This window comes from Megalobrama amblycephala, linkage group LG18 (assembly GCF_018812025.1).
Source record: "Megalobrama amblycephala isolate DHTTF-2021 linkage group LG18, ASM1881202v1, whole genome shotgun sequence".
Classification (NCBI taxonomy): Eukaryota; Metazoa; Chordata; class Actinopteri; order Cypriniformes; family Xenocyprididae; genus Megalobrama; species Megalobrama amblycephala.
In genome coordinates, this window is record NC_063061.1 from 31,646,986 (window position 1) to 31,719,074 (window position 72,089).

Below are 72,089 nucleotides of genomic sequence, written 5' to 3' on the forward strand. Positions count from 1 at the left end.
AGTTTTTCCAGTGCGATGCAGAAAAAGAACAGGCATGACTAAATCAGCCAGCATAAAACAAATATAACTAATTGACCACAAGATCTGAATATTTATCTCTTTCATAAAAAAAAAAAAAAAAAAAAAAAGAAAGAAATATAGTGACAGTAAATGGAACATATGTGATGATAATGCTCACAGTAGTTATTAGAATGAGATAAAATGCTCTTCTCTTCATGTGGTTTTCTTCCTCCCTCTCTCCCTCTCTCTCCTGGTCCTGACTGCTTCAGAGCTCTGAGAACAGCCACTAGACAAAACAACTGAATGGAGAGGAAGAGGATGAGCTGTGCCAGTACGAAATCAAACAACAACTTAAAGAAGAGAATGAAAGCAAGCAAAGTAACGACAACGCAGTAAGCAAAAATTGCAGTCCAAGCAATAACAGAGCAGATCACTCTATATCTGAGAGGTTTGTACTTCAGAAAGGTTACAGGATGAACCACTGCCAGGTAAAGCTCAACACACATCAGACACTGAAACAGAGGATGACAAGTGATAGTAAATCCAAATAAAAAATATGCTACCGCTCTGAGACTTATAAACGGGAATCATTTTATACATAGAGTGAGCAAAGAGTTCACAGAAAACAAGATTCCACAAACAGAGAGACTGAGGTTGAGGAACTCTGATGCAACTCCACTTATTCCTGTGATGATGATCCATATGATATAGGAGTGTGTAGGAAGACCAGATATGACACTGAAGGTATACATACAAAATTCTAGTATGCTTAGTTCCCAAATTGGATATATTGTGAGGTTGGTAGATAAATGAGGTGTGGTGAAGTTCTTCATTTCTCGAACCAGAAGAACAAAGGAAAAATGTTGTAAATAATTAACTATGAATTGAGCAAGGCATTTTTATTTAATAATAATTTTATTAAATACCATATGCAAACCCTATATTTGAATTATTAAATACATAGTTTTTCAATTTCTGACTGTGTAAAATTGATTTTGTATAAAAACTAATAATAATATATGATCATGTATACAATATGATACTGTCAATAAGTGAGCTGTTATTATATAATATTTTAACGAAAATTAAATACAATAAGCATGAAGTAAATAACAAAGCACACCTTTATACTGTATAAATCTAAACCCTACATAGCACACATTTACACTAAACAACAGAACATTCGGTTCATAACGCCACCATAAATGTGTTCTAGAATCTTTCAGCTGAACAGATGTTGCAATATACCTGCATTTTTCCTGCATAAATATTCATGTATTTGTTAAGTAGCAATGTAGTAGTCAGCGGATCATTACAACAAAATAAGACACAGTTGCAGATCAGATGATATAAGTATTAGTAACTCAACAAAATGTCACAGATGAAGTTCTTTTCTCACAAAGCAGGAGAGTTTTCCATTCCGGTGCAGATAATGAAAAGGCTGAACTAAATCAGCCAGCATAAAACAAAAATAACAAACTGACCAGATGACTGAAGAACTCATATCTATCAAAATACTGACTAATCCAGTCATAGTAAAAGGGACATATGTGATAACCAAGCTAACAGTTGTTACTACAATTAGATTAAACGCTCTTCTCTTCATGTGGTTTTCCTCCCCTCTCCCTCTCCCTCTTTCTCCTGGTCCTGACTGCTTCAGAGCTCTGAGAACAGCCACAAGACAAAACAACTGGATGGAGAGGAAGAATAGGAACTGTGTGGAGAAGAGCAATGTATAAATATAAGAGAGAGACGAGACAAAAACAGTCATGGAGAAAAAACAGAAGCCGATGGTGATTATCCAGGCCGCAGTGCAGCAGATCACTCTATATCTGAGAGGTTTGTACTTCAGAAAGGTTACAGGATGAACCACTGCCAGGTAACGCTCAACACACATCAGACACTGAAACAGAGGATGACCAGTGATGCCTAGTCCAACTAAAAACTGTGTTAATGATAGGAGAACTGGAAACAGAAACCAATTTGTGATAAGAATGAGCAAAGAATTCAGAGAGAAAATGATCCCACAAAGAGAGAGACTGATGTTGAGGAACTCTGCTAAAACTCCACTTCCTGTTCCTGTGATGATGAGCCAGATCACATAGGAGTGTATAGAAACACCAGAGATGAAGCTGCATGTAAGCATACAAATTTCAAACATTCCTATCTCCCAAAATGGAAAAAATGTGTGGTTGGCAAATGAATGAGGTGTGGTGAAGTTCTTTATTAGTTCTATGTTTATCTTCTCCAACCAGAAGCACAAAAGGAACAATTGTGATCTATGGAAAGAAAGAAGTGTAAATGCAGGAAAAAATAAAAATTAAAAAAATTAAAAAAGTCAATAAAATCACTAGCAGCCAACATGAAGCAGAAGATCTGAAGGTAAAATTACGCATTAACTCGGAGTCGGGTAACGCGCCGGCGCATTTTGCAGGATTTTTTTCACATTGCAGCAAAACAGACTTAAAATACTCCATCATTTTTTATCATAGAGACATAAGTAATATATCAATTGAAACCATCTTCTTTTATTTGTGTACACTCAGAGTAAAAACAAAATGTTGTGCTTTTTGCAAAATAAAGAAAACTAACATGATGTGGTGAGGCAGGTAATACAACCCAGTGTGTAATTCAACACAATACCCAAATTATACCCAGAAAATATATTGCATGCTAATTTTAAGTATTATACCATAGAATAATATTAATTTAAATGTGTTGCTTTCATATATATAGGGTTTCAAGTAGCATTCACCTGAAGAGTGAAGGTTCAGTCTCTCTGGCTTGACATGAAGCTCACTGCTGTTTTATAGTCACTTCACAGCTGTCACGACTTCAATTGATTTCATTTTCATCACATAGGACACTGGCTATGCAAAATGAAAATCATGAGGTTACAAAAAACAGACTGTCTTGAGTAAACAACTGGACAGAAACAATTTTGCACTTCTCTGTGGAAAATGAATTTCAGAACTCAGGGTTTTTAATGTACATGAATGCAAAAAAAAAAGAAAAGAAGATCAATTCATTTGTTGGTGTAGTTGTCACCCACAAATTATGATTCTTTTGTTTCTTACAAAAAGTTGTTTTTTTTTTTTTGTTTTTTTTTTACAGGCTTTTTGATGTCAGATCCAAACTGGAGTAACATTAAAAATACTATATCATAGATTTTTTTTTTTTTGTTGTTGTTGTTGTTTGTTTGGGTTTTTTTTTAAATGTCAATGGCATAACAATGTACCCTGCAGAGAAGGGTCAGTGAATGAATCTTTTTAGTGAATGCATTTAAAACATTTGACTCACTGGGATGAAACATACATTAGCCTTATTTTACAAAAAGGTTGTAATGAAAAAGAATACACAATTTTATGAATTATACAAGGCATATTTGTTATTTTGAAACTATAAATGGGATAGAGTTACATCTAAAATTGGGCTTTTGATTTAGTTTTGAGACACATCTGATTTACTGCAACAAATAGGGTGAATTCAAGTAAATTGCATGGGCCGACTGATTGATTGACTGATGATCAATCAATCAATCAATCAATCAATCAATCAATCAATCAATCGGCCCATGCAATTTACTTGAATTCAGCCTATGTGTAACTTTATGGTTTTCACACCTGTGATGGAAATATTTTATGTCAACATGAAATGTACATAAAATGCAGACTAAGGATGCTTAGGTCAAAGACCAGTCATATGATTAGCTTAGATCATTACAAACCAATCACCAGAACAAATCAGTGAAGAAGACATTGATTTTTACTCAACTGTAAGACTTAAATGTGCATGTATCTTTCTATTCATTGAGACTCACTCTGTTGTTGTGACGAGTGACCTCCCGGCCGTAAATAAAACTTCATTTCTGCAAAGAACAACTTGGAAGTCGATCGTGTCAGGTATATGCTGCGCAGCTAAGGAATAGAAGTACTAAAGATTCTACGCTTAAAAGACCACAGTAGAGACAGTGATAGTGTTGGAAGACTATAGAGTCGCCCTCGGGTGAGGCTGTAATACTCGGAGTTAGTATTAATGATCCTGTGTCAGACCAGCGTACACCTGAGAAGGACGGTGAGAGTGTATAGATGCTAAAGACCTGATTGAGGTAGTGATAGTAGCGTCTTGACGGGACGCCGTCACCTTACTTTGGGAAGGGAATTACCTCGAAGTATTGGAAATGTATTAGAAGTATTCGAGAAGGGAATTACCTCGAGATACTGTAGTATTATGTTGTATTGTATTCGAGATGGGAATTACCTCGAAGGTACTGTAGTACTGTAGTATTGTATTGTATTATATTCGGGATGGGAATTACCTCGAAGGTACTGTAGTACTGTATTGGTACTGAGTATTATATATTTTTTATTGACAACTGGAGGTTGTTTGAATTGTCAGTGGTGAAGTCAGATTTGTATTGAGAATTTCCACAACACACCAGAGTCTGAATTTTTTCTTGCATGACAGTATGCTTATTCACAGTTAATGTCCAAACCCTGACAGTCACCAGTCCACAATACAATACAGTACAGCCAATATAGAAACAAAATGACCAAGAGACACAACATTTCTATAAGTGTATTTAAGCGTGTATCTGTGCACAGCTATGCACTGTCAGACCATACAAATGGTCTTGATTTTTTTTTTTTTTTTTTTTTTACTCAAATACATGAAAAATTGACATTCACTGATTATTTTATCATTGGCATGACTGTGATAGACTGTTTGTTTTAATAAAACCAATCCAGCTAAGTGAGAACGTATCCAAAGTCACATTTTTATCTTCACTTTTATCAGATCCTGATGTGGAGTGACACTAATTAACTCTACTTGTTCCAGAAGCTGAGGAAGGACAGTTTTCCAGTTCGGTGCAGGTAAAGTACTGGTGGTACTAAACCAGCCAGCATAAAACAAATATAACTAAGTGACCAGAGAATATGAAAAAGCTGCGCTGTCAGAGCAGATACCAATCCAGTTATGGTAAATGGAACATATGTGATAACTGTGTTCACAACAGTTACTTGAATGAGATAAAACGCTCTTCTCTTCATGTGGTTTTCCTCCTCTCTCTCTCTCCCTCTCTCTCCTGGTCCTGACTGCTTCAGAGCTCTGAGAACAGCCACATAGCAGAACAACTTAACAGAGAGGAAGAGTATGAATTGCATTGAGAGGAACCACACATACGTATAAAAATTTAACACAAATAGATAACTAAGAATGCAGAACAAACAACTGCCAAGAGTGATTATCCAGGCCACAGTGCAGCAGATCACTCTATATCTGAGAGATTTGAACTTCAGAAAGGTTACAGGATGAACCACTGCCAGGTAACGCTCTAAACAGATCAGACACTGAAACAGAGGAGAACCAGAGATGGCAAGTCCTAACAAAAACTGGGATAATGCTAGTAGACCTGTGAACGGAAACCATTTTGTGAACAAAATGAGCAAAGAGTTCACAGAGAAAACGATTCCACTAACAGAGAGATTGAGGATGAAGAAGTCTGATGCAACTCCACTTCTTGTTCCTGTGATGATGAGCCATATAACATAGATGTTTGTAGGAACACCAAACAGGAAACTGAAGCCAAAAGCACAACATTCAAGGAAGCCAATTTCATAAAATACAGATTTTGTGAGGTTGGTGGATGCCTCATGTATGGTGAAGTTCACTGCAGAGCTACTCATGTCTTCCTCTTCTGTCTTCTCACTCCAAAAACAAATAACTAAATAAAAATTGCAATTGTGATCTAAAGAGAGAAGTGCAAAAACCAAGATCAACATTAGTGGTTAGACTGCATGTACATTAATTAAATCACAACCAGTTGTGAATGAGGGTAAAATTAATGTACACTGAAACAGAATTAGAATTGTATTTCAATGTAAAATCCCTCCATATTATGATATAATTCTGGTAATCAAACAATATATTGGGTTTCAAGTAAATTACTTCACCTTCGATAACAAAAACAGAGTTCCGAAACAAATTCATCTATCCTCCCCATAACCCCTATAATATGATTGATAACAGCATTAGTATATTACATTGTGCTCAACACAATAGAATAAATAGTTTGTCACCTGAAGAGTGAATGCTCAGTCTCGATGCTCAGACATCACAGTTGTCATTGCAGTTGTACACAAATACTTGTGCATCGTTTTATATTCTAACCATCACCCAGTACATCAGCTATGCAAACAATTAGTGGAAATAATGCATGTTAAAGTCATGGTACTCAACTTCTGAAGCCAAAAGGAACGTATTCACGCCACATTTCCTTCTGTCACTCATACACACACACACACACACGTTGGATTTCCATGTTTTGGGTATATTAATGATTTTTATACTGTACAAACTGTATATTCTTTCCCCTAAACTAGCCTCCCTGTAATTCTAAACATCATAGAAGACACATTTAAATGAAACACATGTAACATGCACAAAAAGTTTAGCAAAACACAAACGGGACAGTTCAGTAAGTCACTTTACACGGATAATCACAATGGCTTGGGGCTCCCTTTTTGAAATTTCTAGGTAAATATAATGACATGATATGATGATATAACAATAATTAATTTTAACTTGCTTTTAAAATGGATAGAAACCTACAGCCTTGATCTGTGACACATCAATTGATTATTCAAACTGTCATAAGTTCTGGTCAATCTTCAAAATGTCTTTTTCAGTTTTCATTATGTAGTCAGTGTCAGTTGAAGCACATGAATTGATTAACAGTTTGTTTAGCCAACATTAACCAGCTAGAAATCAAAAGAACTAGCTTGCTTTTTGTTTACAGCATTAAACTACAAGTTGTGGTAAACAACATACTTGCATTTTCGTACATTTATTCTGTTGTTTACAGGTAGTCATACTTGAGGTTTGGGGTAGGATTAATATTTATATTATTATAGCTATTACGTTCAACATTTGCATGATTCCATGATCGTTGCCCTGAATCAAGTCATTTGACTGAAGAAGCCCATTAGTTTCAGCTGCTGCGACTCTAGTGTTTGTGTTATTTTTTCAGTATTTTATTATTGTAAACACTTTACTAAGTCTCATAGCATTAATGAACTACATGAGTTAAAATGAACTAACAATGAACAATACTTTTGATTAACGTTAATGTTAATGTTAATTTCATCAGAACATTTTTAAAAGCAAATGTTGTATGTGAACAAAACACTTTTATGAACACACATGAACAAAAATAAATAAATGCTGTAAAAATCTACCGTATTGCTTTTTGTATGGAAGTAAATTAATGCAAAATATTTTTGAAATAAAAAGCTTGTTGAATTGCATTAATTGGAAAAAAAAAAAAAAAAAAAAAAAAAAAAAATATATATATATATATATATATATATATATATATATATATATATATATGCATTACATTAGCTGTGCTTGCATTTAGATGCATTGTATTTTTAAGGCTTGCATTTTTATGGGCTGAAATTTAACATGGTTGTATATTTAACCCTTAAATGCATGACTGTTTCGCCAATCATTCTTACATATTCGGGTCTTTATCGACCCGGATCTATATCTAATACGGAAGGATCTCTACCTGTCGCGATAATATAAAACTCCTCTGATATTAGAGTAACAATTACAAAAGAATAAAATAAATCATATTTTGTTACCTTTTGGAGCTTGAAAGGGCTCAGTTTGAGCAGATGTTTTATGCCATCATCACTGTCCTCGTCAGAGCTCATTTCCCAGCAAATTCAGCAAATAATAGGCTAGTTTTATGTTTGAGGTCACAAATATGAGCCCATTCGCGATCTCAAACATATTCTCAAAACTATATAATTTTCAGCATCTTCAAAATCAATATTTCGATCGCTAACAGCTTCACCAGATCCATCCAGTGACAGTTACAGTCATATTTGTTTGCTTTCAGTACTTGCTCTGGAGTAAATCGTTGAGCCATTTCATGTTTTGCTTATTCTTTCGTTTTTTGTCTGACTGAATCGTCACTTCATCATTGTGTATCAGACATTGCCACCTTGTGGAATAAAGGTGAATTACATTTACATTTACATTTACATTTATTCATTTGGCAGACGCTTTTATCCAAAGCGACTTACAAGTGAGGAATACAACAAGCGAGTCGTCATGACGAGGCAAATAGACAAGAAGTGCTCATAATACAAGTTATAGGCAGTGCTCAGATTATCCTAAACTACAATAGAGAGGGATTAGAGGAAGTGAAAGGAAAGGAATAAGAAGTTTTTTTTTTTTTTTTTTTTTAAGATGAGGTTAAGTGCTCACGAAAGAGATGGGTTTTCAGCTGTCTTTTGAATATTGCCAGGGATTCCGCATTCCGGATGAAGGCGGGAAGATCATTCCATCAGCAAGGGACAGTGAATGAGAATGTTCTGGAAAGTGATTTCGTGCCTCTCTGTGATGGTACCACAAGCCTTCGCTCCTTTAATGAGCGCAGGTTTCTGGTAGGAGTGTAGACTCGTAAGAGTGAGTGGAAGTAGGAGGGTGCTGAGCCTGTGGTGGATCTGTAAGCAAGCGTCAACGCCTTGAATTTGATGCGAGCAGCAAGTGGTAGCCAGTGAAGAGAGATGAAGAGAGGCGTGACGTGGGCTCTTTTGGGCTTGTTGAAGACGAGACGTGCTGCTGCGTTCTGAATCATTTGTAGAGGCTTGATTGTGCATGATGGCAGTCCAGCCAGAAGAGCATTGCAGTAATCAAGCTTAGAAATGACCAGAGCCTGGACCAGAAGTTGTGTTGCATGTTCTGTTAGAAAGGGCCTGATTTTCCTGATGTTGTAAAGTGCAAATCTGCATGACCGAGCTGTCTTTGCAATGTGGTCTTTGAAGGTCAGTTGATCATCAAGGATTACTCCAAGATTTCTGGCCGAATTTGATGGGGTAATTGAGGATGTGCCTAGCTGGATGCTGAAATCGTGATTTAGAGTCGGATTGGCAGGGAAGACGAGAAGCTCAGTCTTAGCCAGGTTGAGCTGTAGATGATGTTCTTTTATCCATGCCGAGATGTCCGCCAGACAGCTTGAGATTCGTGCAGCTACTGTGGGATCATCTGGTTGGAATGAATGGAAGAGTTGTGTGTCATCAGCATAGCAATGGTAGGAGAAACCATGTGCCTGAATGATGGGACCAAGTGATGTAGTGTAAATGGAGAAGAGGAGGGGTCCAAGAACTGAACCCTGAGGAACACCCGTGGTCAGTTGATGAGCTTTGGATACCTCCCCTCTCCAGGCAACCCTGAAAGACCTTCCTGTGAGATATGATTCAAACCAGAGAAGTGGAGTACCTGTGATGCCCAGTGATGAGAGGGTGGACAGGAGGATCTGATGATTCACCGTGTCAAAGGCAGCAGATAGATCGAGCAAAATGAGAACTGATGATTTGGAATCAGCCTTTGCAATCCGCAGGGATTCAGTGACCGACAGCAGTGCAGTCTCAGTCGAGTGGCCACTCTTGAAACCAGATTGATTGACATCCAGTTGGTTGCTCTGTGAGAGGAAAGATGACACCTGGTTGAAAACAACTTGTTCAACAACTTGTTTTCCTATGAATGGTAGGAGAGAAACAGGTCTGTAGCTGTCTACAAGAGACGTGTTTAATGTGGGTTTCTTAAGCAGTGGGGTTACCCGAGCCTGCTTGAATGTGTTAGGGAAAGTGCCAGTGTGGAGAGATGTGTTGATGATGTGTGTCAGTGCTGGTAAAAGTGTGGGAGCGATGGCTTGTAGAAGGTGTGTGGGGATGGGATCTAGAGGGCAGGTAGTAGGATGATTGGAGAGGAGAAGTTTGGATACTTCTGTCTCAGTGAGGGGGGAGAATGAAGAGAGGAGGTGTGTGGCTGTGTGTGTGGTTGGTCTGTGTTCCTGTGTGTGTGGAGCGGAGAACTGACTGCTGATGGTAGATGTTTTGTCAGTGAAAAATGTAGCAAAATTATCAGCAGTAAGGGATGAGGTGGGTGGTGGTGGAGGGGGACAGAGGAGAGAGTTGAATGTTTTGAAAAGTGTACGTGTGTTTGAAGCGCTATTGATTTTGTTGTGGAAATAGGAGGATTTAGCAGCACGAATTTCAGCAGAAAAGGATGAAAGCAGAGACTGATAGCTACATAGGTCAAATTGGTCTTTTGATTTGTGCCACTTCATCTCTGCAGCCCTGAGTTTGGTCCGATGTTCACGAAGAACATCAGATAACCAGGGATTAGAGGGAGTGGCACGTGCAGACCTGGATGACAGAGGACAGATACTATCTAGAGAAGAAGTTAATGTGGAACATAAAGTGTCTGTTGCTGTATTCACATCCAGAGATGAGAATTGTGAGGGTGAGGGAAGGGAGGATGATACAGTAGAGGACAGATCAGAAGAAGAAAGAGAGTGCAGGTTTCGTCTGAAGGTAACTGGTAGCGGGGTTGGTGGTGAACAAATGGGGAGTTGAAGATTAAAAGTAATGAAAAAATGATCAGAAAAGTGCAGAAGTTTTACCAGAATGTTGTCGGTGATGCAGTTGCATGTGTAAATGAGATCAAGCTGGTTGCCAGATTTGTGTGTACTTGTGGTGATGAGCCGATTAAGATCGAATGAGGCTAGAAGAGAGTGGAAGTCTGAAGCATAAGGCTTCTCTAGATTAATGTTGAAATCGCCAAAAACTACAAGTGGGCTACCATCCTCTGGGAATGAGGACAGCAGCATGTCCAGTTCCTCTACAAAGGTACCCAGTTGGCCTGGGGGGGCGATAAATTACTACGATATGAATTTTGACAGGAATTGAGATTGTAATAGCATGAAACTCAAATGAATTGTAGTTGCACAGAGAGGAATGAGTCGAGTATTTCCAATTGTCAGAAATGAGAAGACCTGTGCCCCCACCCCTCCCAGATTGGCGAGGGGTATGAGAGAAAGTGAAGTTGTTAGAGAGAGCAGCAGGGGTTGCTGAGTCCTCTGGACGAATCCAGGTCTCAGTCAAGCCCAAGATATTAAGAGAAGAATTAGTAGCAAAGGCTGGAATGAAGTCAGCTTTGTTAACTGCTGACTGACAATTCCATAGACCCACAGAGACAGAGAGAGGAGTATTAATGTTAGAAGAGGAGTAAATAGGGCGCAGGTTAGAGGCATTGCGCTGCCTTTTACGTGGGTTAGTGGAGCGTTGCCGAGAGACAACAGGAATGAGTTGAAAGCACATGCTGAGGAAGAAGGAAAAGTGTGAAAGGAGGGAAGAAACTTAAGTGCCTACCGATTTCGTTGCTCGGTGGAATCGCGCAGGTAGAGTCGCAGGTCTTTACCCGAGTCGGTCTTCACACGAGGAGGCTGAACGCTCCCGCTGATGCTTCCGCGACAGCGCGCACACACAATTAATATACTGCTTATTAACACGTGATTGAAACGAGCTAGGCCCGCCTTGCAAATCAGCACTGCAAAAGCCTAAACCCGTGAATGGCTGAAAACCGAAACTAACTAAAGCTTAAGTGCGGGCAATAACACCAATAAAGTCTGCAAACGCGGCGGCTGTTATTCTAAACAAGTACAATTAAAATACAATTATAGTCGAGGTAGGAAATAGGACAAACACAGATACGAATTAAATCCTTCCTAGCAGCAAATAATAAACGAAGCAACTGACCCAGAACAGATATTAAGCAAAACACTTACGCGCTCTTGCGTCCGTCACCACTGCCAGCTCGCTAGTCCTGCTCACTTCTGAATTACACGAGTTTAGGTATGCTTAGCCTCGCCAGGCCCGCCTTGCAAATCAGCACTGCAAAAGCCTAAACCCGTGAATGGCTGAAAACCGAAACTAACTAAAGCTTAAGTGCGGGCAATAACACCAATAAAGTCTGCAAACGTGGCGGCTGTTATTCTAAACAAGTACAATTAAAATACAATTATAGTCGAGGTAGGAAATAGGACAAACACAGATACGAATTAAATCCTTCCTAGCAGCAAATAATAAACGAAGCAACTGACCCAGAACAGATATTAAGCAAAACACTTACGCGCTCTTGCATCCATCACCACTGCCAGCTCGCTAGTCCTGCACTTGCACTTATTCCGTCATCTAAGATTCAATTATTGCTGTGCAGAAAAAATATACGTACACTCATACACACCTATACTATTTTCACAAAAAATGAATACAAAAACAGGAATTCTTTTATAATTTTATGATTTTTTTCTTGTTATATTCTTTAGAATGAATTGATTGAGGAATACCAAGAAGGTTGATTTCTAACTTTAAAAAATGAACGAGGAGGAGGGTAGTGAATGACGTCCCGGGTCACTAAAGACCCGAGGTATGCATTTAAGGGTTAAGCTGTGGACATAAATGCAGCTTTTGTGTCTTTATCAGCTTTTCTGCATTTATACTGCATTTATACTGGCCCTGATAATCAGCACACATTCACTTACCGCTTGTTCCATTTCTGTAAATCCGTTTTTTTTTTTTTTTTTTTTTTTTCAATTAGTGCAATTCAACAAACTTTTTATTTCAAAAACATTTGGCATTAATTTACTTCCATATTTTTGTTAGTTTGTGTTTTTGTTAATGCATTAACTGGAGTTCACACAAACATACACACACAAAAAAATTGAAAATTCTGTCATCATTTACTCACCCTCAAGTTGTTCCAAGCCTGTATGAATTTCACAAAAGAGGATATTTTGAAGAGTATGGTTAACCAAACAGTTGATGGGCCCCACTGACTTCCATAGTATTGGGGGGCATACACTATGGACAACACAGGCTCATTGGAAAAACTTACCTGTGTCAACATTTTTGCAAAAGGCAAAATACGTACCAATGTACATATCACTGCAGTTTCTAGCAGAAACTAGAGGCAGTAAAACAGCAAGCACTTTTAATCGTTTTCACACACAATTATGAATACAGGGCCAGATAGATTAATAAAGACTTGTTTTCACGCGGCTCCTTGCACAATTATGTTATGACCTCAAAACACGTTTTACCATAGTGCATGATTTGTAAACGAATATATTTTGGAGTTTGCATCACTTACCCAGCCCCATGTTCAGTTTTACTGACGTAGTAAGCTTGCTCGGTAGCTCAGTTTAGCGATGCGAAGAGCTCTCTTATGAATCCTGTGAAAGACCAGTCACGGAAAAAGAGCTCAAAGACCAGAATTCAAAAACAAGCTAAAGTGCCATGGTTATGATTGTGTTTTTATGTCACATTTGCTTTTGTTAACACTATCGTGTAGGATTAGATTTTAGTGTAGGTGTACGTTACCCTATTAAACATGATGGACCATTTTAGCGCCACTCACCGCACATTTCAATTCAGAGCTGCTGTGATACGTACAAATTTCAACGTAATAAAACGTTGCCATATTCATGTTCATCTGTTCCGGAAAACACAAAACAATCTTTTAGCGCCACTCACTGGACATTTCACTTTGAAACTGTTGAAACGTGCACGACGCAACTTGTTTTGCATTTTGCAAGAATGTTGTGTGAAGAATTATGCAAGAATGTAAGTTTTTCTAATGAGTCAATGGGGTCCATCAACTGTTTGGTTACAGATATTCTTCAAAATATCTTCTTTTGTGTAGAAATTCATACAGGTTTGGAATGATGACAGAATTTTCAGTTTTGGGTGAACTGCTCCTTTAACTAATGTAAGCAAATGAGAACTTATTGTAAAGTGTTACCAAAATTTGACATTATGACACAAAAAAAAAAATTCTAAATTAATTTGTTACTATTTGTTTATAAAACAGAGAAAATGAAAAGCAATATGCATGAAATATATAACAAATCACACCTTAATGTATAAACTTAAACACCAATAAATAAAGCTAAATTACACTTACACTCATTAACACTAAACAACAGAACATGATTCATAACACCATCAGAAGAAGCACTAAATTAGCCAACATGTTTAAAATCTCAGGTACAATATGCAGTTTTGCATGCTAAAATTATTCACAAAATTCACATTTCATTTCATATAACCTAAAATATCTATTCTAAATGAAAACCAGTGTAATTTTTATAGTATGATACGACTCTCTGGAGAACATGATTCTGATTGGTCAATCACAACATTCAACGATTAAATATTTCCAAATGATGTCTCTCTGCCGTCTCTAAAAGTTATATTCATTCAAATTAATATTTCCTTTTTAAGTAGCCATGAAATATTCAGTTTATCAATAAAACAGAATACAACACAACAGGGTATTAAGGACTCTGGTGCATAGCATTCGATAAAAGGATTAATAATTCAACAAAATGTCAGTTTTTTGGAGAACAGAAGCAGAAGAGGTTTCCAGTCTGGTGCAGATAAAGTCCAAGTTGAACAAAACCAGCCACATAAAACAAATGTAACTTATTGACCAAAGGATCTGAATAATCTGCCGGGTCACAAGATAGTGTAATCCAGTGATATTGAATGAAACATACGTGATAACCAAGCTAGCAGTAGTTACTCGAATGATGTAAAACGCTTTTCTCTTCATGTGGTTTTCCTTCTCTCTCTCTCTTCTTCTCTCTCCTGGTCCTGACTGCTTCAGAGCTCTGAGAACAGCCACAAGACAAAACAACTGGACGGAGAAGAAAAGGAGGAACTGCAGTAAGTAATGCCATATATACATATTTATGGTAAATAAGAGAAAAGTAAACATGCAGAACAAACAAGTGCCAAAAATAATTATCCAGGCCGCAATACAGCAGATCACTCTGTATCTGAGAGGTTTGAACTTCAGAAAGGTTACAGGATGAACCACTGCCAGGTAACGCTCAACACACATCAGACACTGAAACGGGATGAGCAATGACAGTAATTCCATAGTGTTAATGCTGTGAGACTTTGAAATGGAAACCATTTTGTGAATAGGATGAGCAAAGAGTTCACGGACAATAAGATCCCACAAACCTCAAGATATTGAAGTTGAATAACTCTGATGCAACTCCACTTCCTGTTCCAGTGGTGATGATCCATATAACATAAGAGTGTGCAGGAAAACCAGATGTGAAGCTGAAGGTGAGCATACACATTTCTAATATGCCTACTTGCCAAAATGAAGATACTGTGATGTTGGCATATGTATGGGGTGTGGTGAAGTTCTTCATTAGTTCCATGTCTACTTTCTTCAGTCAGAACAAAGGAATAATTCTGCTGCAGTTGTCATCTATGAAAAAAAAAAAGAAGTCCAAATGTTCCAAGGAAAATCAATGAAAAGCAGACAATCTAAAGGCATAATTACACATTATTGTAAGCAATAATTCTACACAATACCTAAATTATATGCAGATGCAATCTAGTTTATTTGCCATATAATAATACTATTTGAAACATGTTGTTAACTTTACTAAATTAACTTATAATACAAAATCTAATTTTGTTACTTTTCCCCCAAAGCTTAAACCTATTTACTCAACTAATTCATCTAGCATGATCATAACCCTTGCCATGTGTGTCACAGTGACTTAGTTATATATTAACAGATATTAAGACATTAAATCAAAGTGAACAGAGTTTGTCACCTGAATGTTCAGAATGAATGTTGAGTCTCTCTGGCTTGACATAAAGCTCGCTGCTGTTTTACATAGTCACTTCACAGCTGTCAAAACCCCATATATATACAATTTCATTTAACAAACATCCCTTAGGACACCAGCTATGCAAATACTTCAAGTGAAAATCATTAGGTTAAAAAAGACAGACAATCTTGAGTAAACATGAATAGAAACACATTCTCTGTGGAAAACTAATTTAAAAAAGACTGAATATATTTACACACGGACACATAATAAACTGTTATTAGTATTCCCTAATGTTCATTAGTTGCATTTGATGAAGGCAAAATGATATAAAATTGTTCATGAAAATGTAATATACTGAGTTCCACAGAGAAATATCATGAAGTATTCAGCTAATGTATTACACACAAATGTCAGGTTTAATGAGAACATTTCTGACAAAAGTCTAATTAACAGGTTTGATCGTTTCAGTAATTAAGTGAAAACAAATCTTAAAGAAATATTGCATGGTCAGATTAAATTCATTTTACTATGTGTGGCATAATATTGATTACCACAAAAATGTTTTCTCTACATACACCTATTTTTTATTTTTATTTTTGCTGTAAAGTAATTTTGCTAATAATTTAGTAATTCAGCTCGAGACGGGCCAGGACCTCCGGGTTGTCTGGGCCCAGGACCGGACCGAAGCAGTATGCATGTTTTAAATGCTGCCGAGCGCGGCCTCGCCTCTCTGAACTTTTCCACCACCGTTTCAGCCGAGGTGCCAAAAAGTTCAGAGGGTGAGACTAGGGCATCAAGGAGAAAACTGTTTTCTTTCTCCCCGATGTCCGCCAGATTTAACAACAGATGCCGCGCCGTGGCCACCATCGCCGCCATCAGTCTCCCAATCGATGACGCCGTCTGTTTGGTGGCCCGTAGAGCGAGATCCGTGGTCCGGCGCAGCTCTTCTACCGCTTCAGGGGACAAACCCTGCCCCTGATCCAGGTCTTTAAGCAGATCAGCCTGATAGGCCTGCAGCACCACCATCATGCGCTCTGCCTCAGCACGACCGTTTGCTGAATAACAGAGGCTACACACGACAGTCCCGAAAGACAAAAAGATACTGGCTGTTTCGCTAGGCGCGCCTTTTATACTTCCGGGTTGTGCCCTATTACGTCATGGGCTGTCACTGGCCAATAGGATTGGAGTTTGATGACATTTGGCTTTCGACACGGAGTCACATGGACGTTCCCCATAGCGTTGAAGCAAACGCAGAGTTGAGTTCCCTTTCGAAAGGGAACCAAATTGTCATTGAATCAAAAAAACAAAACAGGCAGTTACCAATCTCACAAACAGAGAGATTGAGGATGAAGAACTCTGATGCGACTCCACTTCCTGTTCCTGTGATGATGAGCCATATAACATAGGAGTGTGTAGGAAGACCAAACAAAAAATTAAAGCTGCAAACACACAATTCTAGACTTTCCATTAGCCCATTGGAATGAACTGTGGAGTTTGAGGATGCTTTTAGTCTGGTGAAGTTCACTGTAGAGTTATTCATCTCCTCCTTGTCTTGATAGTCTCACTAAATTAATGTAAGGCTTGATTTTCCTGCTAAACGAAAACTGAGATCAAGCATCCTGCAATAAAGCAATAAAACTCGCCTAGAGAAGAAGATCTCAAAGAAATAGCAATGGACAACGCCTTGCCCTAACCCCAAAAGGACAATGCCTCCCCCTCCACACACAAACACAGCTTTCCTTCCCCCGACTCAAGTCACTGAACATTCTTCAAGATATATAATGTAACTTGTGTATCTATTGTTTTTCCCTTTTTATATTTGGTATCATTTTAAATGTCTCAGTGCGATTGGTAAAATGGTCTCAATTTCACAGCAGTCACTTGTATTATGAAGAAGATTGAAAACTAAGGAAAATTCTGTCCTATCTTTGGTGGTGCCTTTTGTGAAAACCCACTCCTCTCCCCCCAAAACAGGTGTTGGTGTAATAAATATTTATAACCCTTTTGTTTGGTCTGTATATAAGGTAAATTGCAAAGCAGTCATGTGGGATCTTCTGTAGTCAGAAACCACCATGCAGAGATGGGTGAATGTCTGAAGACATTCACACATCACTGTGTTTATACTGCATTTCTTCGAGTAATTGATGTTATGCATTTATCATTTCTGAATTGGCTTCTAATTGTCTAACTGTAATGTAATTGGCATGATACATTTTTACTTGACAAATAAAATGGTTTATTCTGTATTATTCTTAATTCATTATTCCTAGTAGATTAAAGCAAAGGTATTACCTCAAATCTGTGTTCAGGATTGTTCATACGAAAGGTTTAATAGATGGAGCATGGGGCACATCGATTAAGTCCATTTCGATTTCTGACTATCACTGCCTTAAATAAGTTGCAGTTTTCGTAAATATATAAAAACTATGCTTTTTGTTACGAGTAAGCAGAGTGTGACCGACTTAAAGGTAGATATTTACCCTGCATCCAATGTTTAAGATCAGAACTGATGAGTTTGTGTCCGGGAAGAGCATTTAATTCGGCCGAAATGACTCTTCTAAAGCGATACCGGGACTGCAGTGAACGAAATAATTGAAGATATAAGGTAATCAGAATAATCAAAAATCTAAATTAATACATAACAAATGATTAATTTCTAATTGGAAACACAACCTAAGAGTAATAATCATTTGAAATTGCAGTCAGATTAAACGAGTGAAATTAAGTGAACATTCAGAGACGCTGAAAAGGCATACATGCATTAACCTTCGCTCAGGCCATTTTTTTCCGTTTTTGGGCCAATGCGGGGTTCCTTACATGAATAATAAGTTATCTATAGGAAGAGAGAATAGTAAGTATACTAGATAAATAAGCCTGCACAGAAAATAATAATAGAAAAAAAACATCATTGTGCATATATGGTTATATTCAAAATTTATATTAAGCAAAACACCTTGCTCTGTGTTAATCAATAGCTAATTCATCTAAATTGTCCATAACTCTTAAACTGCAGGATGTCTGCTAATCATGTTGATATTTTTGCATATCACTGAGTGGAAAAAAACAAATGAAGTCAAAAAGGAGAATTTGTCACCTGAAGGTTGATTGTCCAGTCTCTCTGAGTGTAAATAATATTCTGTCCTGTTTTTGTAGTCTCACTTCAAAGTTGTTGCTATGATATATCAAGGATATGTCACATAAAACAAAACATAAGCAAATGCATGTGGTTGAAAAATGATTGATGTTCATTCAAATGCATTAAAACATTTGAATAGAACTGAGAAATTGTGTGATTTTTTTTTCTGTCTATAATGGGAAATAAATATTAACTCTTAATGCTAATAAATAATAATAAAATAATAAATGAATGCATTTTTATCAATTTTATCAATCATTATGAATAAAAAACATCCAATAAACAGAAGAAAAAAATGCTATTTAAGTCATTTCAAGGTGGTGGACATCTCTAAATAAAAATGTGAATGACCGATAATCTCAAGAGGAGGGAACCCTAATCTTTCAATTACATCCAGAGCATATAAGCAGCTACTCACCTGATCTGGCATCAGTTGTTTCGATATCCCTCCACCTCCCCAACTCCACCACATAAATTAGGCATCTCATCTATCATACTCCTCTTCCAGGCACTAGTAGTCCCTGTGGGGTATATCCAAGCTCGAGTTGAAGCTGCTTCCTCAAGCCCCTCCACAGAGGACAGCAAGCCAAATACGCTTAACCTTATTAGCTCAAACTTGTGAAGGAATATATATATATATATATATATATATATATATATATATATATATATATATATATATATATATACAGTGGATATGGAAAGTATTCAGACCCCTTAAATTTTTCACTCTTTGTTATATTGCAGCCATTTGCTAAAATCATTTAAGTTCATTTTTTTTCATCATTAATGTACACACAGCACCACATATTGACAGAAAAACACAGAATTGTTGACATTTTTGCAGATTTATTAAAAAAGAAAAACTGAAATATCACATGGTCCTAAGTATTCAGACCCTTTGCTCAGTATTTAGTAGAAGTACCCTTTTGATCTAATACAGCCATGAGTGTTTTTGGGAAAGATGCAACAAGTTTTTCATCCTTGGATTTGGGGATCCTCTGCCATTCCTCCTTGCAGATCCTCTCCAGTTCTGTCAGGTTGGATGGTAAACGTTGGTGGACAGCCATTTTTAGGTCTCTCCAGAGATGCTCAATTGGGTTTAAGTCAGGGCTCTGGCTGGGCCATTCAAGAACAGTCACGGAGTTGTTGTGAAGCCACTCCTTCGTTATTTTAGCTGTGTGCTTAGGGTCATTGTCTTGTTGGAAGGTAAACCTTCGGCCCAGTCTGAGGTCCTGAGCACTCTGGAGAAGGTTTTCGTCCAGGATATCCCTGTACTTGGCCGCATTCATCTTTCCCTCGATTGCAACCAGTCGTCCTGTCCCTGCAGCTGAAAAACACCCCCACAGCATGATGCTGCCACCACCATGCTTCACTGTTGGGACTGTATTGGACAGGTGATGAGCAGTGCCTGGTTTTCTCCACATATACCACTTAGTATTAAGGCCAAGAAGTTCTATTTTGGTCTCATTAGACCAGAGAATCTTATTTCTCACCATTTTGGCAAACTCCATGCAGGCTTTCATGTGTCTTGCACTGAGGAGAGGCTTCCGTCGGGCCACTCTGCCATAAAGCCCCGACTGGTGGAGGGCTGCAGTGATGGTTGACTTTCTACAACTTTCTCCCATCTCCCGACTGCATCTCTGGAGTTCAGCCACAGTGATCTTTGGGTTCTTCTTTACCTCTCTCACCAAGGCTCTTCTCCCCCGATAGCTCAGTTTGGCCGGACAGCCAGCTCTAGGAAGGATTCTGGTCGTCCCAAACGTCTTCCATTTAAGGATTATGGAGGCCACTGTGCTCTTAGGAACCTTACGTGCAGCAGAAAGTTTTTTGTAACCTTGGCCAGATCTATGCCTTACCACAATTCTGTCTCTGAGCTCTTCAGGCAGTTCCTTTGACCTCATGATTCTCATTTGCTCTGACATGCACTGTGAGCTGTAAGGTCTTACATGTATATAGACAGGTGTGTGGCTGTCCTAATCAAGTCCAATCAGTATAATCAAACACAGCTGGACTCAAATGAAGGTGTAGAACCATCTCAAGGATGATCAGAAGAAATGGACAGCACCTGAGTTAAATATATGAGTGTCACAGCAAAGGGTCTGAATACTTAGGACCATGTGATATTTCAGTTTTTCTTTTTTAATAAATCTGCAAAAATGTCAACAATTCTGTGTTTTTCTGTCAATATGGGGTGCTGTGTGTACATTAATGAGGGAAAAAAATGAACTTAAATGATTTTAGCAAATGGCTGCAATATAACAAAGAGTAAAAAATTTAAGGGGGTCTGAATACTTTCCGTACCCACTGTATATATATATATATTAGGGGTGGGAATCGGAGGGTACCTCACGATACGATACGATCACGATAAATGGCTCACGATAACGATAATATCGCGAGTCAGCGATTCTGCGATAATCGATATATCGCTAGACAATCCTATAATGATACATCGCGATATTGGTCTTAATATGAAAACAAAATGCACGTGAAAAGGTTAAGTGCAGGTTAACGGATAAATCCGATCTTATATGTACATTTAATAGAATTCACGTCACCGAAAGCAAGAAATATGAGGTGCATTTTATTGACCATCAGTTAATTTCAAAATCAAAGACTGCAATAGGAGAGAGCGGCAACAGCACTGGTATAAGGTCTCATTACTTTTAATGAAGATAATTGTGTGTTATGCGTCTGCGACTTACTTTCACTTTCATATGCGGCAGTTTGCGCGTCAGCTTGCTGAAGAGATCTGCGGCGATGTGTGATGCAGTAGCGTTGTCATATCTGACTCTCACATGTTTCAGTTTTAGTATTTTGGGGAGAAGTAAAATTTATAGTTTCAACAACCAGATGCATTTAGACTGAGCATAGACAGTTTTGACTGGAATGCGTCCCAGACCATCTCCTGAAGTGGTTTGAGCGATCGGATTTAAATCCGTCTCAAATGCGTATTTAGGCATTTAGGCATTTAGACCTGGTCTTTTCACGATCGGATAGCTATCCGATCAGAGAAAATGCATGAAGTCACCAGGTGCAAACAGACCCTTTGACGTTCTTCAAGCGCTTAGATGTACACGGGAGCGTTCGAAAGCAGGCGTCTATCAGAGGATCCCTAATATATGCTTTCAAATGCTCCCGTGTATATCTAAGCGCTCGGTGAAGAACGTCAAAGATGTCTACGACTGTCACATCAATGGTATAAAAGTGCGTCAAGACTTTGAACTTAAACGTGGCTGGGGCATCTATTTTACTCACACTGCTGTCCGCCATCCTGTTAATAACCTCTTTTTCTTAGGCTAGTTAACTTAAGTTCACGTTTCCCTCATTCATGTGTCGAGCACCGCCTTGAAGTAGGACGCTTTGAGCAAAGAAATCTATATATAGCGCTTTATTTTTTTTAATTAAAATATCGATATTTGGCGCAGCGATTCGATTCTCGTATCGCACAGAGAAGGATGACGATATATCGCCATATCGATATTTTGTCCCACCCCTATATATATATATATATATATATATATATATATATATGTGTGTGTGTGTGTGTGTGTGTGTGTGTATTCATGTATGTATGTATGTACAGTCAAACCAAAAATTATTCAGACATTTTTTTATATTTTTCTGACACAGTTTAACTCCGAGATCTTGTCATATATTATTTCCATTTTTTTTTTTACTATAGTGAATAAACTGTACTAAGGACTGCATATATATTCAGCTGGAACAACAATAATTAAAAATGTTATATACCGTTATAAAAGTTTTTGAAAAGTAAAAATAATAAATAAGGATTAGTTACATAGCTTTTGAAGAACAGAGGCAGGATAGTTTTTCAGCATGGTACAGAAAAAGAAGAGGCTGAACAAAACCAAGCAGCAAAAAACAAAGCAAACAAATGCTCCACAGTGCACGAATATTCTGTTTTGTCACAATAGTAAAGAGTCCTGTTACAGTATATGGGGCATATATGATGACCATGTTGACAGTAGTTATCAAAATGAGGTGAAATGCTCTTCTCTTCATGTTGTTTTCCTCCTTTCTCTCTCTCCCTCTCTCTCCTGGTCCTGACTGCTTCAGAGCTCTGAGAACAGCCACAAGACAAAACAACTGGATGGAGATGAAGAGGATAAACTGCACTGAGAAGAACCATGTTTGTTCTATAGTATTCAGTGGGAGAAACATAGAGGAAAAACAGGAGCCAAGAGTGATTATCCAGGCTGTAGCAGAGCAGATCACTCTATATCTGAGAGGTTTGTACTTCAGAAAAGTTACAGGATGAACCACTGCCAGGTAACGCTCAACACACATCAGACACTGAAACAGAGGACGACCGGTGATGGCTAGTCCTATTAAAAAATACACTAATGTTTTGAGACTTGAAAACCAAAAAGCAAATATAAAAAACAAACTATTCACACAGATACCAATCTCACAAACAGACAGATTGAGTTGGAAGAACATTGATGCAACTCCACTTTCTGTTCCTGTGATGATGAGCCATAAAACATAGAAGTTTGTAGGAAGACCAAACAGGAAACTGATGCTGTGAGCATACATTTCCATAATGTCAAATAGCCCAAAGGAATAAGTTGTGGATGATTCGGGTGTGGTGAAGTTCACTGTAGAGTTGTTCATTTCCTCTTGTGTTCTCACAATCTTATTCATAAAATGAATAAATAGTTGCAACAGAGATCTATTGGAAAAGACAAGAGCAAATGTACTAAGCAAAAAAGCCTCAAAATTTAAATCTTCAATATATCCCATTTGACCAGATCTTTCCAATATTAAGTTACACTCTAAAAAATGCAGAGTTGTTTCAACCCTTTTGTGTGTGTGTGTGTGTGTGTGTGTGTGTGTGTGTGTGTGTGTGTGTGTGTGTGTGTGTGTACTTTCATGTCCAGGGCATTTTAAATGACTTAATTATTAAACAAATAAATCACAAGCCGTAATTCTACACAATGCAGTAGTTTAAACTAATTCTTTAAATTACCCCAAATATTACTTCAAAGTGGTATGATTGTATTCATTATTATAATGTAGTGCATTTCTTAGCCTGAAGTCATAAACAAAACATTTTCTATTATATTTATGAAACAATATTCAGCAACATTTTACTTATTCAGCTAATTTATCTAATTCACCCATATCACTTAAACTACATTTGATAGTCACTCTCATGTTTTTGCATACTAAAAATAGAAGCAAACAAATCAATCTAAAAGGAAAGTTTGTCACCTGAAGAGTGAATGTCCAGTCTCTCTGATGTAAATGATACTCTGTGCTGTTTTTCTAGTCTCACTTTACAGCTGTCACAAGAATATATGTGCATAGCTTCATATGTGACATGTCACATAAAACAAAACATATGCAAACAAGATTAAAAATGATGAATGGTCTTCTATTCAAATGGCTTAAAACATTTAAATAGAAGTTGTGCATTTGTTTCTGTGTACAGTTTAATTATAGAAATAGCACTATATATCCCAGCCAACATGTATATGTGGGCCCCACATGGTATATGCTTGGGCTACATGGGTACCAAGTGGGCATGGTCCCATAATGGGCATCTTATCTGGGGCCCACATGGGTCAGCCAAGTAGGTCGCACATGGGCAAAAACAGGTGGGCTCCCTATGTGGGTCCTAGCTGGGTCATTAATGGGAAATGAGTGCATGGGCTCAAAATGGGCAACACAAATGGGACCATCTTGGCCAAACCATATGGGTCAAACATGGGCAAACACAATCAGTCCCATGTAGGATGTCTACATGGGCCCAAGGTAGTACCCACATAGGTAATCTCTATATGGGATCTGAATGGGGAAATGCATATGGGGCCCTCTTAGCCAAACCATATGGGTCAAACATGGGCAAACACAATAAGTCCCATGTAGGATGTCTACATGGGCCCAAGGTAGTACCCACATAGGTAATCTATATATGAGATCTGAATGGGGAAATGCATATTGGGCCCGCATGGCCAAACGATATGGGTCAAACATGGGCAAACACAATAAGTCCCATGTAGGATGTCTACATGGGCCCAAGGTAGTACCCACAAAGGTAATCTATATATGGGATCTGAATGGGGAAATGCATATTGGGCCCGCATGGCCAAACGATATGGGTCAAACATGGGCAAACACAATAAGTCCCATGTAGGATGTCTACATGGGCCCAAGGTAGTACCCACATAGGTAATCTCTATATGGGATCTGAATGGGGAAATGCATATGGGGCCCTCTTAGCCAAACCATATGGGTCAAACATGGGCAAACACAATAAGTCCCATGTAGGATGTCTACATGGGCCCAAGGTAGTACCCACATAGGTAATCTATATATGGGATCTGAATGGGGAAATGCATATTGGGCCCGCATGGCCAAACGATATGGGTCAAACATGGGCAAACACAATAAGTCCCATGTAGGATGTCTACATGGGCCCAAGGTAGTACCCACATAGGTAATCTCTATATGGGATCTGAATGGGGAAATGCATATGGGGCCCTCTTAGCCAAACCATATGGGTCAAACATGGGCAAACACAATAAGTCCCATGTAGGATGTCTACATGGGCCCAAGGTCGTACCCACAAAGGTAATCTATATATGGGATCTGAATGGGGAAATGCATATTGGGCCCGCATGGCCAAACGATATGGGTCAAACACGGGCAAACACAATAAGTCCCATGTAGGATGTCTACATGGGCCCAAGGTAGTACCCACATAGGTAATCTCTATATGGGAACTGAATGGGGAAATGCATATGGGGCCCTCTTGGCCAAACAATATGGGTCAAACATGGGCAAACACAATCAGTCCCATGTAGGATGTCTACATGGGCCCAAGGTAGTACCCACATAGGTAATCTATATATGGGATCTGAATGGGGAAATGCATATTGGGCCCGCATGGCCAAACGATATGGGTCAAACATGGGCAAACACAATAAGTCCCATGTAGGATGTCTACATGGGCCCAAGGTAGTACCCACATAGGTAATCTCTATATGGGATCTGAATGGGGAAATGCATATGGGGCCCTCTTAGCCAAACCATATGGGTCAAACATGGGCAAACACAATAAGTCCCATGTAGGATGTCTACATGGGCCCAAGGTAGTACCCACATAGGTAATCTATATATGGGATCTGAATGGGGAAATGCATATTGGGCCCGCATGGCCAAACGATATGGGTCAAACATGGGCAAACACAATAAGTCCCATGTAGGATGTCTACATGGGCCCAAGGTAGTACCCACATAGGTAATCTCTATATGGGATCTGAATGGGGAAATGCATATGGGGCCCTCTTAGCCAAACCATATGGGTCAAACATGGGCAAACACAATAAGTCCCATGTAGGATGTCTACATGGGCCCAAGGTAGTACCCACAAAGGTAATCTATATATGGGATCTGAATGGGGAAATGCATATTGGGCCCGCATGGCCAAACGATATGGGTCAAACATGGGCAAACACAATAAGTCCCATGTAGGATGTCTACATGGGCCCAAGGTAGTACCCACATAGGTAATCTCTATATGGGAACTGAATGGGGAAATGCATATGGGGCCCTCTTGGCCAAACAATATGGGTCAAACATGGGCAAACACAATCAGTCCCATGTAGGATGTCTACATGGGCCCAAGGTAGTACCCACATAGGTAATCTATATATGGGATCTGAATGGGGAAATGCATATTGGGCCCGCATGGCCAAACGATATGGGTCAAACATGGGCAAACACAATAAGTCCCATGTAGGATGTCTACATGGGCCCAAGGTAGTACCCACATAGGTAATCTATATATGGGAACTGAATGGGGAAATGCATATGGGGCCCTCTTGGCCAAACAATATGGGTCAAACATGGGCAAACACAATAAGTCCCATGTAGGATGTCTACATGGGCCCAAGGTAGTACCCACATAGGTAATCTATATATGGGATCTGAATGGGGAAATGCATATTGGGCCCGCATGGCCAAACGATATGGGTCAAACATGGGCAAACACAATAAGTCCCATGTAGGATGTCTACATGGGCCCAAGGTAGTACCCACATAGGTAATCTCTATATGGGAACTGAATGGGGAAATGCATATGGGGCCCTCTTGGCCAAACCATATGGGTCAAACATGGGCAAACACAATAAGTCCCATGTAGGATGTCTACATGGGCCCAAGGTAGTACCCACATAGTTAATCTCTATATGGGATCTGAATGGGGAAATGCATATGGGGCCCTCTTAGCCAAACCATATGGGTCAAACATGGGCAAACACAATAAGTCCCATGTAGGATGTCTACATGGGCCCAAGGTAGTACCCACATAGGTAATCTCTATATGGGATCTGAATGGGGAAATGCATATGGGGCCCTCTTGGCCAAACAATATGGGTAAAACATGGGCAAACACAATCAGTCCCATGTAGGCTGTCTTAGTGCTGTAGTACTCGAATCCGGTCTCGGACTCGAGTCTGGACTCGAGACGTTTTTCTTTTGTCTTGGACTTGTCTCGGACTCGTTGGTATTTGCACTCTGACTTGTCTCGGACTTGGTCATTGGTCTCGCCGAAAGTTCTAGTTGGTCTCGACCGAGTCCAGCAGGTCAGTCTCACTTCTTTCCAGTTCCGAGCCGATCCGTTGTTAACAGCGGCGCCGCACAGGCAATAACGTCAGCCGTGTGTTCTTGCTCTCTTCTCTCCGGCGGTGAAGTGACACCTGCGCGGGCACCTCCTCTCTCTCACTCGTCTCATTCGCTCCGGTTCCCACAGGTTTCGCGCTCAGACCAAAAGCGCACGCACCACTAATCTATATTAGTGGACCGAACAAGCCACGCTCAGTCTCAAACAGAGACAGAAGTCAAACAGAGTCACAAGTACCAAAATGAGTGACTTACTGTGCTTAAAAGGTCAAAAATGTGCCTGCCTTGGTGATCACAGTCCATTTTGGATCATTAAATAGCTAAGAAAGAGAACGCATGTTGTGTAACGGTATTGGGTCGGTTCATAAACTCTTAAAGGGACAGCAGTCCAATATTCCTGCTGCTCTCTGTCATGTTATTTAAAGGGGCTCTATGTAAGATTTTTACTTTAATAAAGCATAAAAATATCCCAATATGTTTGCAGATATTTAAAAAACATGCTAAGTTCACCTACTTGTTTCTCAGAAAAACAAAGCTACAGCCAGATATTCTACTTTGAAAATGTGCGTTCCGTGTCGGAATGTCTGTTTTTGTTTTGGTCTGTGCGAAACCTTGTGCTGCAGTTTATCCAATAGTATTTCGACATCACAGGTTGCCAGTTGGCGGAAAACACCGCGTATTGCAGCCATGGAAACCAGCAAACAAACTGGGTCAGAGAATCAGGCAATAATGTCAGCTGCACGTTCTCGCTCTCTTCTCTGTCACGGTGAAGTGACACACATCCGCGTGGGTGCCTCCTCTCTCTCTCTCGTCTCATTCGCTCCGGTTAAGTAGTGCTTGTATTGTGCATAATTTCAGTCAATACCCGCAGGTTTCGCGCTCACACCAAAAGCGCGCGCACCACTGATTTATATTAGTGGAGCGAACAAGCCACGCTCAGTCTTCAGAGACAGAAGTCGAACAGAGTCACAAGTACCAAAATAAGCGCCTTCCTGCGCTTAAACTGTCAAATACATACAAAAGTATGTCAAAACCAGCGGCACAGGCAATCTTGGCGAGTACACAGATAAACACAGTCAGTTTTTAATCATTAAATAGCTAAGAAAGTGAACTCATGTCGTGTGTAACAGTATTGGGTCCATTGAACACCGTTCATAAACCCTTAAAGAAACAGCAGTCCAATATTCCTGCTGCTGTCTGTCATGTTAATCAAAGAACAAAAGACAAAGAAAATCACTTTCTGCTCTTGACTGAATACGTTTTATAACTTTAATAGTAAGAATTATTTGCAATAAAGACTACAGAAATTAAGGTAACCAATGCAAAATAACACAATGTGTTATTTTACATTTGATTACTTTAATTTCTGTAGTATTTCTTACCTGAATAAAAACCCAGTTAACCCGAAAAACTTAGTTTCATAGCTCTCTTTATTCTATTGCATTTATTTGAGCTGTTTATATTTTATTACTGACTTTTACTTGTTTTTTTTAATGAAAATAAAACTCTGAATTGAAGAAAAGTAGATTTTTGTTTGTATATGTTGTCATTTATGCAGGGGCGGATCTAGAAAATTATTTATAGGGTGGCAAAGGGGTGGCATGAGGTCTATGAGGGGTGGCAACACCAAAACAAACGCCCATGCATAGTTTTTTGGAGATTTATGGCTTGACATACACAATTGTGTTCACAAACATTGCATTACCAAAATAAATAACAAGATTTCAATATCCATCATGGCACCAAGTAAAGGCACTATATGAAAAACATCAACATATTTAAAATGAGTCTGACCTTGTATCACTAAAGGAGATGAGCAGTTTTATTAATATTACACAGGTTACTTCGATGGCATAAATCACATGTTTTAGTGCAAGTTAAAGAACAACAAAAACTAGTTTTTTGCAAACAATTTTTGAGTTTCTGTTATTAACAGAGGTGGGAATGTCTGTGTGTGTTCACCCAAAACACCCTTTCAACTACATACTCTAGCAACACCCCAGCAATTGCAGCAAGAGCCTAGCAACCACCCAGAATCTCCTAGCAACCACCTAGCAACACTTTAGCAATCACCTAGAACATCTATATTCTGGCCTAACTGACCAAACTATTTATGTTTTTTAAACAAGATTTTAAGTTGGCTTTATGACAAGCCAGCATAAATTTGTCTTTGAAACTTTTAATCTAGTTGAAATGAAACAATTCAACATTTTCTCACAACTATAAACACAATCTCAAAACTATGCACCAACTTGTACAAACCTCAAACTTCCAGGTCAAAATAAAATGTTTTAGTCAAAAACTTATTCTTGTCTAACAAAATCAAACTTTGGCCTCAGATGACACACAAAACTTAACAAATACACAGACTACTGCACTGCCCAGTGAACACTAGTGAGATCAATTCATATAACACTAACAAAAATACTGCTTACTGGGATTCAGGAATTATTTTGCAGCTCACTGTCTACTACACTATACAAAAATAAATTTACAGATACAGTAAAATACAGCAGGGGGGTTGTTCTTACGCACGCGCTCATTTCAAAAACTCACTAACAGTCTTTGGTTTCTCAGTCGACGAAAAGATCCTCTTTAGCACCTTTAACCTGAAAAGCTTTCATAGCTCTCTATTCTATTGCATTTATTTGTGCTGTTGTTTGCAATTTTTTTATTTGTTTTTATTTTATTACTGAGTTTTACTTTTTTTATCAAAATAAAACTTTGCATTGAAGAAAAGTAGATTTTTGTTTGTATATGCTGTCAATTATAGTTCTTAGAAAGAAAATCGGAATCGGTAAAAATAGGTATAGGCAGATCACACTATTAAAAAATCTGAAATCGGAATCGGCCAAGAAAATTCTCTAGTTCCAACTAAAGCCACAGCAGAACTGAGACTCATATCGATGTTTTGTGAACGAATCATGGCTGTGAAAAAACCATGAGAGTCAATGATTCAATTACCCTTTCAAAAATACCGGCACTTGCGTCGTTACTGAATGAATGAATGAATGAATGAATGACTCAATGACCCACTCATTAAGACAATGACTTACTGCCACTGAAAATGTGAAATTGCACTTCAGCTTTATGTGAATTTAGTGAAATTGCTATACATAAAGTAAATAAAATGGCCTTATTTGATCCTACAGTGTTGCTACTCTGCACATGCTTTTTGATCATTAATAATAATGCAAAATGATTATCTTAGAATAGAAGATATGCTGTGTCACGCATCATATAAATTATCAATAGTTATGTACGTGGTCTTGAAGAGGATTCTTTTTTTTCCTGTCTCTGTCTTGACTGTCTCATTTGGACTCGGACTTGACTTGGACTCAAACCTTTTGGACTTGGACTTGACTTGGACTCGACAAAGGTGGACTTGACTACAGCCCTAGGCTGTCTACATGGGCCCAAGGTAGTACCCACATAGGTAATCTCTATATGGGATCTGAATGGGGAAATGCATATTGGGCCCGCATGGCCAAAACATATGGGTCAAACATGGGCAAACACAACAAGTCCCATGTAGGCTGTCTACATGGGCCCAAGGTAGTACCCACATAGGTAATCTCTATATGGGATCTGAATGGGGAAATACATATTGGGCCCACATGGCCAAACGATATGGGTCAAACATGGGCAAACACAATAAGTCCCATGTAGGATGTCTACATGGGCCCAAGGTAGTACCCACATAGGTAATCTCTATATGGGATCTGAATGGGGAAATGCATATTGGGCCCGCATGGCCAAAACATATGAGTCAAACATGGGCAAACACAACAAGTCCCATGTAGGCTGTCTACATGGGCCCAAGGTAGTACCCACATAGGTAATCTCTATATGGGATCTGAATGGGGAAATACATATTGGGCCCGCATGGCCAAACGATATGGGTCAAACATGGGCAAACACAATAAGTCCCATGTAGGATGTCTACATGGGCCCAAGGTAGTACCCACATAGGTAATCTCTATATGGGATCTGAATGGGGAAATGCATATGGGGCCCTCTTGGCCAAACCATATGGGTCAAACATGGGCAAAGGGTTATTTTCACTAGTGACAATGTTAGTTTCTGATATCATGAATGTGATTGTTACTAGTAAGAAAGCCATTTTAGATATCTGAAATTATATTAGAAATACATTTTCAGATATCAAAAATATTTACCAGTAACAATTCAATTGTTGATATCAAGAACTAACATTTCAACTAGTGACAATTGAATTCTTGTTATCAAAAATTTGCATTTTACTAGTAGCAATGTAATTATTGATATCAAAAAATATGATTTTTACTAGTAAGAATTGTATTTCTAATATGTGAAATTGGAATTTCAACTAGTAAGAAATCAATTCTTGATATCAACAATTGAATTTGAATGGCAGCCTATGGTGACATTTCACTTGTGAAAATACAATTACAGATATCAAGAATTCTAGTTTTTACTAGTGGAAATTCAAATGTTGATATCAAGAATTAACATTGTTACTAGTGGAAATGTAATTCTTGATATCAACAACTGAATTGTTGATATCAATAATTGAATTGTTGATATCAAGAAGTAACATTGTTACTAGTGGAAATGTAATTCTTGATATCAAAAATTGAATTGTTGATATCAAGAATTCTCCTGAGAATAAAAGTCAAAACGGCTTGCCATAAAACATCAATGGAACTACATGATATTATGTATTATTTACCTAAGAACATTGGTTAGATATGTTTAATATTAACAGGATGGAGGGGAATTAAGGAAAACAGGAACTGGATTGTTCATAGTGTGAAAACGGGAAAAAACATAGAATTTATTTTATCATTATAGCTCCTTTACTGAACATCATTCTTACATGAGTGAAGACTTTCATTGTTTGATGGATTAAATGAAATCAGCATGCTTTTTAGTGCGTCTGATGGAGCTGACACAAATTAAGTTATGAAGTGAATAAATGTTAATATTTAGAAAAAATATTTTCATGAAAACCTACCACATATGGTTCATTATCTGAGACCAGTGATTGGGAGATCAGTGTTGGCTTGGGGGTAATGCATTAATTTGAGTAACATAATCAGATGACTTTTTTTCAAGCAGCTAACTAGTAAAGCAGCTAACAGCTAACTAGTAAAGTAACACATTACTTTTAAATTTACAACAAAATATATGAGTTACTTTTTCAAATTTATTGACTGAAAGGCAGCTCTCCCAGTGTTGATAGGAATCGGGAGTAGCCTAAGTGGGTGTTGTGTGCTGTGTAATGGTTACTGTAATTTTAAAATAAATTTGAGCAGACATTTACTCATCTCACTTGCAAAAACAACAAAACAAAAGACAGATTCAATATTACTCAAATTTGATGAAGAATCTTCTTTGATGAAGATCACAATTTTATGACAAATTAATGCAGTCTTTTTTCTTTTTTTTTTGCTATTTATGCAAAGGTAATATAAAGTTATATAGTTTTATAAATGTACATCCCTTTAAAAAAAAGAAAAATATAAAAAAACATTGCTGGATTTACATTGCTGATGACGGTTAAAACGCGTCATCACAGTCTGTGAAAAGGTCAATTTATGTGTTCTGTACGTAGCATTCAATAAAAATTAAATAACAACAAAGTATATATTTCTGCTGTTTGCCAAAGGCAGTATATTGTACATTTAGTAAGAAATGTGTTCAGCATTATGCGTCAAAAAAAAAAAAAAAAAAAAAAAAAAAAACATATTGCGCCATTTTGTGATGGCTTAGTTGGCGGTCTTTCTAGGAGTGCTGGAGCGAGCTGCGGTGACAACTGCGGTGAGTACATCTTTAATTATATTATGCGATGATGTAAAAGTGTGTTAAACTATCCAAAACAGAATAGAATACAGGTATTTCATAATACCTTTCTTCAGCTGTAAGGGGGAAGTGGTCAATTAGCTAATTAACTAAGGTTAAATTAATCGATTAGTGAAATGTAAAATACACGTCATTTGAAGCTATCTCATGGCTCGGAGAAACAGTCAGGTCACATAGTTAAAAGTTTAAACACAAAACGTTTGTTTATCAGAAGAATATTACTTTATATCATTCGATCTTCTAAGCCTTTTAGGATTTAATTCTATGCCCTTTTGTCTTTTTTGGCGCACATTTCTTGTCTTTATTTGTATTATTTAGACAGATATTTATTCTACTTTACATGTTGAGATATCGACTTCTAAGGCAAACACCCTTCCCGAAATTTTTCTATTTTTTATTTACGGAATCGCATTGAGGTAAAATATGCGTCCCGTATCAATCCCTTTTACATAGACCTACACATAGCTGAATAAACGCATGGATTTTGCAGTTTGGACAATAATAATAGCAAATAAAAAGAAATCGACATAAGAATAAGTAGTAGAGAAGCCCATTTGCGCGTAATTGCATTTTAATGTCTTTGTTTCCAAAGCAACAGAGTTTGGAGATCATGCATTGTAAACCCGCGCTTTTTTTTAAACGCGTCCGCCCGTTATAGAAGTGGAGCCTCTCCAAATATAAGTTGTCAATGCGCCTGTCCATTAAGGTGAACTGCACAGTTTGTCAAAAACCATAGTCACAAACGGTGGACAAATATTAATACCTGTTAATATAATATCCCATACATTATCAACATTTGTATGTGGGGCCCATATGGGTATGAAATGGGTTGAAAAATGGGTCCCATGTAGGATTGTCCGTGGGTTCCATAATGGCCCCATGTTAATTGCCCAGATGGATTTCATGCAGGATTGCACCTGCCTCTAGGTGGGCCCCAAGTGGGCAACTTGTGCAAGACCCATCTCGGTCCCAGCTTTATTATATTTTTAGACATTATATAGGCCACGTTCACACATCAGCAGAATTGTCAGTCCTGTATTTGAGTTCTTAATATGGTTACGTTCACACACAGTAAGGTTATTTACGTCACACCTATAAATGATCAGGACTCACAACCGCATTCTCGGAATATCCGCGCTGTGTGAACGGAACCGCACTGGACAACCTGTTGTCTGTCACGTCATACAGTGCGAGAGAGACGGTGTTTTGTGTGTGGTTTCGCTTTCGGTACCTTACAGCGACAGAGATATGAGCTGAGTGTCATCTTAAGGTGTTAATGGTGCGTTCACACCAGACGTGACTTGCACAAATAAATTGCGCTATTCGCGCATAGTTGGACGCTTGAACATTTTGAGTTTACTTGCTTCATTCGCGCATGAAATTCACTTCACAACAGATGCGAATTCGCGTCATGAGAGGGGCTCTCGCGCTCCTTTATGTGTCCCAGACTCTTCCACTTCTTTCTGCATACTTCCTCTGAATAAACACAACTTGTCAGCGGGGAAATAGTTGTAAATTACAGCGAATAGAGTCTGGGAACGTGACGTCAGCGACGCATTGCATTCTGGGATTTTAGGTCACCGTCAGTACAGTAGAGACTGGGAAATAGTGGAGAAAGATGTTAAAATTTATATTATACAGTTAAAAACATATTAGAATGGTGAACGCTGGCTGTGTTATGAACTATCTGCATATACTGACCAGCGTGGAAAACGGATGTGAAATGAAGCGCCATTTTGTCCCATTTTCGGGACATTCTAAAACTCTTAATGTGGCGTATTGAAAGTAAACATCATAATAATAGCCCAGAATTTGAACGCAACGTGTTTAATTTCACGTTAAACGCTTTCCTCCCATAAAAACTATGTACAGCAAAGCAGATGAGCCCAGAATATGAACAAAATGCGTCTTATTACACGTTAAGTCACTGTCCAATAAGCGTTTTCTTTATGGGAGGAAAATGCGTATGTGTTAAATGTGTTGCGTTCATATTCTGGGCTTATCTGCTTTTCTGTACATAGTAAACACCAAACTAATAAAGCATACTAAGTTTAGTTTGTTAATAACACTGTTTAGTAAATTAAGCCACGTTATGCATTTTCACATTATGCGTTAGAATGTCCTTCATTTTCTGCCTTCCGGCTTAGAAACGACACAATGGTGAAAGTGAAACTCAATGAAAATAAACTTGAACAAAATGTGGCTTTGTCATTTGTATTTATTACAGATTAATAACTTCTGATCCACTTGAATATGTAAGTGCTCACGCCATTAATAATGTACGAAAACACGTTTAGAACTGTCATTTGTGTCATTGTGTCGTTGCGATCACTCTCCGTGTTCATAAAGCAACACCTCTGATTCATTGTTCAGCTTGTCTCGGTAAGAAATAATGTATTTATTCTATTTAGGTCCAGTAAAACTTACTTGGTGTAGCGACTCCACAATATAATTCATTTCAGAGCTGCATTACAGAGGGTCATGCTCTTATGTTATCCCTTAATGCTTTAACATGAAGAAATCAGGGCTATGATGATATGCTGGCTGAGATCAATCTATATTGTGTTTATTATTTTATCTGGCAGATATATCGGTGCCATTTAGTTATTAAAAACTGAAATAGAGAAATCACTTTGGTCCTGTTTGTGGTCCGATAGGAGGCGGCAGTGTGATTTCTATGCGTGTCATGTCCTGGCCACACGACTGAGCGATCGAATGAACACAAGAGATTAAAATATTAGTCCATTTATTCTAAGCAAGTGCAAGCAGCTCTCAAAAAAAATTAACGTAAATACAGTCGTTTTCTCATCTGGTGATTTGTATTTGTTGTCATTGTACGCTCCTGAGCGTGACCTAAAACATGGCGGCGACTACCCAGAATGCACTGGGCAGTGACGTAGTTTGCCAAGCTCTATAAGCTCAATTGGTCGGCTTTAGCTAGCTTGTAGTCTCAATATTTATATAGCTCAAATTGAGTAAAGAGCGTTTTTTACAACTTGCCAGATTGTCCGACCTCCTCACTCACTTTCTTTCAAGCAAGATCCTTTTTATTCCTGTTTCTATAAAAGTATGATGTACAGCGACGATGATTTTGTCCTCCATGTTGGTTAATGAAGTTTTGATGGATGAACTCCGTTCACACAGTGTGGATGTTCCGAGAATGCAGTTGTGAGTCCTGAAAAATTACGGGTGTAAGTTTGGTTATAGAATGCGGTTGTCACTCCCGTAAATAACTGTACTGTGTGTGAACGTAACCTTATTGAGAACTCAAATACAGGACTGACAACCGTATTCTGCTGCTGCGTGAACGTGGCCTTAGATTAAGGTATTAAGATTATAAATGTTTTATTATTGGAATGTTATTAATGTTGTAAATAATGTTTAATATTATAGGCTACATAATAATCCTGTCATAAACAAATTATGCCATTAAAAATAGTTTTAAAAAGAGTTAATTTATAGTTAAAAATTGGGCAAAATTTGCATATGTGTCCCTAAAGTCTGTCATGATTTTTATTTATTATTTATTATTTGAGGGCCATGAATGGCTGTCTCTTATTTTGCCCCACTGAAGGTGGCAACCCTAACCTCTAAACAAACATTAGTTTAACTTTAAAAACCTTTTCTACAATGATCATTATTACATGTACTTCTCTGGATTTTTTTTTTCAGATCCTGAATAGCTGGCAGGTATTCTTCTATATACCATGTAAGTAATTTACATTTATTATTTCACCATATGCAAATACAAAGTTTCGCTAAGGATATTAAAATCAGATGATGTAAATCATGTTGCATCACATCTTGTTAGTAATTAAGTTGCAAATTGTCCACCTTGTCTATGTAACGAGTAGTCATAAGCCATGGGATCCATGTGCAGCTTTATTGATGACAATCATAGTACAACAGGCAAGGGTAAATCACCAGCAACAGCAGTATCACAGGCAAGGCAGAAACGTAATGAAGGGACAGGCACAGGGTCGGGGCAGGCAGCAAATAGAACGCAAGACGTCGTAACAGTATAAACAATCCAAGGTCATACAGGGGAAAAGGCTCAGAAATGTCAGCCGTGGCAAAACAAGACTTTGCAGTGTGTGTATGTGAGAGTGCGTCTTTTATAGTCCACCAAAAGGGGAACAGGTGGGCGCAAAATCAGCACCAGGCAGTGAGTTATGCCCTCAGGTGGTGATCGGAGGGAGCCACAGAGGCCGAATTTGTGACTATAATCGACTTTAATGTTCCAGTAATTTTGGAGAAGACTATATATCTGTTTCTGCCCCTGGTCTCTGTGTGTTGTAGTGAAATGGATTATCTAAGTGGAAATTCACGGACGAGGAGGAGAAGAATCAAACTCAGAGTGCAACAGCATTTACTGAGTCTTGCAGTGGAGGCTATGGAGCAGGCAGATGAGGCTGTGGACCAGGCAGTGCAAAATGAAGAAGATGAGGATGAAGACAATGCTGATGAAGCTGTAAATTTTGATGTCGATACTGAAGACTTGTACATGGCTAGTGATCCTGATGATGATTTTTGCTCAGATAGTCCTGAAGAGGAACCCCATTATGATGCTAAAAGAAAACTTGCTGAATGGGCAGCTAACCGAAATATTTCTCACTCTGCACTTGCAGAACTATTAACTATACTTCTGGAGCTAGGTTTGGATTTACCAAAGGATCCCAGAACTCTCCTCAGTACAGTGAAGGAATGTGATGCCAAAGAGATGGGCCAGGGTAGCTACTACCATTTTGGCCTTACAAGTGCAATAATTTCACAATTGAAAGTTACAAGCGAGAGTGAACTGACAACAGATACATTGACTGTTCGTGTGAATGTTGATGGATTACCTCTTTCAAGGAGCTCTAATATGCAGTTGTGGCCTATATTAGGTAAAATAGTTGAATTACCAAAAGCAAATGTGTTTATAATAGGTCTCTATGCAGGTCCCTGTAAACCTGAATCAGTAAATGAATACATGCATGATTTTGTAGAAGATTTAAAAGTTGTCACAACAGTTGGTGTAACTTATAATGGTAAACACTACAATGTGCCATTGCCAGATGCTTTTATCTGTGACACTCCAGCAAGAGCCTTTTTAAAATGTGTCAAAGGTCATGGTGGATACAGTTCTTGTGAGCGTTGCACGCAGTATGGCGTTTATCTTGATGGTAAAGTTGTGTTCCCTGACATGGATTCCAGCCCAAGGACAGACACTCAGTTTGATCAAATGTCTGATGAAGAGCACCATCACTCTAAATCACCTCTCCAGGACCTAGGCATTGGCATGGTTTCCAGTTTTCCTTTGGACTATATGCATTTAGTTTGCTTGGGCATTGTCCGTAAATTAATTGCTCTGTGGTTCAAGGGACCATTGCAATGTCGGGTTTCATCTTCTGCTCTATCCGCTATCTCCGATCACTTGAAACTGTGTAGACAAAGCTTACCTCGGAGCTTCTCCAGAAAGCCACGCTCTTTGACTGAGTACAGCCAATGGAAGGCTACAGAATTCAGGCAGTTTTTATTATATACAGGGCCTATTGTGCTTTTTCAAAGATTGCCCCGTCAACAGTACAAAAACTTTCTTGTTTTGTCATCTGCTATGAGAATACTTTTGTCTCCTATGTGCAGAGAATACTATGGGTATGCTCAAAAATTATTAAGATGTTTTGTTACCAACTTTGAGAAGATATATGGGACAAAATTTCTGGTTAACAATACACACAGTCTTTTACATTTAGCAGATGATGCTAAAAAGTATGGCCCTCTGGATTCAGTTTCATGTTTTCCATTTGAGAATTATTTGGGACAGCTGAAGAAAATGGTGAGAAGACCACAGGATCCTGTGCAACAAATTGTCAGGCGTGTTTATGAAAGGCAGTTATTTGCTTACATGTCTGAAGAAATGCCTGAAGATGTTAAACTGACACAGCCTCATGAATCTGGACCAATGCTGACAGAATTTCCCATGCATCGGTATGTTCAGTACAAGATGTATAAACACAAAGACACAATAATCTCAAACTCTGCTGGTACCAATTGTTTTGAACTTGAGGGAAGAGTTGGGATTGTGCGGAACATTGTGCATTCCACTGGAGGAACACATGTGGTGTATGAACTTTTTGAGACAGGGACATGTTTTTTCAACTACCCCATCAATTCTACATCTCTAGGAGTTTGTTTGGTATCGAAACTGTCTGGTCAGCTTTCCAGTGCTCCAGTAACAGACTTCACTAAACCACTGCTTTTATTGCCTCTTCAGAATATGTTTGTGGCTTTGCCTCAGCTACACAGCACATGACTCATTGAATTTTGCAGGGTGTCCTCATTCAGTGTTGTGGAATTTGTGGATGAAGTTGACCCTGATGGCTGCAAGAAAATGGACATCATTCCAATAGAGTGGTTCAAGGGCACAGACAGAAAAGTATGCTGGTGGCCACCAGCCTCACTGGTCAATGTAACCAAGGCAGTGAAGGAGCACACTCCACCAGCCAGCAACTGGATTGTGTGTAATGTGCGTGCAATGGGAAATGCAGGTAACTGATTTTCCTCCTTTAATAAATATAATAGAATAAATACTGATATACTTTACTTACTTAACACTTATAGGGTCTTTGGGGTCTGCACAGACCCCAAACGGCGTTTGCTCAAATAAAAAAAAAATGTTCTCTTTGTCCAAATGACATGAAACTTACAGTTGTTAACACTTTCTAGATCTACAAAGAAAAAAAAATTGGAGTGATATCTTGTTTTTATGTTAGTGTAAAAAAAAGGAACAAAAACAGCTTATTATGTAAAATTCACTTTATAAAAGACCCACATTTCTAACTTTCATTCATGGGGATAACATGAATAATTTGACATGGTTTAGTGTAAGATTTTTGCCCATCTTTTGGAAAATGCAGCTTTAAATGTAAAAAAAATATATCACTTTTACCAGTAGATGGCTGCAGAGCTCCACTATATGCTATGTGCTATTTGACTGACGGAAAGACATCTTTTCACAAGTTTTTTTCAGTTGGATTTATATCTAAATATTATGAAATCAAAATTATGACAATAAAAGACAATAAAAATTACTTTTTGTCAAAGTTTAGCATTTTTTTGTACTGAAAAAAATAAGTTTTTCAAAAATGTTGATTTTGAGGATGAATTTTGTCCAATTTTTAAGTGGGGTCTCATCATAATGTAACAATATTGAAAAACTGATTTTTTTCATTACAAAAAATACTAAACTTTGACAAAAAGTAGCTTTTATTGTTATAATTGTGATTTCAGAATATTTAGACATGAATCCAACTGAAAAATTCTTGTGAAAAGATGTCTTTCAGTCAGTCAAATAACACATAGCAAATAGTGGAGCTCTGCAGCATTTACTGGTAAAAATGATAGTTTTCTTACTTTTATAACTGCATTTTCCAAAAGATGGGCAAAAATCATACACTAAACCATGTCAAATTATCCATGTTATCCCCATGAATGAAATTTAGAAATTTGTGTCTTTTATAAAGTGAATTTTACATAAAAAGCTGTTTTTGTACAAAAAAAATATTTTTTAATTTATTTATATAAATGTAAAAAATATGATAAATCCTCCAAAAACTGCCCAAACGTGTAGTAAAAACATTAATAAACAGAGTAAAATTACATTTGTTTAAAAAAAACAAGTATTTTGTTACAAAATTGCATTTTGTTGCCTGGGGTGTGTGGAGACCCTGAGTGTACTTCCCAAACGAAGACCGCACAAGGGTTAAAGTAGTTATTTGACCCTTAAATTGTTTACTTTTGTGTTAATTTCTTTACATCTTTGTAATACATTTTATGTAATACATAAAGGGCTGATATAACTACAGGTTTTTACTCCTACCAAGCAGAATCACACCCTCAAATCAGAGGTGCTCTTGCTAGGTAGGAAATAAAACCTGCAACCACAATAGCACTTTGCAGATATGATATGAAGCTTGATTTATAGGTACATGCATATGTTCTAGACCAAATGTTGCTTTTGTGGTACTAAAAGCTTATGCAAATTTCAAAATCTGCCTCAGTTCTGTTATTGTGTATCATTGTGTTTTACAGCCACTTATGCTGAAGCCAGGGTTAAACTCCACCAAGCTGAATATTCATCAGACTTGACAGACACAGAAAATATCTCAAGAAAAAGAAGGTAGGTGTTTGTGGAGCAATGCAGGTCAAATTCCATGCCCTCTAGAAATAATATGAAGGCAGTAGGTAAGGTGTGCCTTATATGTTTGTGTTAACTTCTCTAGGCCAAGTGCAAAACTTCTCCAGAGTCAACTGAGCACCCAACTGGAATCAAGTGAGCATTCAGATTCTTCGGAGGAGCTTCCACCCACTCCACCAAGTCAACACCTTTGGCCAGCAGTGAAGGAAGTGAGCAACTACTTTCAAAATCCCATAGCCCGAGGAGTTACCAGCCCCACAGCCCGAGGAGTTACCAGCCCCACTGCTACAATTACCAGCCCCACAGCCCAAGGAGTTACCAGCCCCACAGCCCGAGGAGTTACCAGCCCCACAGCCCGAGGAGTTACCAGCCCCACAGCCCGAGGATTTACCAGCCCCATAGCCGAAGGAGTTACCAGCCCCACAGCCCGAGGAGTTACCAGCCCCACAGCCCGAGGAGTTACCAGCCCCACAGCCCGAGGAGTTACCAGCCCCACAGCCGAAGGAGTTACCAGCCCCACAGCCCGAGGAGTTACCAGCCCCACAGCCCGAGGAGTTACCAGCCCCACAGCCGAAGGAGTTACCAGCCCCACAGCCCGAGGAGTTACCAGCCCCACAGCCCAAGGAGTTGCCAGCCCCACTTGTGAAGCCATGTTCACTAAACTTCTAACAGTTTTAGAAGAAGTGAAGGAGACACAACGTGTTCATGGTAAGATGTTGAATGCCCTGCTGAAAAAGCAAGACGGATCGGTACTAGAGGTTCCTGAAGGAGTGGTCTTACCTCTGAAAACCCAGGCTGACCTTGAGGCTCTTGATCAGAAGCTGGGGGATCGTAGTGTCATGTCCGCTGTTGTAAGTTTACATTATTAATTTAACAATTTTCTCCTTCTGGGACTTGTCTAAGGTCACTAGACAAAATAAATCCTCTCTCTACCTTCCAAAACCGTCCCTACAACCTCCAGCCTGTCTGTCATGTAGCGTCCAGTCCAGGGCATAGCACACTGTTATGTGTGTCTAACATTTATTCATGAGAAAGAGATCATTCAATCCAATCACTGCGCTTTAGTATGCAAAATGTGGCACCGATTGATTTAATGTGAATTGGTACACAGGAGTACTGACGGTCGGTGCCCTTAAAAATACAGGGTTAGGTACCCAACCCTACATTTGTTGATATAAAAATATGTATTGCAATGAATCTTCTGTCTTCAAGGAATCAAATTGTTTAATCTTAGTAGCTTATTGTTGTTGCAGTTTATGTAAACCTTTGTTTCTCTTTTTGGCTCTCATCCTTAGGTTACCATGGTGGCAGATGTTGGTGGCACAAGTATAGACGATGCAACAAGAAGAATGATGAAATACATCTTGTCAAATGAGCTGGCATTGGAGTACAATTTGTTTGGCCGTCATGGGAAAAAAAAGTTTAAAGATTTGTGTCTTTTCAACGTTGTGTATGGTAAGTAAATTAACTTAGTATAACTTAAGTAGGGGTACCCCCTAATAGTCAACTAACTGGTAGTCGATGAGAAGAGCCTTTGTTGACCACAATTGGCATTAGTCGGTTAGTCACAGAAAAAAAACTCCACAGCAAGTGGTGAAATCACACAGTCTGTGACGGACAGATCGTTAATGGCAGGAAATCCAAACATTCGCCTATCATTCATCAACCTCAAATAATGGCTTATCATGTAAGTAGAAGTAGTGTAGTGCATCCCTAGTATTAACGTTAAAGGGGTGGTTGATTATGATTTCACTTTAATTTTAGTGTGTAATACTGTTTGATCATAAACAACATCTGCAAAGTTACGACACTCAAAGTTCAATGCAAAGAGAGATATTTTATTTTAAGGAATTCTCTGTTTAAAGGGATAGTTCACCCAAAAATGAAAATTTGATGTTTATCTGCTTACCCACAGCGCATCCAAGATGTAGGTGACTTTGTTTCTTCAGTAGAACACAAATGATGATTTTTAACTCCAACCGTTGCCGTCTGTCAGTCAAATAATGCGTGTCAATGAGAACTTCTACTATAAGAGTAAATAAAACTTGCATAGACAAGTCCAAATTAAACCCTGCAGCTCGTGACGACACATTGATTTCCTAAGATACGAAATGATCGGTTTGTGCGAGAAACCAAACAGTATTTATATCATTTTTGAACTCTAATACACCACTAATACATCTAATAAAATTTCGGCGTGAGAATCAAAAGTGGGAGACAAAACATAGTACTCGCTTCATATTGTTTTAGGTGAATTAAAAAATGTATACTATCAAGAGACAGTGAAGTAAAAGACTCCTGTACTCACATCGTGAAGTCTTCGTTTGTAATCTTCCTTTAAAGAGATGGGCAGATCAATGCGCTGTTGACATTTCTTTCAGATACGGTAAATGCTTAAAGGGTTAGTTCACCCAAAAATTAAAATTCTGTCATTTATTACTCACCCTCATGCCGTTTCACACCCATAAGACCTTTGTTAATCTTCAGAACACAAATTAAGATATTTTTGTTGAAATCCGATGGCTCAGTGAGGCCTGCATAGCCAGCAATGACATTTCCTCTCTGAAGATCCATAAAGGTGCTAAAAACCCATCTAAATCGAGAATATTTTTGTGCGCCAAAAAAACAAAATAACGATTTATTTAGTGATGCCTGATTTCAAAACACTGCTTCAGGAAGCTTCGGATCATAAATGAATCAGTGTGTCGAATCTGCTGTTCGGAGCGCCAAAGTCACGTGATTTCAACCATTGGCAGTTTGACACGCGATCTGAATCATGATTCGATACACTGATTCATTTGTGCTCCGATGCTTCCTGAAGCAGTGTTTTGAAATCGGCCATCACTATATAACGACATGAACTGATTTAAATATGTTTTTAGTACGTTAATGGATCTTGAGAGAGGAAATGTCATTGCTGGCTATGCAGGCCTCACGGAGCCATCGGATTTTAACTAAAATATCTTAATTAAAAACGCGGTGATCACGCCGACGTGACCGCCGACCCGAGGGAGTTAATGAAGTGGTCAAAATCATGTCTGACTCACTCCATGACTCCCGATATATTGCGCATCTTATGATGCATCTTACTCATGGTGTTCAAATGAATTAAGTAAACTCTATACCCAAGTGAAAAAAAGTGCAGTAAAATACACTTTATTTTATTACACTTCCATAATGTACTTAAAGTGCTCTATTTTCGTGCACTTATGTTGTACATAATATACTAAAGTTTTGTCTTTAGTAGTTCTTAAGATAATCTTAAGAACATCTAAGTGTACTCAACTGTGCTATTTTGAGACACCATGAATATTAACTAAAACTTATAGTATATTAAAGGGATAGTTCACCCAAAAATGAAAAGTTGATGTTTATCTGCTTACCCCCAGGGCATCCAAGATGTAGGTGACTTTGTTTCTTCAGTAGAACACAAATGATGATTTTTAACTCCAACCGTTGCCGTCTGTCAGTCAAATAATGGGAGTGGATGGGAACTTCTACTATGAGAGTAAATAAAACTTGCATAGTCAAGTCCAAATTAAACCCTGCGGCTCGTTACAACACATTGATTTCCTAAGATACGAAACGATTGGTTTGTGCGAGAAACCGAACTGTTGTCACACTGTCTTAGGACATCAATGTGTCGTCACGAGCCGCAGGGTTTAATTTGGATTTGTCTATGCAAGGTTTTTCGACTCTTATTGATCCAAGTTCCCATCCACTCCCATTATTTGACTGACAGACGGCAACGGTTGGAGTTAAAAATCATCATTTGTGTTCTACTGAAGAAACAAAGTCACCTACATCTTGGATGCCGTGGGGGTAAGCAGATAAACATCAAATTTTCATTTTTGGGTGAACTAACCCTTTAACCCTAAAACTGGCAACGTATCCTGTGGGATACAAACATTTGAGAGGCTGTGGTGAGAGTCAGGGAAAGTTTAGGTCTCATTTCTTGGTTTCATGTTGAAAGGGTGTTTGTTGTGAATATTTAGATATATTGACTTTGTTCATAATTTTTTTGTTTAGCTCACAGGCAGCATTTAAAAACAGCATGACCCCCTGTAGTGGGAAATCTACTAACCTTCTGATAAAAGTTTATATATTTCACATATTTACAATATTTGGAAGGGACTTACATGTTTAAAAAGTTGTTGTTGAGTGTTAGCTTATTACGTTTATGTTGAAATTTTATTAATTTAATTTGTACATTTTTTATAATTGCCTGTAAATGTTTGTATCCCACAGGATACATTGCCAGTTTAGGGGTATAAATCAGCTGAAAACAGAATGCATGTTTGGCAATGCATATTACAACATAATAGACAGATTTTTAAAACATTTATTCTCTCATAACTTAAAGCAAACAGTCTTTGTAAAATTCTGTTGATCAATAAGAATAAATCCTATTTATGAATATATCAGCCTACTTCATGCCTTCTGTCCTTTGATTCGTAGTTCATAATTTTTTTCAAGTAACCTTTTTTTTACTCATAAATCTTTAATATTTGTAATAAAGTAATTGTAAGATAAACATTTTCTGGAAGGAAACAACTTGGCTTTACTTTTATGCCTTGTTTTTTTTTTTTAGATGTTAAAAATAAAAAATTACATTGTAAAACTTACATTACAAATTTTACATTGTTTTAATGTTAATGTAAATATCAAATATGACACAGCAGGGTTTTGGGGAACACTTATTTATCCATTTCTCAATTATCATTGATTTGCATATATCTATCTATCCCAGTGTGAGAGGATAGAATATATAGTTTGTACAGTATAAAAATCATTATGTCTACATTGAGAGTGGCCACAGAGATAGCGAACCAGATGTGTGTGTATATGATACTCAAAATGAAATACAAACTTGTATATAAATATATGTGCATGTTTTTTTTGTGGTGTTGTTGTTGTTGTTGTTGAGCATCATATTTATATATCAGGCTTTTATAACTCATTATATGCAATTTTTTGCAAATCAATGATAATTGAGAGATGGACATATAAATGTGCCCCAAAAAGCCTGTTGTCATATTTGACATTTACATTAACATGTAAAAAAGAAAAAAAAAAAAGAAAAAAAAAGTAGTTTATTAGTATTGTAAATAGTAAATTTTAACATTAAAAAATGGTGAATGAATATAAATAACCAAATTGCTTCAGCACAGTAATTTTTTCTTTTAAATTTACTTTATAAGTTTGAACTATCAATCCGAGTACAGAAGGCATGAAGGAGATTGTGTACGACAGGGTTTTCAGCTAAGATTTGTTCATATTGATAATTTATTTGCCCTAGAATTTTAAGTATTAAATATGATACAGTAAACAGATATATTAATAAATAGGCATTATACTTATTGTTCAACAGAATTTTATGAATGTTTGCTTTAAGTTATGAGAGAATAAGTGTTTTAAAATTTGCATTGCCAAAAAACATTATTTTTTCACTTAATTTATACCGACAAAGGGGTGGCGTATCCACAAAAAAATAAATAAATAAATAAAAGTCTCTTTAAAAAAAAAATCATGAAAATGTATTATTTGTGTCCTAATTAGATAGAAAATAACAATAAAATAATTTTCTGATTTCTCTTTGCCCTTTTTAGGGCTAGTATGAAATTTATCTGTGTTGCACTAACTTAAATGAGTTTTCAATATTGGAAATATTGTTTATCACTTATTCATAAATATTGTTTATCACTTATTGTTTATCAGAATATGTCACAAAGAATGTTTATTATAAGTTATTAGAGAATAAAATGTTTTGAAATAGTTTAAAATGTTGTGAAAAGGCATTGCCAAACAAGAATTCGGTTTTCAGTCAATTTATACCCCTAAACTGGTAACGTATCCTGTGGGAGACAAACATTAAAATTTAAATTAAATATTTTGAAAAAAATGATCAAGTTGGTGTCCTAATAAGATGGAAAATAGCAAAATATTAATTTTCTGGTGTCTCTTTAGGGTCTTGCCATTTTTAGGGTTACGTACAAAATAAGTGTACGGAAATAAAGCACTTTAAGTACATTATGGAAGTGTACTAAAATAAAGTGTATTTTACTGCACTTTTTTTTCACCTGGGTAGTCTTGCACACCCCTAGTAACTAACGATTTAGTCATACTGAATGTGATTATCTACAAACACTGAACTGCAGCCAACCGATCAGGGGTGTGTTTCCCAAAAGCATCGTTGGCCAACTAACATCGCAAGTTCCATCATTACTTACATTGTTCAATGATTTGGTGTTTCCCGAAACCATCGTTCAAACGAACATTCGCAAACTGCATCGCAAACTTGTGTGGTTGGAACGACAGCTCTCGACCTGTGGTTAGAAGCATAGTTTCTTGTTTTTATGACATGTGGACTTAATAAATTGTTATCTTGAGCAAAATAAGCAAGCTGCATGTCATTAAATACAATGTATATATTTTATTTAGAATATATACAAATGTCATTTATATATTTTAGTTTGTCAAGAGATTTAAAGCACCATTTTTGGAGAGTGCGCATGTGCGTACGTGCTCTAGTACGTAAGAACAAGCATATAATTGAATCTGGAAATAAAGCAAAATAATAGAAAAATGAGAATTAGTCCTCTAATGCCATGTCCACTATTTATAGCAGAAAATCTAGCATTAATTCGATCTCAAACGGATTCATTTAAAGAAGTTATAACTCACCATCTCTGTGACGTCATTTACCAACGTGGCTGAACGACAGGTTTGTGACAATACGGTTTCGGGAAACAGTCGTGACTAGCTAGATGATTTGTTCAATGATGCATCGTACTATGGTAGCTCAGCAGCGAGTTACATCGTTGTTCAGGAAACGCACCCCAGACCATCCCTATTTGTAATATTAATTAGCATGTATATTGTTATTTGTTTTTGCAGAGGCTCTTAAGAACAACCCCCTGACGTCCAAGGTTAACTTGCAAGAAGCGGAGAGGGCACTGTCGAAGTGGTTTACTGGAGCAAGAGACAGAGGAGGACAGAGGGCAGCGAGAATGCACCAAAAGTTGGCTGTAGCTTAAAGGGATAGTTCACCCAAAAATGAAGATTCTGTCATAATTTACTCCACATCAAGTTATTCCAAACCTGTATAAATTTCTTTGTTCTGCTGTACAGAAATGAAGATGTTTAGTAAATGATGACAAAAGTAAATGATAGCAAATGATGACAGAATTTTCATTTTTGGTGAACTATCCCTTTATGGTTGAGTTATAACATTATTTTAAGTTGCTGCTTCTGTTGTAGTTCTTGTATTGAAGTACTTTATTATAGTTGTAGTTTTCTGCCATTAAATAAAACTGAAATTGAAAGGATTTCAGTCTCACTGTGTTCTCTACTGCATTCTGCCCTGGTAATTTTTTGCTATTTTATTTGTGTGGTTTTGCTATTCAGATTACTATTCAGGTAGAAAATAACATATAAATAAAAGTTGTGCATTGTTAACATGGTAGTTTGTCTTAGTGAGGAATGCATTTATCTTATTTTAAATTGTTCAAAGTCTTATTCTGGTCAGAGCAGGGGTGGGTATGGGCATTATGGTCCACTGAAACCTTGAAGATGGGACCAGGATGGGTTTTGCATATGTTTAATAGTTGGGCCCTACCTAACACCCAGTGAAATCCTGCATATAATCTACATGGGAAATTGACAAAGGGCCAACATGGAACCCATGGACAATCCCACTTACAACCCATATTTCAAGCCCATGTAGTACCCACATAAAACTTAAAGCTGGGACCCATATGGATCTTGCACAAGTTGCCCAGTTGGGGCCCACCTCGTGGCTAGTGCAATCCTGCATGAAATCCATTTGGGCAATTGGCATGGGGCCATTATGGAACCCACGGACAATCCCACATAGAGCCCATTTTTCAGCCCATTTCAAACCCACATGGGCCCCACATAAAAATATTGTCTGTGTTAAAGCTGGGACCGAGATGGGTCTTGCACAAGTTGCCCACTTGGGGCCCACCTATTGACAAGTGCAATCCTATATGGAATCCATGTGGGCTGTTAACATGGGGCCATTATGGAACCCACGGACAATCCCATATAGAGCCCATTTTTCAGCCCATTTCAAACCCACATGGGCCCCACATAAAAATAGTATCTGGGTTAAAGCTGGGACCGAGATGGGTCTTGTGCATATTGCACAGTTGGGGCCCACCTATTGACAAGTGCAATCCTATATGGAATCCATGTGGGCTGTTAACATGGGGCCATTATGGAACCCACGGACAATCCCATATAGAGCCCATTTTTCAGCCCATTTCAAACCCACATGGGCCCCACATAAAAATATTGTCTGTTAAAGCTGGGACCGAGATGGGTCTTGCACAAGTTGCCCACTTGGGGCCCACCTAGAGGCAGGTGCAATCCTGCATGAAATCCATCTGGGCAATTAACATGGGGCCATTATGGAACCCGCGGACAATCCTACATAGGGCCCATTTTTCAACCCGTTTCATACCCATATGGGCCCCACATACAAATGTTGGCTGGGAAGCGAGGTACGGAGAATCAGGGGCGGCGCCAGCCGATTTTGCCGGGGCTTTAGCCCCGGATGTTTTGAGTCAAGCCCCGAATGTAATGACTGTCACTGAGCAAATATGACACTGGACAATAGCCTATGTAAACCCCCGAAATCATAAGTTGCTTTATTTCATTGCGCTTTGGCTTTGCATATACTGCATACAGTATCCGACCATACACCGGCAGCGCTTTCTCTCTCTCCTCTCCGACAGCGCGTTTACGCACACCGCAGTTGTACAGAGCCACGCCTCCTGTCACTCACTCAGAGCAGCGGCAGGCCTCGAGACTCTCTCTCGGTCCAGTGGAAGGGTTTTTGTTATATAACAACCGATATGACAACTTTAGCACATTTATCAGCAATACATTCATTCAGTGTTTCCCATTAATGACCCTGTACTGCCGCCACCGTTTCATAATGAACTGAACATTTACGTTTTACAACGAGCTAAAATCGAAACCGTGATATGGCTGTGTGCCTATATAAAACAGCAAAAGACAGCGATTAATTATATATACACTCTGTCTGTGCTGCGTGTTTTAAAGAGAAGTGCGCACATCTGCGCACGCGATCGGCTGGTGATCTGGTGATCAAAATAAAAGCTCAAGGATTTATCTTTTAAAAAGAAATCGTACAAAAGTATTGTAAAAAAGATGTTTGAACCCTTTTTAATGTCCAGGTACAAGTCAATGCTGTTTCTTTGTTCAATTTGCACACTGTACATGGGTTGAAGCTCTTAATTTTGAGTTTCCAGAGAGCACCAGATTGATGCATTTAACCTTAAAATTTTCAAAATTTTCTTCCGGGGGGGCATGCCCCCGGACCCCCCTAGAGCTGGTACATCCAACAAAGTCTTACAAATTACAGTGTCAAATAATGTACATTTTCTGAGCAAGAATACGTCAACAAAAGCTCCTTTCATGTCAGTAAAGCTGTTAATAGAAAATTAAATTGTCTTTGGACAAATATAGATTTGGTCTAAGCCCCGAATGTTTACAATGTCTGGCTCCGCCCCTGCGGAGAATATGCCCCAGGTCCTGGACCCATCCATCTGTAAAAAAGACCTGGGCCTGCTGCAGCGACTTGAAGTTACTGTATAACACAGCAGGTAGACGGCATCTCGAACACTACATTCTTCCCTCCATGCAAAGAAGTCTGGCGCCCTATGTATGTTTGTGCCGCAAATTCCCAAAATGCTTTGCGTTCACCACTGGGAATACGTCATGATGACGACACATTAGCAATCCTTATTGGGTCCGTTGAACACCGTTCATAAACTCTTAAAGGGACAGCAGTCCAGTATTCCTGCTGCTGTCTGTCATGTTAATCAAAGAACAAAAGACAAAGAAAATCACTTTCTGCTCTTGACTGAATACGATTTATAACTTTAATGGTAAGAATTATTTGCAATAAAGACTACAGAAATTAAGGTAACCAATGCAAAATAACACAATGTGTTATTTTACATTTGATTACTTTAATTTCTGTAGTATTTCTTACCTGAATAAAAACCCAGTTAACCCGAAAAACTTAGTTTCATAGCTCTCTTTATTCTATTGCATTGATTTGAGCTGTTTATATTTTATTACTGACTTTTACTTTTTTTTTTTTAATGAAAATACAACTCTGCATTGAAGAAAAGTAGATTTTTGTTTGTATATGTTGTCATTTATAGTTCTTAAAAAGAAAATCAGAAAATAATATGTATTGGCCGATCACACTAACAAAAAATCGGAACTCTGAATCGGCCAAGAAAACTGCAATCGGTGCATCTCTACTAAAAAGCTTCTGAATCCATCTAATATCTCTATGAACAACAGCATATCAAAACAGATAAATCAACTCATCAGCTTACAGTGTTTAAGTCTCCTCAGCTTTCATTGTCAATTGCACTCCCTATTGTTGCTGGCAACCAGCGTCTTTGAACGAGGGGGCGGGCCAAACAATATTTTGAATTTGGACTGCAGTACCTATTTTGAACACTGGGTGTCATTCCTACAGAGAGCCCCTTTAACGGTCCTCTTTGTTGTCTGAGGATGCGCTGCAGACGTCACGGTAACTCAACTCTCTCAACTGCCACCCAGAATTCAAAAAATGCAGCTGAACTATTCAGTGCAAATTCATTATTGTATATTTAACACTCTCGGGTCGGCGGTCACGCCGGCGTGATCACCGCGTTTTTTTTTCTAACCAGTGTGAAAGAGACTCAAAATACTCTGTCAATGTTGCACATACAATTAAGAGTTATACACCATTTTAATCTGTGGAATATCTTCTTTTATTTGTATACACTCAGAGTAACAACAAAATGTTGTGCTTTTTGTAAAATAAAGAAAACTAACATGATGCGTGATCTCTCGTCTCCCTCTGAACGAAGGCCAATCTGATAGTTCTCAGAAAATGAACTGTAACTTAGTGAATACAAATCACAAAAAAATTAGACTTATGTCTAAAAAAACATTGAAATGTCAGGTTTTAAATCGTGTAAGTCAAATCGAAAACAAACAGTGTTTATGTAATCTGTATGAAAAGAGAGCCATGTCAGAAGTCCGTGATTCAGCTCATTATCCGCTAATGCGGCCACGCCCACGGAGGGAGCGCTTTTCAGACGCTAAATTCTGAGTCAATACATGCATACATCGTCTAAATCGTGTATTTATTGTCTTGAAAAGTGTTTTGAATAGCCATAGTTAGCGATCTCTGTCCTCTGTTAGTTCGGTTAGTTCCTGGATTGCCTATTCTTCTTTAGTGCTCAGGCATTTGTGGACTAAAGGTGTACAGAGCGCCCTCCGGCTGCAAGTATGAATTCAAAACACAGTATCCAGCACTCATAGTAATGACAATAAATCCTGAATAAATATTACTCCTCTGTATAGAAAATTGACAAACATATGAGAATCCATCAGTATTTCTCCAAATGTGCATGCTTTTAAGCTAAAAGCCTATATGAAATGCCATATCCTCCTGGGACCCAGGAATAGACTTCTGTCCCCTGTAGTGGACATTATATTTTAGTGATTTTCTCTGACATCATACATGTCACAGTTTTAAGTCTGGATGTCCTGTAAAGAGCACATTCAGGGCTTTGCAGAGATACCAGATTTTTGGAGGTTTCGCCATTACAACAACAACAACTTCTTGGTCTTTAATTATGACTGAAAATGAAAATTAGCTCTCTTATGGAAATATGATAATATTTTGTGATTATTTAAATCGGATTCATTTTCAAATTGTTTATTATAAATCAACATCTCAGGAAAATGTTATGGGGTTTCAAATCAAAATATGACTTTCTGTTATGAAACAGAACATTGATTTCATACATGTCCAGTGTAGAGGACACCAGGACTTAAATCATGTTTATCAGGCATTTTAGGAGACACAACAAGTGAATAGGGAAAGAAATTATATCAATATTCCTATTAATTATTAGATATTATCATGAAAATGTTGCCAATTATTGCTCCCATTATTACACTTCTTTTTTCATTGCATGTTGCTCCAAGAATACATTAATATGCAAATTAGATACAGTGTATAGATACATTGTATTGAATGGGAAAACCGATGTATGGCCATTTTACCCTCATATTGCATAAAGTAAAATGGTATATCAATTAATTCCATTATATGTTTCATACCATAGTTGAGAATCATCTTTATACAAAGTTTGGTTAAAAACAATATTGAAGCCTAAAAATTGATTGGTGATTAAAAAAAAATCCCATTGTTTTTGCCTATAAATGTCATTTTATGTCATTTTATTTTTTAAACAACTTAGTCCTGGTGTCCACTACAGAGGACATATCATAACATATGAATAAAATATAATTTTTTAAAAAATGCTCTAAACAATATAATGACATGAAAAAAATGCTAAATTAAAAAAAAAAATGTTGGGTCTCAGGAGGATAGAGGTAACATAATTGTTCAGACACTTTGCATCACAGAAATACATTATATTTTAAAGAATATAATAGAATACCATTATTTTAAATTGTAATAATATTTCACAGTATTGCTGTTTTTTCTGTATGTTTGATTTACATTATGATGAGCTTGAGACATGATCAACAGAGGGTTTTTTCACAGTCTACCTGACTGAAAGAGCCTCATTATTTATGCAGGTCATTAGAGCTCTTTATTCGATTCTTTTGTCTTCTCAGGTGAGAATCACCCATTATTCATGAGGATTCACAACCTCCACGCATACTGTGTTTCTTGACCAAAGATGTTTTAGAAAATTTAAATCTCTCTATTGTTTTATATGAACAAGCAGGTAGCATAATTTTTACCTCATTTTGAAGCAAAAACTCTAGTCTACAACCTCAAATACCCAGAAGTCCTGTGAACAAAGATTCAATATATATTTTTTGGCCTTAAGTTTTTTGTTTTTTCAATAACCACGCATAAACGTTATTCCTTCAGAAACACAAACATGTACATACATGTTCCTCACATATTATTGTAGCCTAGTTTGTGCTGAATACAGTGTAATGACACTTTTTCCATTAATATGTTTATGAACAACTGAAAAAAGCACAAATGTCAGGGCATGTCAAAACTTCTCCAGGGCCCCAAAAATCCTCAGACCCCTGAGGGTTAAGTAATTTAAATAAAACATATATACATATAAATAAAACCAAAGACTATAGAATAACACAAGACATGTCACTTGTATTGTTTTGAATGGGAGAAAGTGTAATGCGCAATATGGCGGAATAAGTCCCGCCTTCAAAATAAGAGCCAATCGCCGACTGGTAAAGTCATCGTGTCACTGCAGCGGCCGTTAGAAGCCATACTGGTTTCTATAGAAACAGTCAGAAGCGCATTTAGGTCTGCGCATGCGCATTAGCTTGATCCAGCCTAAAAAATACAGTCCTTTTGTCATGATTTGAGCATTTGGGGAAAAAAAAATTATGAGACAGTTGTTGTCAGAATTCATTGGTGATTTCAAATATGAAATTGAATTGAAAGCTGGCAAACAGCTTTGGAGAATTTGATGTTTCCCCATTCAAAGAGATAGGAGCTGCATGGATGCCCAGGATGCCCGAGAGGCGTTTCAAAGATGGCCGCCAAGTGAAATGACTTGTCTTAAAGGGACTTTGATAGAACTAAACATATGTAGATAAAAAATTCAATATCCCGCCCAGATTCTGAAGTGTTCATCCGATGGACACAAGTTTTTTGACATTGAACAGCTTTTCTGAGTTAAATGTTACAAAAATGTGACATTTTTACAAGCTATTTTATTGCCGCTTTTCCGCGGTTGAAACAATGATTGATCGATTAACGTTACATGTGACAATACATTATACGGATTTCAGTAAGTTGTACTGTATCTTTCAACATACCTTCAGTATTCATTCATCCTACATACATTCATGTTTATTTCATGCTGTAAAGCGGAAGAGATGATCGGTTCATGTGTGCTCTGCCTCTGACATCGCTGTAGCGCTTCAGTTCAAACAAACAGTCACACTATAGAGCGTACTCTATTGGGCACCCCTGGTATAAACACTTGCTTTATGAGCTTTCAAATATAGTAGGATATTCATGGCTGTAATTTATCGCCACATTCTGGACAAATGTTGCATCTACAGAAATAAAACACTTTTTGTAATCACGTAAAATAAGATGCCTTTTTTCCCCATGAAAAGAGTGATCATAAAATTAAAGAAGCAATTAATGTTGGAAATGCATCATATGAAAGGCCGCTGTAAATGACTTAAATTGTGAAACATATGGTGCATATTATTACCAAAAAATGTACAAATGCAACAGCACAAAATAAATACAGTGCTCAAAATCACATGATAAAAGACAAAACTGCTCAAAATCACATGATAAAAGACAAAACTGTGTGTAACTCAGTCTCAGCCATTGTAACCCAGTGACTGGAAATCAACTTTAAATCTTAATTAACATGATCGAATCACTGTAAGTCATTGAAATCCTAGAAAGGCTATTATAAACATCAATCAATACAACTATTCAAGTGATACAGATCTTTATTCGGAACCTTGCATATAGTGCTGCTTAAAATACAACTAATCTATATCCTTGTCCCTTCTCTTTATTAATTTCAAGGGCGTTAGACTATATCAAGGGATACAGATGAGATGCTTGCTCATGCGCTTTTGTAAAGTAAACTGGATTAGATTGTACTAATTGTGCTCATAATTTCACTGATCAAGGTTTACAGTATGAGCAGATGATTTGGTTTTATATATTGTACATTTATTAATAAATTGACATTTATCAATGTTACAACAAATTACTTTATTATTAAATGATACTATGGAAGTAAAATAATGCCATGTGTTTTTGAAACAAAAATCATCTTGAATTGCACTAATTGAGAGAGAGAAAAAAATGTATTACATTAACTATGCTTGTATTTTAATGCATTGTATTTTTAGGACTTGCATTTTTTATGGGCTGAAATTCAACTTGGTTGCATATTTAAGCTGTGAATATTTCAATTCAAAACATTTCACACACATTTTCAGATTATTGAATTTTTAACATTGAAAATGTGTTGAATTGAAATATTCACAGCTTAAATATGCAACCATGTTGAATTTCAGCCCATAAAAATGCAAGTCCTACAAATACAATGCATTAAAATACAAGCATAACTAATGCAATGCATATTTTTTTTCCAAGTAGTGAAATCCAAGATGCTTTTTGTTTCAAAAACACAAGGCATTATTTTACTTCCATATGATACATTTTAATGAAAGGTATTTTTGATAGGTATATTGATAATAATTTATGTGATACTACACTAAGAATTGAATGACTAATTTCCATCAACAAATAAAGCTTGAGAAAAGCAGATACACACACACACACACACACTGATCTCTGAGGATTCATTACACACATTTATTCTGACATGTTATTTCACTGACAGAAGTTCAGCTCCAGTGGTGGACAGTAACTGAAAATCATATTGTAACTGAAAATCATATTTAGGTCAGTTGTTTTTGAACTAAATCTGCTGTAAAGGGCAACTGAATTGCTTTAATGCGGACACGTCACAAATCGCAATCTCAATTCAAACAGATCAAATCACATTTTAAAACTAACTTGCCACTTCAAATAACGGTTGTATCGATTACATCGTTACGACACTAGGAGGCGACAAGTGAATGTTAAAATGTATTTGACATTGAATGATTCATTCAAGATTTGTTCAAAAACATCTAGTAATGAAACAAGTGAAATAGTTATGAGTGAGTCATTAAATCATTCATTCAAACCCATTTTTTAAAATTAATTAATTAAATTAATTAAATCCTACGCCTTCCCTATTCTACTTACAGAAAAAAACGAAACTGGTGCTGCGTTCATTCCGTAAGTAGAATAGGGAAGGCGTAGGACATTCAGCGTAAACGTTATGAAGAATGCGGAAACGGAAAGTACGTTCAAGGCAATATTTTGTGTTTATAAAGCATAAATGGTTGTATTTTTTTCGAAAATGACCGATGGTTTCGCTAGATAAGACCCTTATTACTCATCTGGTATCGTTTAAAGCCCTTTGAAGCTGCACTGAAACTGTTATTTGGACCTTCAACCTGTTGGTAGCCATTGAAATCCACTATATGGAGAAAAATCCTGGAATGTTTTCATCAAAAACCTTTATTTCTTTTCGACTGACGAAAGACATCTTGGATGACATGGGGGTGAGTAAATTTATCAGGAAAAGTATATTTAAAAGTGGACTAATCCTTTAATGTAATGAAGAGAAAATAAGAGACTCTATAACATCTCACTGTTACTGATTCATCATGAGCTCAAAGCATTATGGTAGGGCTGGGCGGTTTTTCCGATTAATTCGAATTTATGTTTTGCCTCGATTTTATTGTTTTTGGAATCGAGAAATCGCGATTTTGAATAAAAATGTTAGCAATGTTGGTGAATGCTGTTGAAATAGATATGAAGAGTGTGTTAAGAAAGGCAATTAGAATAATCACATACATGCACTCCAACACTTAACAATACAGCACTGCGCCGCTATTTTTTTTTCACGGAGAGTTTTATACTTGTATTGTGTGCATTAGTTACTATCTTCATCTGAGAATTGTGTTTGTGTGTTATATTAAAAATGTAATTTTAACAATTAAAATCCGACCTCATGATGGCGCCGAGGCTTGCCCGCGCCTGATTAACCGCTCTCATGACAAAATTATGACGCGGGTATTTTGGATTTTTTCCATGAACGTAGAACCAAACCAACATCACTCAAAAAAAAGTTCTTAAGCGGCTGTTCATTCATAAATCCGTTATTGCGTTATAAAAATGAGACACAGTGAGGCAGTGGAATAAGAAAAAAGGCAAAGTTATTAAACGCGAGTTGAACTTTATTTTTTTAAATTGACCGCCGTGTTTTTACAATGCCGTTTCATGGGCGAGACGCTGCAAAAGACATGAGACAAGTGCAACACCTAAACATGTCCGCCAAACATAAAAACGATAGGACAAATAGTGCAATAGAATGCAAAAACATGTAAACCTGTTTGATATTTTATGTTTGTATGATGGTAACAGACTGAAAGCTGCTGTTGTTTTCTGTTTTTACAATCCTCTGAGATCCTCTGAGCGAGTCCATAGCTGTGTCTGATATAACATTCTTTCTTCATGTCGATGTCCGTAATATTATATCCATTATAAAAATCCATTTGAATGTCCACTGAGGTAAGCGATCTTTATATTTGTCCTTTTTATAATTAAGGGAATTTTCCATAACAGCGCTAAAACAACTTCCTCCTTTGTTTCCGAAAAATCTCAATTAAAAAGTCTTTTGCGACTCACTGACTCATTCACTCGTAAAGATTTGCCACCATCTAGAATTGTATTAATGTAACTTTCACTTAAAGGTGCTGTAGAACGTCTTTTTAAAAGATGTAATATAAGTCTAAGGATGTCCTCCTGAATGTGTCTGTGAAGTTTCAGCTCAAAATACTCCATAGATTTTTTTTTTATTCATTTTTTTAATTGCCTATTTTGGGGCATCATTAAATATGCGCCGATTCAGGCTGCGCGGCCCCTTTAAATCTCATGCTCCCTGCCCCCGGATCTCGCGCTTGCCTTAAACAGCATAAACAAAGTTCACACAGCTAATATAACCCTCAAAATGGATCTTTACAAAGTGTTCGTCATGCAGCATGTCTAATCATGTAAGTATGTTATTTATTTGGATGTTTACATTTGATTCTGAATGAGTTTGATGGTTCTCCGTGGCTAAAGCTAACATTACATACTGTTGGAAAGATTTATAAAGAATGTGTTTATGCATTATACAGACTGCAAGTGTTTAAAAAATGAAAATAGCGACGGCTCTTGTCTCCGTGAATACAGTAATAAACGATGGTAACTTTAACCACATTTAACAGTACATTAGCAACATGCTAACGAAACATTTAGAAAGACAATTTACAAATATCACTAAAAATATCATGGATCATGTCAGTTATTATTGCTCCATCTGCCATTTTTCGCTATTGTTCTTGCTTTCTTACCTAGTCTGATGATTCAGCTGTGCACATCCAGACATTAACCCTCTGGGGTCTGAGGCTGATTTGGGGCTCGTCCTGCTGACGTTGTATGCGACATCGATGTGCTATATGCTGTATGCTGATAAGCCATTTGGTCCTGTTTTCCCAGGTATGTGTTTTATTCGAGTTTTGTCATGTTCTATGTTAAAATATTAGCCCCAGCTGAATGTTAGCTTTTAGCACATGTGCTGTATCGTCTCGCACGTGCTCTCTGCTGTGTAACTGCGCCATCTAAGGGCTGCGTTATTCTCTCTCCATTTCATTTATATAAAATATGTAAAATGATGGTTACTTGAGTTTATATTTTCACTGTATTAATGTTAATTGTCTGTATTAGTGTTTTATATTTTATTTTCATGGATGTATGCTTTAAGAATTTTTCCACTATATGTTCACGCTCAATTTGAGAAAATGTATATAATCAGAGTCTCATAGCTCGTCCTGCTGACGTTGTATGCGACATCGATGTGCTATATGCTGTATGCTGATAAGCCATTTGGTCCTGTTTTCCCAGTCTTCTTGTCGCAGATACAGTAAAGCAACCCTGAGTGACCATCCACCTGATCTCCATGTGAATTTATTCCATCTACACACACACAGTCACATTGGTCCAGACGTCCTACCCTTGTCTAATGCCTTGAACATGAGCTGGCATATGCAAATATTGGGGAGCGTACATATTAATGATCCCGACTGTTACGTAACTGTCGGTGTTATGTTGAGATTCGCCTGTTCTTTGGAGGATCTTTTAAACAAATGAGATTTATATAAGAAGGAGGAAAGCAATGGAGTTTGAGACCTCACTGTATGTCATTTCCATGTACTGAACACTTGTTATTCAATCTATGCCAAGGTAAATTCAATTTTTAATTCTAGGTGCACCTTTAATCCATAATTACGCACTAATGGACCTTTTCTCAATAGCATACACAACATATTTATATAAAATATAATATTTATTGAACAACAATATTTAAATTAACACCAATAGCCATTATAAATGCCAGTAGGAAATCAAACACAATTGTACAATTCAGTCAAACATACAAAAGCAGTGCTCTACAGCAGTGTTTCCCAATGCTAAAAAATAAATGAATAAAATGCTACACAGTTAAGAACATATTGTCTGTGTCAGGTGGAAACCTCGTATCCCTATATTTCCTCATTTTTGTTTTATTTATTTATAAAAAAAAAAAAAAAAAAAAAAAATCAATGCTATAGACATCAGCCCACGTGATCATATAGTTGCGTGTGCATTTTGGCAATGGAAGTGGTGTTGTTCCCCAGTGGTTCTAACGTGTTAGCAACTACGAAAGTTATATTATATATATATAGTATATTATATTATAATATTATATATATTATAGTTTATGTATATATATCTGGCCACTGTATATTTGGCGATCTGCTAACATCTTCTATCCACTCCACTATAGTACACGGATCTGGTAGCCGGATACCATTTGATAAAGTCAACTTTTTAAAATAACATTGTCTGTCTGTGTTGCTTAATCTGCGCACACATACGTTGCTACGTCATCGTGTACAAACAGTAAAAGGGTCTATTGGTCACCTTTACACCTCTATGTGGGTTTTACCAGTGTTGGTCACGTTGCTTTAAAAAAGTAATTAGTTATAGTTACTAGTTACTTCTCACAAATAGTAATGGAGTTAGTAACTGAGTTACATCATTATAAAAGTAACTAATTACCAGGGAAAGTAACTATTGCGTTACTTTAAAAAAATAAAATAAAATAAAAATATGCCAAATAAATTGAATGCCCCCAATATTACATGTAAGTCTAAGAATAATTATTCTTGATGCGACTCCTGACTCATGATCCGCTCTTGCTCACGACATGAAATTTCTCTGTACTGTGTTGGTAGCCATTAAAGAAAACGTAGTTTCATATTTATGTTTAAATAGTCCTATGTTATGTTTTAAATTCATTTATTCGATTATGAAAAGTTAGTGAACAGCATGAGTAAGATGCATCATAAGATGCGCACATATATCGGGAGACATGGAGTGGGTCAGATAAGATTTTGACCACATCATTAAGTTTTGCTTTGTATAGCCTTTCTTTAAAGTGAATTTCGTTTTGTAAAAATTGTATCTTAATTTTAATCAATGTTTCATCTACCAATTGCTTTGATTTAATATATAACAAGCAAATATAGCAGACAATAAAATCATGACATGGAGGCACGGGCGCGATCACTGGCGCGTGAACTGGAGCGCGTCTCATAGGCTAAATGAACCAAAACTCAGAGGCTGCTTGCCTCGCAGACATGAGAAATATATCTATAGAATGCTTGAAATATCTACTTTAACGAAAATTAAGTTATTAAAAACGAAAAGAAAGAGGCTACTCTGATTATGTAGCCTAATCCGAATGAAATGTGCGTTATCTCTCTAGGCGCGTCCAGATGATCAGCAATGTCAACTTCATCTTTGCAGCCGACACTGATTCAGAAAACATTACTTTATTAATAAACAATTAAAATGTCTCCTTACTGTTTTTGTCACACTCATAATTATTACTTTTGCCGGTTCTTATGGCAATTATGCGTGCCATTGAGTGCTATATAGCCTTTATTATGTAAACGCTCCTTATTATGTTTATTCTCTCCAGTATTTAAGAAATTAAATTAATATAAATGTGATTGTCAACTAATGCTAAATGAACAACTACTAGTCGACTAGAAAAAAACTCATTTCACATATTTTCGATCAAGCATCAAAAAGGGTATTCTGGTTTGAGCTTGCGCTTCGCGCGCATGCTCTGACAGACACACACAGAGCATCGTACATTATTATCAGTTTAAAATTATATTTGTGTGTGACTAACCGCAGCACACACCAGAGAAAAAACTTTGCAGGTCCTATGGCTGAGAAACTTACTCGGTGAAAACCGCTTCAGTGGCTCAATTATAGTAACGCGGCATTTTTTTTTTGTATAACGCTAACGGCGTTGTAACGGGAGAAAAAGTAATTCGTTTGATTACTCGTTACTGAAAAAAGTAACTGCGTTAGTAACGCCGTTTATTTATAACGCCGTTATTCCCATCACTGGGTTTTACAAATATTAAACGAATGAAAAGGATTTTTAAGAGCTTGTGACAAAGCCTAGTAACTCCAAACTGTCAGTCAAACCTCATAAATCCGCCCCACCTCTATTGTGAATGAAGTGCTGCATGCAGTTTGTAGATCTCTGTATCTTTGCAATGCAAAGGTAAATAAAGAGCTAATGTTTGAAAAAAATAAAATGTAAAGCGTTTTCTTTGCTCAAGAAACACAACGTCAATAAAGGCTAATGTTTTATGTATTTGAAGAGCAGAAAAGAGTCTTGGTCTAATATTTCTCATCTTGTAGCCAATATGCTATGCTATATAGAGGATGTAAGTAAATAATAAATATAGCCTTAATATTAAATTATCAAATTTAGCATAGCACAATTCGACTTGCTCTGGAACAGCTGTTCTCAGCGGGTACACGAGCCTTGAACGGCCATTGACAGCCTGGAGCTTGCATCTCAGAAAACGTCTAAATAAATTGTAAAATAGGTGCTGATTAAATATGAGTCACATATTTCAGGTCTAAACAACTACATTCCCATCTATAAAAACAAAACTACAGTTCGTGGTACAACAAGAGTAGTATTCACAAAAATTACAGTGGATTTGATGCAAACGGTGAAAAGGAGTGCTGTTATCACTAGAATATCGCACAGCTATCAACCAATCAGATTCGAGAACCAGAAAGAACTGATGTATAGTGTGTTGTGCGTTTGGATGGCTATAATAGGGTCATTTCAAAATGTGGGCTTGTTGAATGCCAATAACTACTCAAAGAATGCTCAGACCTTCTTCAAGTAAACATATGTGACATATAACATGATAAATATAAAAAAAAGAATAGGCTCTCATCTTATTTTATTAATTTTTCTTTTATTTAGAGCATTAGTAGTGAATGAGTGAACTTTTAGATCAACCTTCACCATAACAATAAATAGGCCACATGTGTGTAGTTTAAAGAGAACAGACTTTTTATTAATATCAGAACAGATTATTAATACTTTCTCGGAGCACTGAAATAAATAAAACTTCAGTAACATAAAACAAATTTTGCAGAAAGTATAAAAATGTAAACATTTGGGGAAAATGTCATGAATCTAAACGCTTGTTCTAAAAAAAAAAAAAAAAAAAACTGTAAACACTTCCTGAGCAAAAGAAATTTAAACTCTTTTTGAAACATTTAAAAAAAAAAAAAAAATCAAATAAATATGAACACTTCAATAAATTAAATAATAAATAAAAAATTCTGTCAAACAAAACAATTACAAATTGTGTGAAAAACAATCTGGTCAACTCTCTCAGGTTTTAGTACTGATCTGCGGCATGTGACAATATTCCCACTTGTGCTGAAAGCACGCTCAGATGGAGCACTTGTGGCAGGGATGCACAGATATTTTTTTGCCAGGCTGGCCACACGTGGAAAATTAGCCTCGTGCTGCCTCCACCATTCCAGGGGGTTGGTCTCACCATCCACTTCAACTGCCTGTAAATAGCTGTTAAGTTCCATTTCAATGGACTCCCTTTCTGACTGGGGGACAGCTTGCCGTTGGCGTGAAGCAATTTTGAAGAAGCTTCCCAAACTTTTCTTCTGTTTTTTAGCAGGACATTCTGAATTTTCTCCAGCATCTTCAGCTAGTTGCACTGAGACTCCCTCGACAGGCCTTTTTGGATCAGCTGCAAGACTCTCCATCTCTGCTGCAGCTCTGGTCTTCATGTAGTCCACTCGTTCTGCATTTATGTATGTGGTTTTGAAGCGAGGGTCGAGAAGGGAAGCCATGTCAAGCAGCTCCTGGGTGGATTCATCTGCATATTTTTCATTCAAATAGTCAAGAATGTTCACTTTAATGTCCCTGGTGAGCTGCGTGTCATCATTCTGTGGCTTAAGAACCTGTTCATTAAAAAGATAAAGCACGGGTTTCAAATATGAAACACTTACATACTGTTCCCCAGAGAGGGCATCTGTAAACTCTACGAGTGGGCATAATGCCTTATTTACAGATTCAAGAACGTCCATGTCCTGCCATGTCAGAGCCAAATGTCTGGTCTTTTTGTCAGCTTGCAGGACTTGTGTTAGGGTGTAACGAAGGCGGGACTCAGAGTGAGATCCATATGCAAAGCTTTATTAAATGTTGAGCGTGGTCGTACAGGCATGGTCAAACAGGGCAAACAGGAACATCAGAGACAGGCAGGAACGTAGTCAGAGAACAGGCAGTGGTCAAAAGGCAGGCAGCTATCAATCACCGAACAGTAGAACCAGACAGGGATCAGAAACAGGAACCGGAACAGACAGGATAAACAGGACAAACGCTTGGAAATGTTACACTGGGAAAACAAGACCTAGCAGTGAGGTGATGTGTGTAAGAGTCTTTTATAGTCCTGGTAATGAGCTGCAGCTGGGTGTGGTGATTAGTGATTAGTGTGAAGTGTGTGCAGGTGAGTGGCAGAGAGGATGATGGGAGATGTAGTCCGGGAACTGACAGGAACAGTCGGTGATCATGACATAACGCCCCCTCCCGGAAGGCGCGTCCTCGCGGCGTAAAAGGAACAGCTAGGGAGGGAGGGAGGGTGGGTGCATTGGAGACCTGCATGCAGACAGGAACGGGGTCCCCAATGCAGGTCCAGGAGCCTCGGGCAGCCACGGCGGGTCAGGTGGCTCGGGCAGCCTCAGCATAACAGAGTCCATAGATGACCACGGTGGGTCAGAGTCCATAAACAGCCCTAGTGGGTTACAGTCCATGGGCGGCCATGACAGTTCAAAGGCCGTTGTTGGCCACGGCCGTGCAGGGTCCCCACCCACAAGCTCCCCACCCTCAGGTATACTGCCCCCCCTCAGGTATACTGCCCCCCCAGAAAAGTTCTTGGGGAATTCAATGGAGGCCGTGGCGGGTTTGTGGGCAAGGAGCTCGGGTGGTGCCAGCAGGGCAGACGGTCTGGGCGGCAGCGGCAGGGCCGACCAAGGGTGTTCTGTGGCCATATCAGGGAGAGCGGGCAGCTCGGTGACGGCCTCCGTGGCCGTATTAGGGAGAGTGGGCAGCTCGGTGACGGCAGCGGGCTGGGACTGTTCTGGGACGGCAGTGGGCTCGGGCTGGTAGACTGGTCCCGAGTCAGAAGCACCTGATTGCATCCTCCAGGCGCGTAAGACCGCCAAAACATAAAAAGTGAAGACAGCCCTCTTGGCCATCACAGGACTGACAGGGAAAGCATGCGGGACTGGAGTGGACTCACTGGCTGGAACGGGCTCTGGAGCGGACTCAACGGCTGGAACGACCCCTTTGTTCACTGACACTGTAGGGGCGGCCATCTTGCCTGTGGGCACTGGCGAAACGGCCATCTTGTCCAATGCATCCAGAGAGCTTGAGTACGATGCGTCCGGCGAGCTTGAGAGCGAAGCGGCCGGCGGAGGCTTAGGAATGCCAGCCGCTCGGGCTGAAGTCAGCGGTTGATCAGCCACACTGGAACGCAACCCTCTCCGCTCCCTGACTGATCTAGAGACGTGACGTGACTCTGGGCGATCAGCGGAGAAGTGGCGTTGCTCTGGGCGATCAGCGGAGAAGTGACGTTGGTCTGGGCGATCAGCGGAGACGAGACGTTGCTCTGGGCGATCAGCGGAGAGTGACGTTGCTCTGGGCGTCAGCGGAGACGTGCCGTTGCTCTGGGCGATCAGCGGAGACGTGCCGTTGCTCTGGGCGATCAGCGGAGACGTGCCGTTGTCAGACTGGGTCGATCAGCGGAGATATGGACTGGTGTTGTTGTTGTGCTAGCCGCCATCTTGTGAGTGTTGTCTTTAGCGACCACCATTACGTGATTCTCCGTGGTGTTGCATGTCTCTGCGATACCCACGGTAAAAGGTGAACCAACAGTGAGCAGGGCAAAGTCCAAAAATTCCATGAACGACCCTCGGGGACCATCGGTGAGTAAATTGTTCTTTAGTGGTTCGTTTAATCCATAAACAAAGAAGTCAATAAGGGCACAGTCTGGCAGATCAGAAAAATGAGCAATGTCCAGGAATCTCTGAATATGTGCCTCCAGGGTGTAGTTACTTGATGAAGGCTGACAAGGTGCATTGCAGGATCCATGCTGGGACTAGCCCAACAAAGCTGCTGGATCTTGGTGTGGCAGGTCTTCTGTGACGAAGGTGGGACTCAGAGTGAATCCATATCAAAGCTTTATTATATGTTGAGCGTGGTCGTACAGGCATGGTCAAAAGGGCAAACAGGAACATCAGAGACAGGCAGGAACGTGTCAGAGAACAGGCAGTGGTCAAAAGGCAGGCAGCTTTCAATCACCGAACATAGAACCAGACCGGGTCAGAAACAGGAACCGGAACAGACAGATAAACAGACAAACCTTGGAAATGTTAATGGGAAAACAAGACCTAGCAGTGAGGTGATGTGTGTAAGGTCTTTTATAGTCCTGGTAATGAGTCAGCTGGGTGTGGTGATTAGTGATTAGTGTGAAGTGTTGCAGGAGTGGCAGAGAGGATGATGGGAGATGTAGTCCGGGAACTGACAGGAACAGACGGTGATCATGACATAGGGCTTTTTCCTGCTCAATGATCCTTTCAATCATTTGTTGGCGCGATCCCCATCTTGTTGGACTCTCAGTGATAAGCTTGTGAGCAGGCAAGCCTAGCTGCACCTGAGCTATGGCCAGTTCGCGCTGTCTTTTCCAAGTGTTTGAGAAGGCACTCACAATTTTCTTGCACACCCCAATTGCGCGGTCAACTTGGGGCACTTTTACACCTCTCTCTGTATAAATAGATTAAAAGGGTAGAGGGCAATGTGTAAACATAATGTAGCAATAGCTGACAAATTACACAAGACAAGTAGCATGCATTTAAAAATGTTTAAAACGTTTATCTCTATAATTAAGATTTATTAATAAGATTAACAACATAGGTACTTCCTAATAACAAGATGTATAAATAATAAAATAAAAACAAAAATAAAAGTCAAAGAATTATAAAACTATTATTGTTATTAATTTCTATTAGACACTTACCAATGGCTAAATGAAGACAATGAGCAAAACACTGTAACCACGTCCAGTCATTTAGTTGCAGTGCTTTGATGTTGTTCGTTGCACTATCAGTTGTGACACAGACTTGATGATCCTCTCGCAATTCCCATGACTGAAGCGCTTCCTTTAAGCTTTGAGCTATCATCTCTCCCATGTGATCCTCGGGAAAATAGGAAGTCTGCAGACATCTGCACAATGTCCAGTCTTTGATGAAGTGGATTGTTAAGCTCATATATGGCTGTGTAGTTCGGCTTGTCCACAAATCAGTTGTTGTTGAGAAGTATAAAGCATTGCGAAGCTCCGTTTCAATTTTCCGTCGGCATTCTCCATACAACCGCGGCAACTCTACTTCACTAAAGTGCTTGCGGCTCGGCATTACATATCTCGGATCAAGCGTTTTGATCAGATCACGAAATCCCTTCTTTTCCACTGTGTAAACTGGTGACATGTCTTTACAGATATGCATTGTAATGGCTTGCGTTATATCTTTCCATCTGCGTGAGGTTTTGTCATTTTATTATTTAACATTATAAAATCACTAATATAACATTTACAATCACATTAGAATTCTTCACATCTCTATTGAAGCATCAGTTTTGACAATTGTGCCACAATGTGATTCATGGGAAACATGAAAATAGTATAGAGGACACTTGCCCTAAAGATTTTAAAGGTCCCGTTCTTCGTGATCCCATGTTTCAAACTTTAGTTAGTGTGTAATGTTGTTGTTAGAGTATAAATAAAATCTGTAAAATTTTAAAGCTCAAAGTTCAATGCCAAGCGAGATATTTTATTTAACAGAAGTCGCCTACATCGAACGGCCAGTTTGGACTACATCCCTCTACTTCCTTCTTTAATGACGTCACTAAAACAGTTTTTTGACTAACCTCCGCCCACAGGAATACACAAGAGTTGCGTTTGTAGAGTGTGTTTGTCGCCATGTCGTCGAAACGCTGTTATTTTCATCCCGCAGTCCAATCACCGGGTCTGATTCCGGCTCAAATTGATAGGGTAAAATTAAAGACATGTTTACAATAACACTGAGCGCGTGCATCTCCACGTTATGGTAAGAGGCGTGACCTTTCCGGGACCTTTCCGCTAAGCTGCTGTCGAATCACAACACAGGAACCGCTGGCACAATCAGAACTCGTTACGTATTTCTGAAGGAGGGACTTCATAGAACAAGGAAGTCATCAGCCCGTTTTTATGACAGTGGAAACAGCGGTATACAGATAAGTAAATTATGTGAAAAATACTGTGTTTTTTTACACGCGAAACATGAACACATGTTATATTGCACACTATAAACACAATCAAAGCTTCAAAAAACCACGAAAAACGGGACCTTTAAGTACCAATGCATTTTTCTCCTACCAGACAAAGAGGGTGAACCCACTCTGTTATACAAGGCACAATGATGAGTTAAAGATTTACAATTTAATATAAATCTTAGAGCACCATGATAAATAGCATCTAAAGTAGAGAGAAGATATAATGTGCAAACTGATATGTCGCCATAATTAAGTACAGATAAAAAAGTAGCAGAAACCAATTTCTTTCTTGCATTAAATGACAAACAAAACTTGTTCCTAAAATAGAACCCAAGCTTAATTTAAATGGTTTTCTTCAGTTGAGTAATATGAAAACTAAAAGATAAAACATTGTCTTCAATGATACCAAGATATTTGTACTTTTACTAATTCAATCACGGCAGCTTGTAGGGTCTGAAGAGAGATTAAATTACCTTCAAGTTTTTTTGAACCTGAAAATAACATATACTTGGTTTTATCACTATTCAGAACAAGTTTTAAACTGGAAAGCTATGATTGGATGACATCAAAAGATGACTGATGTATGTTTACCGTGGTAAGCCGGATCTGGGCCATATCCAGATCAGATAGAGGACCTGCGCCTAGAAACAACGACAACACAGCCCTGAAGTGTCAGCAGAGATTGAGTCAACTAGATCATCCACTGTGAAGGCCTCACGACACGACAGCCAGTGGCACAGATTCCCAACAAACTGTCCCATACTGGCGTGATGAAACTAGATGGAACTGGAATCAACATTTTTATTGTTGCAATCCCAATCGGGTTTATGACCTGTAATGCTGCCCGAATCATAATCATGCACTGTAATCATTATCTGTTAATCATTCGCTGTTCTTCAGAGGAGAACTGAGGAGGCCCTGACTGAGCCTGGAATCTCCCAAGGTTTTTTTCTCCATATTTTCACCTGTTGGTCACCTGATGTCACCTGTTGGAGTTTGGGTTCCTTGCCGCTGTCGTCTTTGGCTTGCTTAGTTGGGGACACTTGACATTTGATATTCAACAGTGTTTTAATCTGTCTGCATAAGTTATCACTGTAAAGCTGCTTTGACACAATCTGCATTGTAGATAGTGCTATATAAATAAAGGTGACTTGACTTGACTTAAATTAAAACTCAAAGTTTATTAATTTCATTTGCAGAAAAACAACTAAGTAAACTAATATTTATAATGTGCTAGTAATGTGAGCATATTATTACTGAAAAAAAAAAATTAGTAAAAATAACTGATTTAAACAAAACCATTAAAACTGTCCAGCCGCTACATAACATTTAAACTGCAAGAGTTTAATGACAAATTGTGACGTGACAACAGTGTGCAGCAAAACACCAGAGCACATTACAACACATTACATTACATATTCACAGGCATGACCTGCCTTAATGCCCCAATGATTTGCAGGAAAAAGAAAGCAAACATCCACCCGCATGTTCCTTGTAGAAGTTGCTGTTCCTGTTCCACAAACACAATGCAGACATTTGAGAAGTGGTAAAGGTTCATCTGATAAATCAACAAATGGAATGTGAGTTGATGTTTTCTCCTTTATTACTGAACCTGTTAAAAAGTACAAACAAGTATTTTCTGTGTTTCTGTGGAAACCAACACAGACTCAAATCTTTCATTTGATCAATAAGGGCTGATCAACATGTTTATAACTCATGAATAAATGGTTCACATGTGTTCACTTTACATTAAGCTGCACTTTCACAGGTTATTAATGTTTATAACTCATTAATAAATGGTTCACATGTGTTCACTTTCAGGCAATGAATCGGTCCTCCAATTTAATCAAAGAAAGAATTTACGTTTTGTTAAGATGGCTCTGATAGCATCAAAGAAATGTATAGCTATACATTGTAAATGAGAAGAACCGCCCAGTCATGCTGTATGGCTTGGAGAACTTTTGTCCTATGTGCCTATGGAAAAAATAATGTATAATTTGAAAATAATAATCATCGATGCTTGAAAAGATTTGGAGCAAATGTATTTAATATTTGAATAATTTGGATGTTACTTTGAAAATGCTTTTGTGATAGTGTAACCCTTCTTTACTTTAACTTTGTTTTAATGTATTTATATATTTATTTTATTATTTTTATTATTATTATTATTATCTTACACATCAGCTCAAGCTCTTGTAATAATATCCATGCAAGTGTTCTGTCTCTTGAGGGGTGGGACAGGGGTGAGAGGGTGTTTAGAAAAAATAGTTTACTGAACTGATTCTGTAAATTGTTCATGTGAAAATAATAAATATATTGATAAAAGAAGGGGTTTAATTTCATCTTGATAAACAAGCTGTGGATAGGCATCATGACCTTTTTTGAGAGTATCATGGGTAAGACAGAAACTTCTGGTAAGCAACATAGTAAGAAAAGTGGCAGTCATGAGATATTAATAAGAAAAGCACAAATACAACACCCTTCAGTCTAATTATGATAGTCAATTTTTGCTGCATCATGAAATAAACCAGGAATCTGGTTTTGGGTTAAATAAGTGTGAATAAATACATTTATTAAGCATTTATAACATGTGAGTTAAAAACGGCTCACTATTTGGCAGGTATTGCATTAAAGTCACCCTTTTTATTCATGCCGTTATAACTGCATTATTAATGATTTATAATGCATTTGTAAATGACTTATTACTCATTAACAAACACCTTTATAAACCCTTTACAAAGGGAACCTTAATGTAAAGTGATACCAAAAATGTATTTTCAAATTACAAATTACTTGTATTTTAATTATATATATATATATATATATATATATATATATATATATATATATATATATTTTTTTTTTTTTTTTTTTTTTTTTTACAGCAGTATATTGTATTTTATTTAAATACATTCTATGAGTAAGTATTTGTAATTTGTAACTAAATACTTTTTGATGTATTTGTGCCCATCTCAGTTTTTGTGTACAGGAAAAAATCAAGCCAATTGTTTGGAAGAAATTTTAAAATGTAATTTGTTTCTTTGCAAAATTTTCAGCATCATTACTCCAGTCTTCAGTGTCACATGATCCTTCAGAAATCATTCTATGATGATTTGCTGCTCAAGAAATGAAAACAGTTGTGCCGCTTTATATTTTTGTGTACACTAAAGTTCAAAATTTAGTTCAGTGAGATTTATTTAGTTTTTTTTTTTTTTTTTTTGAAGACATTAATAGCAAGCATACAAAAAAGTGGCAGTAAAGACTTGTTATAACATATTTTTTAACTTTCCAACGTTTTTG

General features: G+C 37.9%; 2 protein-coding genes and 1 long non-coding RNA gene across 3 annotated transcripts; 2 read left to right on the forward strand and 1 right to left on the reverse strand.

The window, feature by feature from the left end:
• Positions 1 to 22,436: 22,436 nt before the first annotated feature.
• LOC125252297 (hydroxycarboxylic acid receptor 2) lies at positions 22,437 to 23,276 on the reverse strand. The gene has a single exon (XM_048165484.1). The coding sequence runs from the start codon at positions 23,274 to 23,276 to the stop codon at positions 22,437 to 22,439; it is 840 nt and encodes a 279-aa protein (XP_048021441.1).
• An 8,622-nt stretch (positions 23,277 to 31,898) lies between these two features.
• LOC125253233 (glutamate--tRNA ligase-like) lies at positions 31,899 to 48,641 on the forward strand. Its single transcript, XM_048167131.1, has 7 exons — positions 31,899 to 33,092; positions 36,807 to 36,843; positions 39,447 to 39,664; positions 41,208 to 41,295; positions 41,399 to 42,164; positions 42,609 to 42,768; positions 48,211 to 48,641. Coding segments are annotated over exons 2-7 (1,374 nt in total). The 5' UTR covers positions 31,899 to 33,092; positions 36,807 to 36,841; the 3' UTR covers positions 48,351 to 48,641.
• Positions 48,642 to 59,451: 10,810 nt separating this feature from the next.
• Positions 59,452 to 59,978, forward strand: LOC125253244. The gene is made up of 2 exons (XR_007181385.1): positions 59,452 to 59,530; positions 59,936 to 59,978. It is a non-coding gene; the product is annotated as an uncharacterized LOC125253244 (long non-coding RNA).
• The last annotated feature ends 12,111 nt before the right edge of the window (positions 59,979 to 72,089 follow it).

Coding starts and splice junctions, on each gene's coding strand:
- LOC125252297 (XM_048165484.1), bottom strand. CDS start 23,276: ATGAACAACTCTACAGTGAACTTCACCACACCCGAATCATCCACAACT.
- LOC125253233 (XM_048167131.1), top strand. Junction 42,165..42,608: donor GTAGTGTCATGTCCGCTGTT/GTAAGTTTACAT, acceptor TCTCATCCTTAG/GTTACCATGGTGGCAGATGT. Junction 42,769..48,210: donor TCTTTTCAACGTTGTGTATG/GTAAGTAAATTA, acceptor TTGTTTTTGCAG/AGGCTCTTAAGAACAACCCC.